The sequence below is a fragment of the Cydia pomonella genome, chromosome 3, assembly GCF_033807575.1.
Source record: "Cydia pomonella isolate Wapato2018A chromosome 3, ilCydPomo1, whole genome shotgun sequence".
NCBI classification, from domain to species: domain Eukaryota; kingdom Metazoa; phylum Arthropoda; class Insecta; order Lepidoptera; family Tortricidae; genus Cydia; species Cydia pomonella.
Window position 1 is genome coordinate 65,417 of NC_084705.1, and position 72,089 is coordinate 137,505.

The following is a 72,089-nucleotide window of genomic DNA, read 5'->3' on the forward strand; positions in this document are numbered from 1 at the left end:
TAGATAACAATACGGTTGCCAAAATTGTAAAATTAGCAATCTGGAAGATTTTCAATTGTAAGTAAATATTCTTTATTGCACCACAAGGAAAACAAATCTAAAATCAGATTTACAATGTAAAAATGATTTTAAATGCAGGGCTGTCAGCACTGCTGCTTTCTGGGCATCCACTGTTTAGGGGAACCTCGACACGAAAGAAGAAGAAGAATGTAAAGAAAGGTAGCAACTAGCGGTCTTATCGTTGTAAGCGATCTCTTCCAAACAACTTTGAGGGACTGCGATTCGATTCCTGGGAGTCAAATTAAGATAAGTGGGCAGCGCTTTTCATAGCCCAGACAGTACAAGTGTCGTTTTATACGTCAAACATCTATGAAATTATGACGTGTACTTAACACTTTCACAGGCTGGGCTATCAAAATCATTGCCAACTTAGCTTGGTCTGACTCTAGGCCCGTTCATATACATAATTTCGAGCGAACATTTTCGTTTCGTGTGCCTCGGTGGAATTCTACAAAGCGATTGGTTGATGAGTTCGCATCACGCGCAAGATTGATCGCAACTTTGCGTTGGATTGCACCAAGAATGGTGCCCGTAAGGCCTGTCTTTACAGAAGTAATATTTAAGTCAATGTTAAAAAAATCACTAACATAGATCTAAAACACACTTTAAATTTAAGAAATATTTTTAATTTAGGTCTTAATTTAAGAAATATTTTTGTAGACGACTGTTTGTTTCTTAAATCAATTAAACATTTGTAACACTTTAGGCACGAAAGCTAGAAATATGAGAATTGCTTCCAAAAATGCGCAATTTTATAATAGAGGGAACTCGGCGATTGCTTTTTCTTTCTTACAACAAATTAAAATTTATAATCATGATATCCGCGGTCCCGAGCACGCGCATCCATCTCACTCACAGCTCACAGCAGTGAGAGAGAGAGAGAGAAAGAGGGAAGTACACGAACCTACGGGGCCTTAATCGGAAAACACGAGTCTGTTGCGCATGAAGGTCGGTAAGTATGAACGATGGAAATAGGCTAAGTGTAAGGTCTATAGGATCGATGTAATTTGTGGTCAAACGGCCAACTCCCCACGCTCAGCACGGGCCGCCAGCGCGAGCTTTACCGTAAGGGTCGCAGGTATATTTCAGCGCACAACCCCGCAGCGGGACACTACTGACAATTCATACGTACTCGGAAACCTAGCAGACGTGATGTCACAATACACGAGGCATTTGTTCAGACCAAACGTACCAAACAATTTTTTTTTGGCGTATATTAGTGTTTAGGTACTCGTACTGAAGGTCAACAATTTGTAACACAGAAAATTCTAGCTCAAGACCTATAAATTAAATAGACCGTAATTTCAGTGTACGTAAAGATAATTTAGATGTCGAGTGTTGTTTGTGTCTGGTCTGAAGCCGTTATCCCGGGAGGGAGGCGCACGGCCACCGTTCCTCGTCTCATAGTTCTCGTCACTTGGTGAAGTGTAAGTACGTGACTGTTGCAATAAAATCTCAACATTCGATACATTCAAATAAAACTTAACAGCATAATCGTAACATACATTTGATTCCAATGACCCCATACAATAACTTATACGCTAACAGGCTACTTAAATAGTAATAAATAACGCTACATACGGTACACCCAACACGAAATTAACATTTAACATTATTTCACCTTCATAGTTTTATAGGAAAAGTCGAATTACACATTATTAACTTGATTATTTTACATATAAATGAACAACTGCGAGAATAACAAGGAAACTACCCGCCAACGCCCAATAATAGCAATTAGGCTGACCTTCCAGCATACATACTTGTTACGAGGTGGCAAACTATACCAACGTCGATATTATAGCATCAGCTATTATATTTATTTATTCAGCTATCAAGCTGAGCTGTGGCCGGGGCACGCAATGATATTATGTGAATGTTCCTTATTCCGTTGTTTACTCTCTGCATCCTATTGTATACATATAACTATAGTTTCAAACACTATCAAGTGACAACGAGCCTTTAAGAGGAAAGGGGACGGCCGTTATTCCATACAAACGTAGTCCCCATTTTCGTCTCTGGATATTGACGTTATGGAAAATATTTTTACATAATTTGATACATTTTAACCATAGCTAAGCCCCTATGTTTGACTTTTTTTGAGTATTAGGCCAGGAAATGAATGCTCAAAAAAAGTTATAGAGGGACATGCTTAGAACACAATTTTGACTTCGTAACTTTGTTTAACTAAGAGGTGAACATATCAAAAGTCCCCGCTCACCGGGGAGAGCGGTTTTTCGATTATATCTTGGAAACTAAGCGTCTTAGCGGCATGGTCATGTTTACAAAATGAAAGTTGATTAAATTTGTTACAAGTTTTATTCGTCAACATTTTCGATATCTTGCATAGTTTTTGTGATATCCGCTCTTAAAAGTTTGTTTAGGGCTCTCAATTTTATCTTGATATCTACATCAGTGAAGCTGCTAGACCGTGTTTGGTTTCGTTTTCATATAAATCGGGTGTGCTGAATTCATTTATGATATCGTCGTTGCGCTTACCAGATCTGATATGTGCGTGATTTTAATTAAATGAATTAATACCTTATGTATTTTGTTGCTAGGTAACTATTTGTCAGTCAAAAATCGAGCACATATCAGCTTTGGAAAGCGCAACGACGATACGAGTATGGATATCAAGAAAAAATTGAGAGCCCTAAAATAAACTTTCAAGAGAGGATATCTCGAAAACTATTCAAGATATCGAAAAACTTGACACAATCAAACTTGTAGCAATTTTAATCAGCTTTCGTTTTACGTCAGTAGTCATGTCGCGAAGACGCAAAATTTCCAAGATATGAACGAAAACCCGAAACGGAACCCTTATAGGAACACTTTGTTGTCCGTCCGTCCGTCTGTTTGTCTGTAAAGACCCCTTTTCTCAGGAACGCGTGGAGGTATCAAGCTGGAATTTATATCAAATACTCAGGTCTACTGTCCCTTGGAGCTGTGAAAAAATCAAACTTCTAAGCCAACGCAATAAAAAAATACAGCCGTTTATGCCGCTAATTTACGACACTCGCCAGGGAATCAAAACTTACAGAGTACTTCCCGTGAACTCAGAATTTTGAAATTTGGTACGAAGCAACGTTTTATAGCACAGATAAAGGATAAATTACGAAAGTCGTAAATTTTTGGTTACATCATATAATAATATATACCTACAGGTTTGTACGGAACCCTCGGTGCGCGAGTGCGACTCGCAGTTGGCCGGTTTTTTAAATGCTCCTAACTCTTATATAAAATATTTTCAATAATGATAATATCCAGAGAGGAAAATGAGGACTACGTTTGTATGAAAAGGCGTTTCGCATGGGACCTCCACTTTCCTCTTAAAGAGAAGAAAAATGTAAACCATAAATGATGTATCATCGATTCATTCATGATATGTTAAAATTTACAAAATAATGTAAACGACAGAACTTTCAACAAACACGAGTTCTTTTTAAGAACAATAGTATAATTCTAATTCACAGTCGATTATATAAAATTATAGTATAATTTATTATTAAACCTCGTTCTTATTGCATCGTTCTAATAGAGCTTTGTGGTCGCGGAGACCGAGGCGGATCGTCAGTCGACGGGCACGGACCGGCGTCGGCGGTGACGGTGGTGATCACGGCCTCGATAACACAAAGCCGTATTAGTTGGCCGCAGAACGGAGCTCGTAGAAAATCTATACCTGATCCATACCACGTTCACAATAATTCCATATATAGTGGAGAACAATTTGATACACTAACACACAACATCAAAAAATGTATATAAAACCACTAACAGTCAGAGTCCCGAGCCGAGGGCGGCCCACTCCGGGGAAATACAAGACAGAAGCCATTGAAAAACTGAGTTGTTACTGAGATTAAGGTAGATTAATGTAAAGTACGCCGGTGTTGGCCCGTGAAAACCGATGAACATGCAGGTTCACTCTCTCTCGGGACAAATGTCGAGGGGGGGGGGGGGGGGGGGCTTCTAGTTGCTAGTCCCCGGAGCGGGTCCCGCGAGCGGCGCCGGGACTGCCGTCGCTACTGTATCATAATACTTCCCCGACATCGTTTGGCCTCGCACCTGTCGCGGTCGCCTTCCCTTCAATACACGTACCGCATCACTCTGGTCAATTTTAATATTAGTGGAAGTTTGTCCGAATACGAGTACCTATTATATATCTATCGATACCACCTCTTTCAGACGTGGAGTCTAGTCACGCAAGTCGACAGTTCGCAAGGCGCGTATAACGTTTGCCGGTGTAAAGTTTCCGGCCGCGTAAGTAAGTACTGGCTGCTTGTGGAAATCGGGATGTAAGAATCACAATAACCATAATGTGGTTAAAGGTAACGTGTCACAGGCGCCTATCATTTCGCCTAGTATTTTTTAGTAAATATAAATTTATAATTTACTAATGCATTGTCTTGTAGGAGAATGAAAGCGAATGTTAAAAACAATGAAAGCGCAATATCAAGTGAAGCGACTGCTATAAAATTGCAGCAATATACCTATAATAATTATACTGAAGGTCGCGCACAGCACAACCCGTGTAGATATTTCCGACAATTTGCTCGCATGCCGCAATATTCTGTCTGGGAAAGCACGTCGCCGCGCGAAAAAAAAAGATCTGTCGATACATATTTTGGTATCGCTGAGTTTGTCAACGTTAGAATCGTTATTATCCTCAACATGTTGCAGGCCCAATCAAAGGGAAAGGGAGGAATTTGGTGGTAAGCATTCTTGACATTAGCTGAAAACAGTGTTATGAGTGTACTAACAGTGGCACTCCGACGCGAGCTGTGGCGCATTGCGCATTCTGTCCGCTAGTGGTGCGGGCGATGAGTGTTTCAACCGCCCGGTGTATTTACCCTTTAAGTTCCGTATTGAAGAAATTTATGAACTACGCCTGTAGCGGTTTTCGATATAACACGACAAGGCGCAGGTCGGGTCCGAAAATACTCTAAATAGATTGTAATAAATAAGTTTACAACTAGACCCGGTCCCGACCCGACCACCGGCAGTCTCCGTCCAATATGCACTAACTATATTGATCATGTATATGTCAAGGCGTGCGACGTCATCTGGAGGAACGTATTAAGGATTCGAGAAGGTTCCTATACAGTGGTGACGTCACAAATATTATATTACTCACTACGTATACTATTCTATACAAATAATACAATATAAGGTTTGCTTCATATTCACTGTCACCGTTACTGCCGAGTGCCGTGTCGATGAATTTCAAAAGGGAATAGTGCAGTTTCCGTCGAGGAGGAGGAGGAGTTAACTTACTATAAGGACAAGAGCGCAACATCGAGGTTCTCTTTTCGTTTCTTTTCACAACAGAGGTCGATTTTGGTCGTCATGCTGGAGGGTTCTAAGCACTAAACTAAAAGTGTATCGTCTGTTACATTATCAATTATGTACAGTCAGCGTCAAATACTTTGTAGCAGTCAAAGTAGCCAAATAGTTCGGTACACCATACTAAATATATGGTGTACCGAACTATTTGGCTACTTTGGTTGCTACAAAGTATTTGACGCTGACTGTACATATTGTCGGTTGCAATTTTACATGATAAGTGAGATTCTCACCGACCGGGCGGAGTCGGCGCGCATTCCACATTTCCGGCCGCAAGCCGGTCGGTTCCTCGCAGACGCGGACGGCTCCGGTCGGATTGCATCGCTTCTGCCATACATCATAATGTATAGGCACATTGAAAATGCGGCCCGACTCCAGCCGGTCGGTGGGAATCATACAATACGCTATTGAAATTCATCGACACGGACCAACGATACCCTATTTACTATAAAATACATATACCACAGACGATTACATTTCGGACACGAATACACCGCATATTATCAATACGAACACCACCAATTTCAAATTTTCGAAAAGTCTGTGAAATTTTGTTCATCAAATTTAGGTACATTCGTTTAAAACGATGTCAAATGTCACTCTCGACCACCGGACGCCGGGCCTCGCTCACCACGGTCCGGCGCCCGCAAGAGAACGGAAGGTCGTCCAATGACGACTTGTGGAGTATGGAGTGGCGGGGCGGCCGCTAGTCCGCGGTGAGGTAGAGGCGGCGGGCGCGGCCGCGCGAGGCTCAGCGGCCCGCCGCCCCGCCCGCCACCACACCCGCCGCCACCCCCGCCGCCACCCCCGCAACCCCCGCCCCCGCCCCTCGCTCCAGGTGCTCCTCGTGCGCCGCCACGATCGCGCCCACTATCGCCATCTCGATGTCCGCGCCTGCAACACGCAACGATGCCCTGCTCAATGCTCGCCGTGATCGTGTCCGAGACCCCCGATTCTGTAATATTCGTCCGGTTCGACTGCGGCCGGGCCGTCGCTCGGAATGGAACGGCACGTCTTGTACACTCACCGGCGAGCAGGTCGCTGCGGCTCAGTACGATCTCCTGCGTGTCGGTCTTGGTGACGAGCAGCACGCGCGTCTGCCGCGTCTGCAGCAGGTTGGCGACCACGATCTGCGACGAAATATCGATATAAAACCTTACTGTTTTTAACTAGATGACCGCATTGGTAACTTGTTGTTATTATTATAGCATTTTCCTACTCCTCTATTGTTATCTGTCATTTATGCATTCATTAACACGAACATAAGAACATACATAAAAGGTTTCAAGAAAAGTCTATATTGTCTATTCCTTATAACAGCACTTTTGCTTTTAATCGCTATAACGTTACTGCGATTAATGGCTACCAACCTAACAAAATCAAAACGAGTACAGTTTTAAACTAAGTGCATTGCTGCCAACTTACAAAATATTCATTTGGTTGCATAGTAAAAACAATTACTTCATAAGTCAGAAACACGCATGTGACACCCGTAATATAGCAACATCCATAGACTACGAAGACCGCTTAGCGTTGCTTGTTAGTCTCCGTAGGCTACGGTGGCCAAAATCGAGAAAAAACTGTCCAAAAATTTAATTTAGCAAGTAGCAAGTACCAGGGCCTCATGAGTTACGAGAAGGTGTCGCTGACCGGCCGGGCGCGTAACAAGGTATGCTCGCGCGTCTTGGCTATATACTTTTGCTGTAATTTGTTTACCCAAATTAAGAATTATTTCTGTTGACTCGTAGCAAAAGTATTGTATGCAACGTTGTATAAGTAGGTTAAAAAAGGCGAGTGGTGTGAGTTACAATGTGAGCCGGAGCCGAAGGCGTAGGCGAACATTGTAAAGGAAAACGCCACGAGCATTTTTTGACCTACTTCTTATACAACTGTTGCATAAAATACTATTATTGCTACGGAGCGCATGACTCTCATTTGTACCGTGTTTTTTGAACAAGTGTATTCACTCACTCAAACATATAAGTTTGAATGAGTGAATAGCGCCACCTGATACACAAGTTCGCCTGGCAATGTCAAGACCCCTAGGTCCTCAAGGAGGTTTCTGCATGAGGTGTCGGTTGGCGCGTAATGCTTTCTTTTGCATTCGAAATACACGCCGAGAATCAGCCCTCGGGCCCACACCTCAGCACCGTATGTGAGAAGACTATGCACCGTCGCTAAATAGCAGGAGCGCACTACGTTCAGTGACGCGGTGTTGGCCAGCCTACCCAATGCGAAACACGCCCGCCCTAGCTTCGAGCTTAACTCATCGATGTGCCCGTCCCAGCTGAGAGAGGAATCAACCAGGTAGCCCAGTAGCTTTGTCGACCGAACCTGCTGTAATACTGTGTCGCCAGCGTTCACATTGAGATATATACACCGTGTTTTTTTTTCGTTAAATTCAAAAAAGGTATATAAACTCCATAGATTATGAAGGCGCCTAAGAGCGCTAACTTTTCACATATTTATATAGCACTTATTGTTTTCATTAGTTTAACTACCTATGAATAATAGCATATTCTCTGACCTAGATAGTTTCTCTGTATCAGAGTCTAAAGCATGCGATGTCGAAACTTGCAAACAACACATTCGTCTCTGTCAGAATTCATTATCAATTTTAACTCAAAACATACGCAGTATTTCCAAAAATTTTGATAATTTTAATGTATTTCAACAAAGACTGGATATTACTTGTGACATCATTGTACTGACAGAATGTTGGCTTAATACCCATACTAATCTACCAAATATGCCAGGTTTCATATCGTATAGCAGTAAGTTTAATTATAACCAAAACGACGGGGTAGTAGTTTATGTTAAAAATAACTTAAACATCACAGTTGAGGAACCCCATATACTAGATTGCAATCGGCTTTTAATTAAAATCGGATCAGATACTGCAATATTAGCCTTGTATAGACCCCCCTCCTTTAAAAATATAAGTAATTTTATCGAATCTCTGGATGAAAATCTAAGTAAATTAACATCCTTTAAAAATATAATATTGATAGGAGATATTAATATCAACATACTAGCTGAAAGCAGCGAATCGTCTTTGACAGCCCAGAGCTACCTTAACCTATGCTCTTTCCATGGCTTACTCCCAGCGCACACGCTTCCTACGCACCAAAGCGGGTCTTGCTTAGATCATATTATGGTAAAATCGAATTATTCGGCATTAGCACTTGTTACTAACTCTACAGTGACCGACCATAGAGCTGCCCTACTAACCCTATATCGTAAATCACGTAACACATGCACTCGCACGCAATTTGTCTCTAAATTAAACATAAACAAACTTAGAGATGATTTATGCAATATTGACTTTGGCCCCGTTTATAATTCTGCTGATGCAGAAAATAGTATGCTCTACTTGATTAAAAATGTCCAACAAGCAATATTACTTAACACTTATAATACACGTTTAAATAGCAAGAATTTTAATATAAAACCATGGATTACCCCAGGACTTCTTCGATCCATGAGACACAGGGATAAACTTCACCTGAAAGCTAAAGCAAATCCAGACAATCTTATATTGCAACTGTCGTATAAAAGATATCGTAATTTTTGTAACAACCTATTGAAAAACGTAAAAACAAACTACGACAAAAAACAGCTGGAAATTGCTGGAAAAAACAGTAAATTAGTTTGGAAATATATTAAAAACGTAACATACACAACAAAACAACGTGAATCATCTGCAAGTTTGTTGAAAGTAGGCCCGTCTGAATTGCTAGCTGCAAATAGCACAAATGAATTTTTCGTTAACATAGGAAAAAACCTGGCTGATAAAATCCAGGAGGATCCGTCTTCACCCCCCTCAAGAATACATTTTAGTAGATATAAATCCTCGAAATCATTTGTCCTATTAAACACGGATGAAGCTGAGGTTGAAAGGATTATCATGAGCCTAAAAGACGATTCCGCGGTCGGTTGGGATGGCATATCGAACAAAATAATAAAGGCATTCAGACATATCCTGGTTCCACCACTAACATATATATTTCAAAAGTGCATCTCTGAAGGAATATTTCCGAAATGTCTTAAAAAATCCGTTGTAATTCCTGTCTATAAATCTGGAAGCAAAGTTCAAGTAACAAATTATAGACCGATTTCTCTTTTGCCAGCGACATCAAAAATTCTGGAAAAAATTATTAATAATAGACTTGTGCAATATTTGGAGAAGCATGCTTTTTTGTCAAAGACGCAGTTTGGTTTTAGGTCCAAGTTATCAACTGCAGATGCTGTACACGAATTGACAGACTATTTAGTTCAGGAACTAGACAAGGGTAATAAGACAATTGGAATTTTTCTGGACCTCGCAAAAGCTTTTGACACCGTTTCTATTTCCATTTTACTGCACAAGCTTGAATCACTAGGTATTAGGGGCACACAGCACAAATTAATCGCGAGCTACCTAAACGGACGAACTCAATGCGTAAAAATAGATAACATCATCAGCTCAGATTTAGAAAACACATCTTACGGCTTGCCACAAGGGAGCGTTTTGGCCTCTACCCTATTTTTAATTTACATTAATGACCTATGCAATCTAAAGATAGATAGTGGCAAAATCATTTCCTACGCAGATGACACTGCGCTACTTTTTTCCGCAAAGTCAACAAACGAGGTTTACGAGTACGCACAACGAGGATTCAATGTTGTAACTAACTGGCTAAAACTTCATCTACTAACACTGAACTCTGACAAAACAAACTTTATAAGCTTTTCCATGCGGAAATCAGACCCAATGTCAAATAATCACACACTTTACGCACATAACTGTGAGGACGAAACAAATAAGCCCTGTACATGCCCATCTATAGCTATTACTGACAACATTAAGTATTTGGGAGTCATTATTGACGAAACTCTCTCTTTTAAAAATCACATTGAAGCATTGTGCAATAGAGTTCGAAAATTAATATTTGTATTTAAAAAACTTCGATCGATAGGTGATCAAACTTTAATCAAGCAAGTATACTTTTCACTGTGTCAATCGATACTAAGTTACTGTATTTCTTCCTGGGGTGGTACAGCTAAAACAACACTAATAAACCTAGAAAGAGCCCAGAGAGCTGTACTAAAGGTAGCTACTTACCGCCCATTCTTATACCCCACTGAACTCCTTTATAAAGCATGTGAAGTACTAACTGTTCGTCAACTATTTATATTAAGCACAACACTTAAGCAGCACACCAAAATTCCTTTCAACACTGCATATACTAACAAAAGGCGCAAAGATATTATATGTATACAAACCGTACAAAGAAAACACGTATTTTCTTCTAGATTTTTCGTCTTTTTGGGCCCTTATTTGTACAACAGGTTAAATTCAAAATTAGACTTATACCCACTTAGCTATGTTGGTTGTAAGAATATTCTACGACGCGCCCTTCAAAAAATGACATACGATGATACAGAGAACTTACTAATAGTCGTAAAATGATTTCTTACTGTACTTTGATATAGAATACATAAATAAGTTATTTTGTTAAGGTTATCACCCTACCAGATTTTTATTGTGTACTATTTATAATTATAATTAAGTGAATAATTACAAATTAATTAATATGGTCCTATTCTGCCTGAAACACAGGAACTCCTAGTTCAGGCATTTGTAAACTTTTCCTTATCCTTAATCCTTAGTCTTTAAGTGCTAACACTGTACTTATACTGTTTTCAATAAAATTATTTATTTATTTATTTATTTAATGATGCATTCCTGAGCTTAAAATTAAGTAACTTTCTCAAAGGCACTGGTATTCTAATTAACTCCATTTCGGAGATAATCAATAATTTATTTTTATCTTATAAGGCCCTTACAAGCGTATATACTTGCCTTAAGGCGTGTATACATTTGCTACTAAACGTAAGTTCTATAGGGAGCGTGCATGAACTATAGGAGGCAGCACAGGAGCCGTCTGATTTTTGGCGCGAGGCGTATATGTGATGTTTATTGTTCCGATGTAGTCCAGAAGATGGCAGAACCTACTATGCACAAGAAAACACGTGACGTCTAAATGAACATGTTTATGGTTCCGATTCAGGCCAGAAGATGGCAGACCCTCCAACGCGCACGGTCCCTATCTCGGACGTCGATGATCGAAATGACATTGATATGTCACAGTTTTCAATTGTTTGGTTGAATTACATTTAATTCAATGGTCGTGTTACAACAACGCTATATGCAATATTTATTACTTTTTATAAAATAAAATAAAAACGGTCAAGTGCGAGTTCGTTTTACTCGCGCACCGAGGGTTCTTTGAATGATCTCGTGTAACTATAAAGGCAAAAGACTTTTGATCAGAAGTACCTATACTAAGTATAATTGAGTATAGCGCCATCTATCGGCAAATTATCTAACTAATTTGTGCGATGTAATGCACGTATGTTGGTTTTTCGATGATAATTCTCTATCATGTGAACATTTTTCATAAATCGTTATTTTATTTGAAAAAAGGTGTATTTAATGTAATCTCATAGCAATTTCCAGTGTAATAAACATACTTATAGTTGGTTAAATTGCACACTAAATTCGGAAATGTTTTTTGTTAATTAAAAAAAGTTACCAAGATAGAGGTCTGATTATAGTTTTCCTTTAAAATTTATAGTAATGTTAATATTATGTAAAAATTAAACAAATTTTCTTCGGTAAACTTCGGAGATAAGGGGGAATGGTATTTTTTTCCATATTTTCTTCCCTAAATCAATTTCTTTCCACTACTAAAAAATAATAATAAAATGTTTTGGAATGGTCAATTTAAGCTCTTTCAGATGACACCCCACTTGACCTAGTCACTAGACTTTGAAATTTTGCCCCCTCTTCATATTGGGCATTTCCTATAGTTATTAAAAATAAAATAATACTTTCAATGTTCCTGGGTTAGCGTTGTTCATAACTGTTCCAAATGTCAAATCGATAACTTAATTGGTTCTCGAGATACTTAGTGTTGTGACAGACGGACGGACAGAGTGGCACCATAAGGGTTCCTTTTGTACCTGTTTGTTACGGAACCCTAAAAATTAAAAAAATATATAAAAAAATTTTTTTTAAATTATCTATGTATGCCATTTAGTTTCCTTAAAGGTACTTACTCATACCCTGAAGTTAACGGAATTCAATAAAAACACGGTGTATAATATATATTTATAGGTTTTATGATGTTTATTTGGAGAAAAGTGAAAAACAGATTTAATTTTTAATGAGACAATCAAACGAGACCTGATTTAACAGATTCTAGAACCTCCTCTACCTAACACATAGATATAGCCGGCCACTTCACGTTGATAAATCAAATGACATGTTAATAATGACATTTAACACAAACAATTGTTGACATGATAGAAACTGTTAAACATCTTGTCGGTTAAATGCACGTTATGATTATTTTTAGATATAATTCTACACAGCGTAACATGAGGAAACCGAAAGATTATAACAGTGTTTTTTTTTTTTTACGTCGGTGGCAAACAAGCGTTGACGACCCTAACGCCCCCCCCCCCCCCCCCCCCCCCCTTCGTTTAGCTCTGGCAACCTTACTCACCGGCAGGTACTTCCCCAGTTGGGTTCTGCTCTAGATCTTGGAATGACATCCGGTGCGCTGTGCCCTACCACACAAAACGAGATGACAGTCACAATGCCCATACCTCTCTTTTGGACGTAGTTTAAGGACTTACCCGCGTCCAAAAAATAGGTTTTATCAAAAAAAATCTGCTATTTTTAAAACCGGCTCCGAGCCTTGGTACGAAGACATCCCTCCGTTGTCTTTAATTTGACATCCATTTGGCTGATTTTCTAATTAATTAGTCTTCGCCCATGCTAGTGTTTGGACAGCGTGATAAAAAGCGAGGAATGGGAATGATTGTTTAGGACACAACAGAAAGGAACAAGCTACTAGTTACTGGAAGCGGTGGGCCGGCGCCGGTGGTGGTACCTTGTGCTTGTACTTGTCGAGCGCGGCCTTGGCCTTGGGCACGAGCAGCGCGTCGTCGGTCTCGAGCTTGAAGGACACGACGAAGGCGCGCGGCACCCACAGCGACACCAGCGGCGCCAGCATCTTCGGCACCAGCTGCAGCTGGATCACCGGCGCTCCGCCGTCCGACTGCATCTTGTGCGTCGGCTGCACACACGATACAATACAAACATAACCGCTTTCCACATACACTAGGTAAGAAACCTCACATTTTTTGGTGGACGATTTCACCTCTTAATTTTGAAAAATAAAGAATATATTTTATTGTTTAACAGAATACTAACATGTAAGTCAGACGGCGAGGGGAGCGAATAAGCATGCTTGACAAGAACATGTACTGTCACGCCTGAAAATATCGATACGAAAAAAGTGCCAAAAATATGTATACACGACTTTATTGCCCATATATTAAGGTAGTGTATACATATTTTTAGCACGTTTTTCGTACCGATATTTTCAGACGTGACTGTACTTGGTGATAAAGGACATGTACTTGCGTGATTTAGATACGTGATTGACAAGCCTGCTTGAAATGCGATTGATGAAATTTCAAGCTAAACTCTAATCTTTGGGCCTCTATTTAGATTTTAGATCATCAGAGCGTCCAATCGGTTTTCAAGTGTCAATCGATTGACGTCAATTAAAATTTTTGTCGAGCTCTTTCAATTACATATCAGCCACGCTTGAAAATCGCTTCATGCTAGGTCATAAACAGAAAGCTACATCAGGCTAGGTCAGAAGGGCGCAAAACGAAGTGTCCCGGCTCACCATGACCTCCTTCGGGATGTAGAAGTCGGAGACGGCGGCGGCGAGGTAGAGCAGCGCGGCGGGCCCGAGCGGCGCCAGGCACTCGCAGGCGGCGCGCAGCAGCCAGAAGTAGTCGGAGACCGTGGTGAAGTGCACGGCCAGCAGCGCGCCGGCCGCGCGCGCCGCCTGGTGGCGCGCCAGCACGGGCGCCAGCACGTCCACCGAGTCCGCGCGCACCGTGATCGACGTGCTGGGCCCGCGCTCCGTCAGCTCCAGCATGTCTAGCAGCTTCTGCGCGCTGAAGCGCCGCGTGAACGGCTCCAAGCTCTTGTGCCTGGAAACGCAGTTTCATTGCAGAAGACGAGTATATGTATGCCGGTGAACTTCAAAACGAATACGATCATCTATCTGGGTACTATGTTATCCGCATTTTCCATTTAAAAATGAAAAGTGCAATCTGATAGTGTGTACTCGTAGGTAAACACCATGGTAGACAATGCTGGAAGTACACAATAACATTTCAAAACAACAACGCTTTTGAACCGTCTTTTGGTTTGTTTGGTGATGAACTTGCAAAATTATTACCTATGTGAGAAACTCTTAATATAGATCTAGGGGCACCAAGACGAACTAAAGAAAAAGGCGGGGCACTATAGAGGTTGCGAGCTGGGGTTGTTGTTGTTAAATAAAAAGATAAATGTTCTAAAGATAGTTGTTGTAGGTAACATTGTGAAAATGCAATGCAACTAAGGGCATAAGGGCTTGGCTTTTGCTGAGATCTGATCTGGGGGCCCTCCCTTTTCTCGAAGCGCTTTGTCGTTTTTTTGAACCCTCATACCTTGGGTTTCGATTATACAAGTTAAACAAAATTCTCGGGATATAATGTCAATAGTGGACTTATTAAGCATAAAAAACAATCAGTTGCATAGCTCTCACACATTAATTTTATTCATATCTAAAAAACCCCTTATTCGTCACTGACTCACTCACTCTCTCACTGATGTCCTAGGAAGCTGAAATTTAGTATGTTAGATAGTATTTGTACACGAACAACAAAAAAATCCAAAACTTGAGATTTTTTGCCCCTAAGGGGTGAAAAGGGGGGTGGAATTTTGTATAGGGAATCAATAACCGGTGAACCAATTTAGTTGAGGCATGCATATAGTTTTTGTTATAGGGAAGGATATAGAATAGTTTTCAAACCCAAAATAACCCCGTAAGGGTAAAAAGGGGTGGAAGTTTATATGGGGAATATTTCAGGATTTTAAATAGTAAATGACCAGGGGATGGAAGATTGTCATAAGTGAAATGAAATCAAAAAGAAATGAAATCCCATCAAAAACATTTTCATGTAAAATATAGCCAAGACGAGACCGTAAGGCTCGCACACTGTCAAAAAGTTATCAGATCTCTTGTAGAGCCAAGCTTCTAACTCTACAAGCCTTAGTTAAAATATGTGGCTTGGCCGTTTCGTTACTACAAGAAGTATTGTATAATAAAAAATAATGAATAGTGAATAAAATTTTCACCTTACGCCCATGTCACGGTAGCGAAACGGCCAAGCCATAAGTATATGTTGACTAAGGTGTAGACTTTGTGAAGCTAGGGCTTTTAGAGTTAGAAGCTTGGCCCTACAAGAGTTTTTTCTTTATACTGCGTCGGTGGCAAACAAGCATACGGCCCGCCTCACAACACTGCGAGTAGGGTCTAGTGTTAGTGTTATCTGATAACTGTTTATAAATGTTTATAACTGATAAGAGACGCCGACTCTACGAATTATATGATTAGCGAACAACTGACAAAAGGCTGGAATTTCTAGAGTACGGGAAGAACTTTTCTAAAACTTTTAAGATGATGTGTGTCGCCGCTAAAGCTCATTATTTGTCCAAAAAGATACTAAATTCCAGCGATAAAGTTAAAACTGTATGGCAGGTAATCAGTAACGAAACTGGAAAACGTAAGAAGGAACCGCACTACAACCTAGGAATTGCCGACACTTTAGTAAGTTCCGACCGTGAAGTGGCTGATCATTTCGAGCGGTTTTTCTCGAATATACCGGTGGAAACAAAAACTCACTCACTTAATTCATCGCCAGAGGCCGCTGAAGAAATTCTGAAGTCAAATGTACCGGAGTGTACAGAAATCTTCACATTTTCTTATGTCACTCCCAACATAGTTCTTAAAACTTTCAGATCATTACATTTAAAGAAAACGGAAGATCTCTGGGGTTTATCAGTTAAAGTATTACATTCTATTGTAGAATCGATCGCTCCATATTTAGCAGAGATTTTCAACAGATGCATTGATACTGTTTTTTTCCAGATATTATGAAACACAGCAAAATCATCCCACTGTTTAAATCTAGAACGAGAACAGACCCCACCAACTTCAGACCAATTTTTATACTACCGGCGTTAAGCAAAATTGTTTGACAATAATCAATTTGGTTTTACCAGAGGTCGGTCAACCACTGACGCCGGTGCGGTACTGCTAAAACACATTTTTGAGGCTTGGCAAAAGCTCAAGATGCTGTTGGGATTTTCTGTGATCTCTGATCTATCAAAGGCATTTGATTGCGTTGATCACGAGAATCTAAAAAGTAAATTAAACTGCTATGGGATAAAAGCTACTGCCCTTCACCTTGTTTCATCGTACCTCTCAGATAGAACTCAGCGAGTAGTTATCAATGGAACTCAATCGGCAGGGTCCGGTAGCTCTTGGAGTGCCTCATACATTAATATCTACCAAAACTAGTGCAAGATAGACATAATATAGTGTTATTTGCAGATGACACTTCTCTTATATTTAAAGTGGGCAGAAAGGAAACAGCTTCGATAACATTAATAATGCACTATCCACCATAGTTGACTGGTTTACGGCAAATAACTTATTTTTGAACGCCAATAAAACCAAGTGCATCAAATTTACGCTGCCGAACGTAAATTTGAACAAATAAATTTGAGCAGGTAAACAACAGCAAGATTGAAATAAAAGGTGATACACTGGAATATGGAGATGGAACGGTTTTCCTTGAAGTCACTTTAGACTCAAAACTGCAGTGGCATGCACATATAGCCACTCTAGCCGGCAAGCTTAGTTCTGCTGCCCATGCAGTGAGGCGAATCAGACAGCTAACAAACGTAGAGACGGCCCGGCTGGTATACTTCAGCTACTTCCACAGAGTTATGTCGTATGGAATTCTGTTATGGGAAAAAGCGGAAGACATTCAGACTATTTTTGTGTTGCAAAAACGAGCTGTACGGTCCACATATGAACTGGGTGCTTGGGTATCCGTAAGAGAGAAATTCAAAGAAGCAAATATCCTTACGGTTGCATCTCAATATATAGTTGAAAATCTTATGTATGGTCGGGAAAACATCCACGAATACAAGCTGAATAGTGATATCCATAATTATAACACTAGAAATAAACATAAGCTTGCTGTGTCCGCCCACCACCTCCGTAAGGTTAGTACGTCTTTCGTCGGGAACTGTACACGTTTTTATAATAAAGTCCCCACTGATATCATTGATGTAAGTAAAAGGGGTAGATATGTGACGTTAATAGTTGACAAAACTAAAATCTGGTCCAGCACCCATTCATTTGCAAATACTACACACCATTATAATGTACATGTGCACAACGAGCAACAAGGATAACCAAATATAGTTAACAGTACTGCGCAAGCGAGACCCCTATATTTTGCGTATTCCTCGAGGTGCAACAGAGAAAAACTAATAACATTATACAAATGTGTAGGCGAGACGTACATACTTCTTACATTGTCGTCTTAAAGTGATATTAAGTCATTTCGATTTTTAAAAACTATCAATGATTTGATATTACCTAATCTTAGACCGTCTCTCTCAAGCAAATATCTGAGCGAGCGAGTTACACTGAGATTAATATCAAATTATTGACTATCATATTTTTAAAGCATGAAATTGACCCTCGTTTTTTACTTCTGAAACCCTGGTCGACTATTCACTATGTTCAACTAACGTGTCGCCTCGAGAAAACCAGTTTAACGATATGATCTCAGTTGATAGGGATCTCGAGGTTTCAGGGTTTCACGTCTGATGGTTTTTCGGAAAAGACAGGTACGCTTGACAAGAGACAATATTGTAATCAATCACTGGTAATTCGTAGTTACTCCTGGTATTTATATATTCCAATCGTTCGCCGAGCGCACGACTCAAGAGAACCAATATAAAAGTGTGAACCTTGTTTATTCATAGCTACGAGACGTATACGGATTCACTTATATTGGACAAGTTGTAAGACTTGTAAGTCATGGGAATAAGCGCCTTCAACGTCGGTCTTTATTAGGTAGCGTCAGGAAACAAATATTTATATAATATATACGAAATTAAAATAAATAGGCCTTTTATTTATTTTATGGAAAACAATTTTTTTTTTCGCTATATAATATATAATAGTTTTCATTTTTTTAACGTTCATACTCATTTTTAGTTAAAAAAAAATTGCAAATGTTATATTTTTTTAAATCATTCCCTATCGAAGGCGAAATTAGCAATGTCCCACTTTTCTCGATTTGAGACGGCAGCGTGCCCTTACATTAGAATGTTCAATTTAAAGTATTCGTTCTGATTTTCATCGTTTTCATTTTCATCACCTTAGTTGCTCTACAAAGAGGACAAATTAAAACAAATAGTCAAACGGTAAATACGTAGTTAGGGAGTTTCGTTCTGTTCATCATCAGCAGTTCCACTACACTAATTGCTAGTTTTTGGATGAAAATGCTTAATTTGTAGACAAAAACTACAAAAATCACTATATGTGTACCTATAAGATTTTAGGTGTTCCCTCAATTCTTCATGGATTCCATCATCAGAACTTTGAACCCGGGACGGGACCATCGGCTTCATAGGCAGGGTCACTGCCCACTAGGCCAGACCAGTCGTCATACATTTTACTTGACAAATAGAGATGACTATTATTTATTTCTTTTGTTTATGATAAAAGGAAGTAAATAAATAGGTTAAATTTGATTGATTTAATATCTGTTCTAAATATTTTTTACTCAGTTTTCAACATACATAAATACATCTTAAAACTACACTATAACTCGCATATTAAAATTGTAAATCCAAGCTCTGGTTAAAAATGTTGTCCATAGTTTTCCTATTGTTGTTTGTACAACAACTTTACTTGTTACTAAATAGTACTTGTGTACTATTTAGTAATTTTTGATGGACTATTCCCGATATTTGGGTTTCAAGTTAATGCAAGATATTGTTTTAAAAATACTATCAGAAAAACTGGATTTTTGGTTAACAACCGGTTATTCGTATATTAAAATAAAAACCGGTTACATTCTATAGTTTCAAGGAATAGGAGCACATGATTTAAAAAGTTGCATATTTATAAAAAATTTGCTGACTCTACAATGCATGAAGCGGGCATGCCTACTTGACACTCGGATAAACGTGTTTCTCACATGGGTAATGCATTATTTAGCTGTCGCGCTCACTCAATAACAAGGAAATTTTAAATATTATTTAGAAAAAAATATGTTTTCTAATGTTATAACAGTACTTACGAATGAAAAGTGATACCGTGAGCTTTGTTTTTGTGCTTGGAGCTATTGAAGCACTGGAAAAAGGCGCAACACGGCATTCTTTGGCAATATTTTATCGAATTTGATGACAATGTTGACACTTCAGCGTCACCCGTACGACTAATTCAATATAGGTCCCGGAACCTATATTTTGTGGCTCACGATCGAGCGCCTGGTACCTCATCTACCCCTATTACGTACATCAATGACTGATATAGTGAATTTACCACTTAACAAGTTTAAGTCACATATTAAGCGCTCCTTGTTAAGTAAGGCGTACTGCACTGTTAATGATTTTATAGACGATAGAGATGCCTTTAAGCCGGTAGCTTGATTTAGATAGGATGATATCAGTTAAATAATTATTGTTTTCTGTTCATTGTGAATTAAGTTCAATGCTAGTGTCCAATAGAATTGACACATGAGAACATCATGTTCTCGCTTTATTATATTGTTTAATTTAGTTTCAGTTTTGGACACTTGGAGACCTTATATATTTCTACGTTTTTATTGTTATTTTGTGTTTAATTTGATTGTACATACCTATATTTTTAATGATTCTAAACTTAGAAACCCTTACATCTCTAAATAAATTTAAGCTAGTAATTTTGTGTAGCTATACCGTCTTTTATACGGGGTGACCTTAGCCATTGGACAAACCCTGAAATCCCACGCAGGGTTACTACTCAGGAATGCTTTGACGTTCATATTTTTTTAATTAGAACAAAAGATAAAAAAATATTTTTTTCGAACAAAAGTTATTTGCAATAATCGACAACAAAAAGAAACACATCTTTGGCAGTGTTTTTGACAATTTGTTCGAAATGTTTGATAATGACGACATTTTTCAAAAGTCAGAAGCTTATTAGTGTCATAAATAAAAAAGATAATCAACAAAAAGGTCGAAGAAGTTTCCATACTATTTTTTGAGGATATTACCTTAGGAGCTACTAACACATACAAGCTGCTCCAAAGTAAAAAATGGTAATTTGTTATTTTCTTCGAAACCGCTACACCTGGTTCTAAATGCATTAGCATATGTACATTTCGGCTTTGTCCAAAGGCTAGGGACACACTATATAACATACAAGCACAAAATATTGTGTCTCATAGCTAGATGTTATTACTATTTAAATATTAATATACCCCGTTAGCTTGAACATATCAAGCTCGCTCAAAAGTCTTTGCTTACGGTGGCGTCGTTGATCGGGTCGCCACTTTTCCGAATGAAGGTTGAGGGAGGCGGTGGCTGAGATACGCGTCATACTTGTGAACGGGTGCTGTTTGTGGAGACTGGTCTGTTTAAGCTAACTTTATTTTTGTGTATAATTACAGTGAGACACCTCATTCGGTTCTCGTATGTTTCTTTTATTCTTATGAATGTTTTAATTATACTGAATTTTGACTCTTAGAGACTCTATACATCTCTAAGGATAATTTGATAAAAATCATTTAGTTCTGACATTTAGATATATTTACACCTCTAAACAATTTTAGGATTTATTTTTGTTTGTGTTTTTTTATTATTATTTTTTTTTGTAATTCGACATTTAGATACTTTATACACCTCTAAGTAAAAATAATATTTTACTTACTTTTTCTTTAAACAATAATACTTTATTTTGCATTAATATTGTCAATGAATTGTATTTTATAATTGTTGATGTGCTTGTTTTTGTTTGTATGTAAATTCCATGTTGACGTGTAAAAGTGCCCTTGTGGCCTATTTGCTGAATAAATGTTGAATTTGAAGTTTGACAGGGCGAGCCTGACGGTCTCGTCTTGGCTACATTTCACGTGAAAATGTTTTTGATAGGATAACTTTTTTACAGTAAAAGCTAGTGAGTTTTGGCCGACAATTCTTCCATGAAATGTCTCTGGTGGGATGGAACTTACATGGATATACCTACACGCGGATTATTGTCGTACCTGTGCATGAAGATAACCGCGTAGCCATGCTCCAGGAAGTACTCGGCGGAGGCCGCGCCGCGCGTGCCAGCGCTGAAGTTGTCGACGAAGCGCACCGTGTTGTGCTCCAGCGGGACCGTGGTGCCGCCCGACGTCACCAGCGCGATGCGCGTACCCTGCCGCGCGTGCCGCGAGCAGAACTCCTTCAGCAGCGATCGGTTGTCTTCGAAGTCCGTCGGCGGCAGGTGCAGCGCGAAGAACTCCTCCCAGCTGCTGCCGTGCGCCATCGCGCTACTGCATGCGCACTCTGCAACAACACGCACACTTGCAGGAGGGCACTTCTCGCTACCACTCACAGAAACTGTGGCGCCTTTGGACACGATCAATTTGATACCTTCTGCAAATATGGCAAGCACAAAGCGATGCAACAGCGGATTTGTGTTGGTTCCAAAATTAGTGCAGCAGATAGCGCCAGGTAGGCCAATAGTGCGCCTTCACATCCCTTACTGCCTAGTAATTGCTCCTTGTGCTTGCACTCGCCTAATTAACGAACGGGTAAGAGCGGGTCTACGACCGAGGTAAGAGCGCCGAACAGTGGCTCGATCCGGCGGCGGCGGTGTCAGTGTGACGTGTAATAATAATCCGGTTGTAACCCGATAGGGCATTACAGGGATTTGCCGTAGTAGGGCCTCTGTTATTCGGCTCGGGCCTCCTTGAGCACGTTTCACGCACAATTAGGGTCGGTTTGTATTTGTAAGGTGTTCTCGTCCATTAGGTTAGTCCTTCAATGATTTTTATTTTCAATACAATCATGATTAATTGCCTTTTGGTTCATTACACCGGACGCTATTTTCGTCAACAGTAGCTTTCTCTGGATTATTATAGAATAAGTTATATTCATATTCACTTATTTCGTATAGGATGCATGATACATTACACGTCAAAACGTTTTAAAGATAAGATTAACACTTAATACATTTCCGATAAAAAAAATAAACTGCCAAACATATTTGTTATACACACTTTTATTGCTAAATGTACTTCCTCTCCTTTGCATGGCTATCAAGTACTTCTCGAGACTTTTCAACAGAGTCTAGTCAGCCTAAACTCAATAAGTATGTCTGTATTCGTCTTCCGCTGACTAATATTGCATACCGCGTATTATTGCATTGTCAGTGGAATCACGGCAGTACGCCAAATTCCACGTGAAGTCACGTACCTATTCCATAAACCTGTAAGATTTTTTTTATCACACTACACGTAAACGGTGTTATTATGCCAGCATACTGACATGGGATGAGCTATATTATGTCCACGGGCACGGCACACGGGCACGGGGCACGGGCGTATAGAATAATTTGAAATTCGTCACTTTCATAGTTTAGAAAAAAAATAAAATAAAACAGTTTTGGGGTTAATCGGGTGTTTTTCACCCCCAGGGGCCCCAGGGGGTAACAGAGGGATGAAACTTTGTGCAGGGTGTTACCTCCTCAAAAGGCGTCGTTTGATTATAGTTTCGACCTAAAAACGCTGGGGCCAATTTTTCTTAGGTTATCCTGCTATACCCTTTCAGCGCGCTAGGACCAGTTTGAAAATTAGCCGCCATTTTGAATCCGCCATTTTGCAAAAAAAATGGCGGCCTCAAAAACTGCCAGGGTCCCTCTATGACATTTAGTTGAGCACCCCCTACCTAGGTCTGACCGCGTTTAGCGGGCCGTCAAACATTGTTTTTACCCGATCCGGTAGACGAGCCCTTGAGGCCTTGTAAAAGAGCCCTTGAGGCCTACTTGCAAAATAAACTTTTGAATTTAGACCCAAAAATCAGATTTTTCAGGAGGTCACCGGACTACCCTCCATACAATGGAACCAAACTCCTACCCCCAGCATACCTCCTTCTGGGGGAACAATCATGTAAATTAATCATTGGGCTGCAGCTTTATATAATACTTGGCCTTCCCTACCTTCACATAGGCGTAAGGTGAAAAATGTATTCACTGTTATATATAATAATTTTTTTAATATATAATAGTTGTTCTAGTAATGAAACGGCCGAGCCATATATTTTGCCTAAAGTGTAGCGTTTGTAAATTTAGGGCTTGTAGATCGAATAACTTTTGGACAGTGCAAGCCATAGATTTATAATTAGCATAGATGCCTAGTCTGTACATCCCTAGTGAAGCCATTTTGAGTACGACATTATGTCGCACTTGTGTCATCGTATCCGCACTAGAACTTCATCTTTTAAACTTTCGAAGTTTAACATTGAATTTCTCAAAACTGTCCATTTACATGATGAATTTTCAAACAATCATATAAAAATAAGTAGGAAACTTAAGAGTTCTGATTCTTTTTGCTTATAAAAGAACATGTTTTGAACTGAATGCTGATCGCAATAACTCAATACTGACAATAAGTTACCTTTTTATTGAGAATGACACACATAGAGAAAAGTATAGACTAGTATTGGTAATATGAAACATAATTAAAATTTAAGTTTTGTAAGATGTTAATGATGCCATAGGACAGGGTTCGGCAAGCTTTTGAATAAAAGACTCAACTGCAGTAGAAATAATCAGTTTTAGGAATCTCCAAATGCCATAAGAGTTGATTTGGTTAGTTTAGATCCTGTATGTGTTTGCATATTGGGTCCCTTATGAGCAGCACAATTGCAGCTTGAAAGGGCCACATGTCTGCCAACCTCTGCACTAACAGAGCATAACATCACTTGGTACTAATTCTTTTATTGTTTATTTTCCATTTCAATTTATTAATGGCGAATCAGTCAGTTGTACTAATAGGTTTATAAACTAAGCTAATATTTCAAAATTGAAAGATAACCAAACTGTGATTTGAGGAATCAGGCTGATGTGCTAGGTGGTAACAAATTGATTCCTACATTAAAAACAAATACTGGTTATTTACAGTAACATGATTGAGTGAGATGTGTTGAATCTTATTCTAATGGCAATTACCATAACATACACTCCACAAGTCCAACTTGAAACTGAATGCAATCAGCATACCCGCAGTCAAATTCAAAACATTATACCGGCTGCTAATGATAAGATTGATAAGCTTATCAACGAGCCTATAACTTGTTTACACTCTCAAATATTTAGTCATAAATTTTTAATATTATTTTTATTCAACGCCTTTTACAATATATAAACTGCTAACCTTCGTAAACTGAGGAGACGTGAGACGTGTTGACGTCACGTTCTCTTCCGAACAACCTCTATGAAGCGGTGTATCATTAAATGAGCAAAAACTAATATTTACCAGCTGCTTTTATAGAAAAATCAATGCTGGCGCCGACCGACACCTGTTCACGGTCGGTGTTCAGTGGCGCGCGAGCCTGAGCAGCGAGCACGGCCTACGCGACTTACGGCAGATAGCGACTGCGGTGTCCTTGGACGTCGCTCGGCATCGGCCGGCTGCTCGACCTTTACACTCCGCTTTTAATTTGGGAGATGTTGGAAGAACGCGCTATCAATCGTTATCACGACTACCTGACACTTGTTTGACAGATGGTGATGCGTTTACGGGGTAAGATACATCATAGATGTGAATTTTTTTTGTTTACTTAATATTAAATACCTTTTGCTTGGAGGGAGGAGGCGTTATAATATGAATTTTGAGAAAAAAAGAGCAAAATATTAGGGCCCGAAATCGGGGATGATATCAGGCCTGATAAAGTGTGGATGTAATTGGCACTTAAGGGCCTATTACACTTATCCCGCCTTCGGTTGGCGAACATTCGGCCGCGAGTGTCGCGACGTCTATCGGAACAAAGGATCGTTTTCCATTTCACAAAATATTATCCCATCGTTTTAATATCTTTTCGTGTAAAAAAATAGTTAAACTACAAAAATATCTAATACTAAACATTTTTGGCAATTCAGGACAAATTATTTTCTTTATGTCGGATATTTTTAACGATGTTCTTATATTTTTGCTGTCGGCCCTCTTTTGTTTAAATTCTTTCTCGAGAATAGGTAGCCTAATTTTACCGACTTAGGTGTATCCATAGAGAAATAAAAAGTAAGGATAGAGTGCTCACTCCATACATCAGTTTTGGTACAAAAAAGCTTATTATTTTCGTAGTCGACATCTAGCATCGAGTAGCGGAATTATCAGTACCGCTACTTGACACTCGATGTCTCAGGTTCCGCGCCTCACGAAAATTGTATTTCTCAACAATTTACAACTAATAGTTACAAGCAGAAGAAGTTGAAAATAGAGTTCCGGTTATATTGGGTCATTAGTCATTACCTATGAAATTGGCGTTTTTGTTCATAAGTATTAGTCATGTCATAGTTTCTTCTTCTTCTTCTTCTTCTTTGCCATGTCCCGTTATTTGGAGTCGGCCCTCCTCGTTCGAAGGCGCCAGATTTTTTCTGTCTTGGGTTGTCTGCGTGTTGATCTGCGCCCGCTCCATGTCTTTGGTAACGGTTGTCCACCACGAGGTAAGCGGCCTCCCTTTGCCGTTCTTTTTCTCTGGGATGGCCATGGCCTTTTTGACTGCATACTCTTCGTCACGTCTCATCACATGCCCGAACCATCTCATACGGCTTATAGCCATCTTTTTTACAATGGGAGGTACCTTGAAAGAGCCTCGTATATGTTCATTTCGGACTCTGTCCACCTCAGCATTTTCATCTCATTGGTGTGCATCTTCTGTTCTTGTTTTTTCTTGGTCGCCCAGCACTCGGAGCCGTACATCAATGCCGGTCGTACTGAGGTTTTGTAAACGCGCCCTTTTAGTTGTATTGGCATGCGATTATCACAGAGTACCCCGGTTAGGGTCCTCCATCTCAGCCACCCTGCGTTCACTTTGTGGGTGACGTCTGCGTCTATGTTGGCATCTGCCGTCAGCATAGATCTGAGGTACTTTAACTGATCGACTTTAGGCACTCCTTAGGCACACTTTAGGGGTCCTTCAATGACGATGTCTGTGTCTGGGATTGGCTGATCACTGAAGCTGCATTTCAGGTATTCGGTCTTGGATCGACTGATGCGCAGACTATTGTCCTCAAGCGCTTGTCTCCATTGCTGGAGGTTAGAATTTAGTTTGTTCGCACATTTGTCGATGAGCACGATATCGTCTGCGTAGAGCATTGTCTACGGGAGAAAAGACTGGATGTTTAGTGAGATAATCCATAGAATGGGCTAAGTGCCGATCCCTGATGAACACCTACCTTTACTTCGAACGGTGCGCTGAGTCCGGCTAAGCTTTTAACTTGCGTGCTGATGCGATCGTATTTTATACAATTATTTGCTACTTTTAGTGATTTATGTATTCAGAATACCGCCCTGAAAACAACTCTTTTCATGTGCTGCCGGCTCGAGTATTTATATGACTTATTTTTTTCTTTTCAAAAGCACCAATAGGAGCGCTCCACATATTTTATAACGCGGCCAATTAGAAGCATCTAAATTTAAACCACTTTTTGTACTGATCAAATATTGCAAATCACTCTTTCATCATCCTCCATACTATCAACACCCACTTTCTACATTGAACCGTTTTGGCAAGAACCCTTCTAAACCAGTACCTTTTGGAAGATTATACTTCACTTTATTATCAATCGAAGTTTTATTTGAGTCGTCGACATCCTGACCTGCACGGCGGCTACAGTATGTTTTGAAAATTACATATTGTTGTTTAATTTTTTTTTAAATGGCAGTTAGGATAGTTATTATTTTGTCGATTAAATTTTTATTGATAAGTGGTTATTGCGAATTCATATATTTACCACTAAACGCAAGTAGCAAATGTATTAACTCTCAATAAACACTAATTACTTAATGTGAAGGCCAGCCACACTTGGCCTTAAGAGCCCGTCAACGTGCTCACTAGCGCCACTGGAATATAATTGTAATTATTATAATTTTACGATACATATTTAAAAAAGGGGGCCGCTACGTACTGTATTTTGTATTTAAGTACCTTCTGAGAACATCAAACTAGTTTCTATGTTGCTGGATTCGTCGATCTATAAACTCAAAACGAAAACGGCCGTTTTAACTTTGGACGCCTATATTGACGAATCCAGAAACGTAAAAACTATTCTGATGTATTCAAAAGGTACTTAAATACTACATACAATACGTAGCGGCCCCCTTTTTTTATTAAATATCTATCGTTAAATTTAAATAATCACAATTATTTAGCAGTGGTGCTAGTTAGCACGTTGATGGGCTCTTATGGCTCCTCTACACGATGGACCATCATAGTGGCCCACTAAGCTGGGCCAGCGTGTAGAGAGGGTAGTGGTGTCGGATGGCTTATGGCGCGCGGGATGGCGATGGGATGACCGCGGTGTCGGTTTTTCGTCCGCACATCAAAGGCAGTGGACCAGCGATGGCTGTCCGAGTGTCCGCATCTACACGTGGCCCATCCCTCAGTGCGTGCTCGAACACGGTCGAGTGAGGACGTTCGTGCTGTGTATTATTTTGATTAAAAATGACGAGTATGTGGCCGCATCACGAAAGAATAAAGTTTTTAGAGTTATATCGGGGAAAAAGCGTAACATGGAACCCCGAACATAAAGACCAAAACTATAGAAATAAGGTAGCAGGATATTAAAAAAAATAGTTTTTATAACAAATAGTGCACGAATTAATAAGAGGATTAGGAAAATTACTTATACATTACGCAGACATCTGTATATACAGTACATTCACAATTTAAATAAATAAATATCTTATACCTTTAAACGAGCAATTCTTGTATATATATATATTTCTGTGATCTCGGAAACGGCTCTAACGATTTCGCTGAAATTTGGTATAGGGGGGTTTTTGGGGGTATACAATCTATCTAGATTAGTCTTATGTTTGGGAAAACGCGTGTTTTCGAGTTTTCATGGGGTTTTTTCGACGCAGAATATGGTCGTTAATTTCGTGTTGCCGGCTACTGTCCGTCTGGTCCAGCGGGTTAAGACGCGGACTGCTAAACGAGTGTTACGGGTTCGAATCTCGCCCGGTGACTAACTTTTTTTTATATGTTCAAGTTTATATATAATTTTTAAATTTTTATTGTTTTAGACAAGTTTAATTTAGTAAAAAAATGACCTATGTAATAAGAGAAATTGACAATAGATGGCGTTACTCTGTGATAAGTGCTGTAAGGTTAAAATCGATTGTAAATAATAACAATTGTCAGTTCACATTTTACTTTTTAAGTTTATGTAGATTATCACCTATACACCACCATATTACAATAAATAGTTATAACCGAGCAAAGCTCGGTCGCCCAGGTACTACCAATAATAAAAGAAATTAATATTAGATACCTACATATCTAAATATACATACATAAATTATACCTACATATCTAAATATACATAAATAATATATACCTACACAGCGGCACATTAAGGAAGAGACAAGTAATGATTTTTAGTAGGGTTTCAAAGCTTTGAAGAGTTTATTGCACAAATTTAAATTGACTAAAGTGACAACCTGTGTGGCCTAGTGGGTAGTGACCCTGCCTATGAAGCCGATGGTCCCGGGTTCAAATCCTGGTAAGGACATTTATTCGTGTGATGAGCATGGATATTCGTTCCGGAGACATGGATGTCTTCTATGTATTTAAGTATTTATACATATGTATATAATATGTATATCGTTGTCTAAGTACCCACAACACAAGCCTTATTGAGCTTTCTGTGGGACTTAGTCAATTTGTGTAATACTGTCCCATAATAAGTAGTTTATTTATTTATTTATTGCGATGGATAGATAACATTCACCATAATCTTCTACGTCATTTTTTTTTTAATTACTTTATTATTGTGCATATTAAGAAAAGGTTGGTACGTGGCATATAAATAAATTGCTGCAGCGGCTAATGCTCCCACGTCCATCTTGGAAAACGAATAGATCGCAACTGAATGTCGCCATCGTGTAGTGGCGTGTCAGCCATCGCATGGCCATCTCGCTGGGCCAGCGCTGGGCCATCGTGAAGAGGAGCCATTAAGGCGAGCGCCAAAAAGTCCATCTAGACCATTTGTATAGCCAAGTTTAAGGTCTCAACTTTTGAAGGGAACTTTGATTCCAGAAAAAGATCGGCAATATGGCCGGGTGCAAATGCAGAGGGCTTAGCGGGAAAACAAAAACGATCGCAGCCTCAAGAATGACGCATTCTTCACATTAGCGAATGCTAATGCGAATCCGAGTGTCCAGGATGCGAATTACCGAATGCGAATGTGAATTCGTATGTTAGGCAATATTTAGTTGTTATTATCATTCCTAATTAGAAAAACAAACTGTTAGTACATAAAACATATGTATCCTTAGAACATGTCATAATCATAATGCATTACCTACTTGAAAACAGTTTGCGCGCACTGGCCATACGCGAGTCGACGAGACAGGACACGACCTGTGCACATTCGCATTCGCAAAACATTCGCTTCATTTGCTGCGAATGAGGATGTCGCCGCGAATGTTTAATATGATGCGAATATTCGTTATACCTACGAATGCAAATGCGATTATTCGTGACATCCGTAGTATACACAACAGGTACAGTAAGCAGGCGCCTTTAATCCTCCAAATACCGCGGCATATCAAGCCGATACGGTAGGTAATCTGTAATAGATTTACTTATCCGTGTAAAGGGCGTTTGCTGATCGAATGTAATAATAACACAAAATACCTACACGCTCGGCTTCAGCCCCTGTTGATAGTACTTGCATTTCATAGTCATTCATTGATACCACAACACAGCAGTTTGTTCTAGAGTATTAAATTTATTCGATTTTAACTAAGTAGGTAAATAATATATATACGAGTAGAGAGTTAGACTCAATATCCATATAAAATTAAATACCAATGCCGCGTGAATATGTTTTAACTGATTCAACTCTTGAAGTCAATGTGATGGGTCGCGACAAAATTCTTAAAGTACCTTTCGAGGAAGCACTTGATAGCACTGGTAAGTAGGCTTGGACGAGGTCCAAAATTAACACAACACACTGTAAGTACTTACATAATTATATGTTTAGCGATAAGTCCGCCTGTTGTTACCTACCAATGTGTATATTTTATCAATTTCTGTATCTGTTTTTTATGTAGTGTGAAATAAATAATTAGATAGATAGATAGATAGATACATTCTTTATTCATACCCACAACATACATGGCATTAGCATCAAAACAAACAAAAAAGAAAAGTGTAAAATAAAAACATGCAAACTTAATTTAATAAAAACATATATATATATATATTTTATTATTATTACTTGTATGTCTCTTACAAATTCTCGGGACCATGTGGTCCCGGGCATTTTGAAGGCGTGCGTGGGGCCGAAGCCAACACGTAGAGACCCCTTGTAATAAGACAATTTACTCTAAAAGTAATTTGACGCCAACCAACGATTATCCCTGTTCACACTATAGCAGTGCACCCAAGGACAAGCCCCGGTTAGTGTAGGACTATTGTAAAAAAAAGCGGCCAAGTGCGAGTCGGACTCGCCCATGAAGGGTTCCGTACCATATAAGACGTATTAAAAAAATTATTAAAAAAAAGTATTACTTACTAGATCTCGTTCAACATTTTACCACTTTGGACACACATTTTACCACTTTGGTAGTGTCTCTCGCGCAAACTATTCAGTTTAGAAAAAAATGATATTAGAAACCTAAATATCATTTTTGAAGACCTATCCATAGATACCCCACACGTATAGGTTTGATGAAAAAAAAAATATTTTTTTTATTTTATGACTTATTAAAAAAACTACTTACTAGATCTCGTTCAAACCAATTTTCGGTGGAAGTTTGCATCGTAATGTAAATCATTTTTTTTTTTTTCATTTTTCATTCTATTATTTTAGAAGTTACAGGGGGGGGACACACATTTTTAGGGTTCCGTAGTGTTTATTTATCCATCCGTGTTGTTCACATTCAACGAAAACGCAAATGCAATTTTTCAACACAATTTTATTTGCCAAAAAAAAGGACATTGATAAAAAAAACACAATCTTGTTATATATAACAGGCTGACGCAACTAGGAACAAAATAAGTTTTGTATGGAACTTGTTTCGCAAATCTTTGCCAACGAAGAAAAATAAAACGTCAGTGCTATTTATTCTGTCAAGTTTACAAAGGCTTCAATGTTTTGTTCAGGTATTTCGTGCAATTTCTTTATTATTTAGTGAAAATATCGATAATAGTGAACCGTGATCAGAATAAAGAACGAGTTTGTTACAATGCCACCGAGAAAACGGTTTACTAAGTGTGAAATATGTGGCAAGCGAGCCACTCGAGAAAATCACGAAAAAAGGAATTTTATGGCGAAATTTCCCTTGGATAAAGACCGGTACGTATTGCTTTAGATACTTTTGACCTTATTTTGGTGCAGCAGGCTTTAAACACATCGAAAATTTGATATTTTATATTATTTTATAGTTGTGAACTAGGGATGTACTAAAACTATCGATAATTGTATGTTTATTTGTATATCAGTGTAAGTAATTAAATAAAATATGTGAAATTTCCTGAGAACTTGCATGCAATAAAATAAAATAAATAAAAATAAAAATAAAATAAAAATAAAATAAAAATAAAATATAAATAAAATATAAATAAAATAAAATAAAATAAAATAAAATAAAAATAAAAATAAAAATCATTTATTTCGGACGACACAATCCATATTTTGTTGGTTACAAATTACAATATGACACAAAATTAATTCGTCGAAGATTTTCAGTGGAAAATTATCTATCATCTATGCATTAATGGTCATTATTTAACATATTTGATTTGATTTATAGATGCATATTAGCGCTAAATAATCAGTTGATCATCTCATTAGCAAACACTTGGAATATAAACTATACATAACCAAGGCTGTATGTTTTCAGATGCAGGCAGTGGGTTAAATTTGTTGGGAATGAAGACCTGATACATCTTCCCATAGAAAAGTTACATTTATTGAAACATGTATCTGCAGATCATTTTGAAAGTAGTGCTTTTAATAAATAAAAAAATAAGAAAAAAAATAGTAAAGGATTTTATAATTACAATCTGAGTGTAACGAGGTATTCTAAAATAGAATCCTAGCGTAGTGAGGGATACAAGTGTTAACGCCTATGGGTGGTATTCCACCTATGCAATTTCTTTGTCCAATGTGTATTGCGTCTCACATTTTGATTAATGACAGAGTGAGACGCAATAACATTGGACCAAGAAATTGGATAGGTGGAATACCACCCTAAGGTGGAAATATTTTTGCTACCACGTGATAAATTTACATACTGCTTTTCACATCACCTATGAGGAAATTATTATGGTACAAATAGATAAATAAATTTAATTAATGGTAATTAAATTAAATAATTTAACCTAAGAAGTATGAAAAAAGAGGAAAAAAGTGATCCCTCTTAGTAGGGAAAAAAAAGTGCTACTTTGATCCTTCCTAGTGGTGAAGAACAACAAGGTGTTCTAAAAAAAAATCGAGTCCACATTAAGCTCGACCACGTATTAGTCCACTCATAGAACTATCCACTATATAACATACAACTTAAATGTGGACTCGATCCTAACTTGATTTCGAGTACAAAATTTGTAGACAAGAGTCTATATTTCAACCCTCCCCATTTTATCGATATCGATAAGAAACGCAAGCGTATAGCGTACTATACTATTTAAATTGCTTATGTTGGTACTATGGTTCTTTGACAGTTCTTTGTCGTACATTTTGGTAATGATTTGCGAAACAAAGGGATTCCACTCGCTAGTATGGAAGTCCCGTCTCTTAAATCGTAGTGATTTTATGCTCTTTGATATATAATTACTAACAGAATGTCGTTCGCTAGTTTGTAGTCAGTACAACGACATCTAGCAGGGAATTAGGACATCAAGAAAAATATAATAATGTTTGTATATTTTATAATAACATGTCGTTAGCCAGTTTGCCGTGGGGACAGCGACCTCTAGCGAACAATTAGGGCAAGTATATACGTTGTACACACCAGTTTGTGGCCAGTACAGTGACATCTAGCACAGAATCTTATTACTAAACTAACATTAATCTAAACACTTTAACACGTAGCCAAATGGCAAAAAACGGAACCCTTATAGATTCGTCATGTCCGTCTGTCTGTCCGATTCTGTCACAGACACTTTTTTCCGAAACTATAAGAGCTGTACTATTCAAATCTAGTTAGTGGATGTATTCTATGAACCGCATTAAGATTTTCACACAAAAATAGAAAAAAAACAATAAATTTTGGGGGTTCCCCATACTTAGAACTGAAACTCAAAAAATCTTTTTTCATCAAACCCATACGTGTGGGGTATCTATGGATAGGTCTTCAAAAATGATATTGAGGTTTCTAATACAATTTTTTTCTAAAATGAATAGTTTGCGCGAGAGACACTTCCAAAGTGGTAAAATGTGTGTCCCCCCCCCCCCCCCGTAACTTCTAAAATAACAGAATGAAAAATCTAAAAAAAATATATGATATACATTGCCATGTAAACTTCCACCGAAAATTGGTTTGAACGAGATCTAGTAAGTAGTTTTTTTTTAAAACGTCATGAAATTTATTTATTTTTTTTTTCAAACCCATACGTGTGGGATGTCTATGGATAGGTTTTCAAAAATGATATTGAGGTTTCTAATATCATTTTTTTCTAAACTGAATAGTTTGCGCGAGAGAACCTTCCAAAGTGAAAAAAAGTGTGTCCCCCCCCCCCTGTAACTTCTAAAATAACAGAATGAAAAATCTAAAAAAAATATATGATATACATTACGATGCAAACTTCCACCGAAAATTGGTTTGAACGAGATCTAGTCAGTAGTTTTTTTTTTAATAAGTCATAAAATTAAAAAAAAAAAAAAAATCTTCAAACCCATACGTGTGGGGTATCTATGGATAGGTCTTCAAAATGATATTTACGTTCCTAATATATTTTTTTTCTAAAGTGAATAGTTTGCGCGAGAGACACTTCCAAAGTGAAAAAAGCGGCCAAGTGCGAGTCGGACTCGCCCATGAAGGTTTCCGTCCCATTTATGACGTATAAAAAAAACTACTTACTAGATCTCGTTCAAACCAATTTTCGGTGGAAGTTTGCATGGCAATGTACATCATATATATTTTTTAGATTTTTCATTCTGTTATTTTAGAAGTTACAGGGGGGGGGGGGGACACTTTTTTTCACTTTGGAAGGTTCTCTCACGCAAACTATTTAAAAGTTAAAAAAAAAATTATATTAGAAACCTCAATATCATTTTTGAAGACCTATCCATAGATATCCCACACGCATGAGGGTTTGATAAACGTTTTGAGTTTCATTTCTAAGTATGGGAAACCCCCAAAATGTATTGTTTTTTTTTTCTATTTTTGTATAAAAATCTTAATGCGGTTCATAGAATACATCTACTTACCAAGTTTGAACAGCTCCTATGGTCCACGGTTTGCGGCATGAATGAAGAGAAACAAAGTTGTAGAGAATCACCTTTATTCCCCCAAAACTGATATTTTGGAAATTACACCTGAAAAACGCGACAAATTCAAAATATTATCATTATCTCCTATGTTCCACGGTTTGCGGCATGAATGAAGAGAAACAAAGTTGTAGAGAATCAATATCTGAATAATTTTGGTTCCCACCATTTTCCCCCCAAAATCAATATTTTGGAAATTAACTTAATTAATTTACCCATTTCATGCCGTAAAACGTGGAACTTAGGAGATAATGATAATATTTTGAATATGTCGCGTTTTTCAGGTTTAATTTCCAAAATATCGATTCTAGAAGAAAATTTGTGAGGACCAAACTTGTAGAGAATCAAATTTCCTAAATTTTAGTGTAAAATCAAAAATGGCCGAGTTATTCAAGAAAAACCGTTTTTTAAAAAAAAAAAAAAACATTTTTTGAATATACACAGGAGCCTGATTCGGTCTACTTTTTGAATTTACATTCCACAGTGACTCCCCCGAGTTTCCTACCAAAAAAAAATCCAAGAACTGATTATTCACGAGTAGGGTCGGTTTTTTGGATATAATGGCTGTACTATCAAACAAACAAACAAACAAACATTTATTCAGCAAATAGGCCACAGGGGCACTTTTACATGTCCATTTTTACAAACAATAAATTAAAAAAAAAAAACAATTACAAATATCGAATCTATGAAATAATAAATACTTTATTAGAGATGTATACTGTCTCTAAATGTCAAATTACACAAAAAAAACTATGATAAAAAAATAAAACCATAAAATACTAAAATTCTTTAGAGATGTATAAGTCTCTAAGTGTCAGAGATAAAATATAAAAATATATATTAAATTATCCTTAGAGATGTAGAGGGTCGCCAAGGCTTGAATTTTTATATAAATAATTAAAAGACAAATAAATTAAAACAGACAAGAACCGAATGAAGTGTCTCACGTTAATGTCACTCAAAAGTAAAGTTACATACTTTAACATAACCTGTGCCCCGTGTAAGCTTAAACAGACCGGTCTCCACAAACAGCACCCGTTCACGAGTATGACGTGTATCTCAGCCATCGCCTCCCTCAACCTTCATTCGGGAAAGTGGCGACCCGATCAACGACGCCACCGTAAGTAAAGACTTTTAAGCGAGCATGACATGTTCAAGCTGCCGGGTTGTATTAATATAAATATAATAAAAAAAAATGTGAGATACAACATTTGTGCTTGTAAGTTACATTAAAGACGGCATAGCGCCACATAAACGCGACTACATATTATTCATAAGGAGTGCCTACCTATAAAACTAAATTATAAATTTAAATTGACTTAGAGATGTACAGGTCTCTAAGTGTCCAAATCATTAAAATAGGTATTAAAATAAAATGAAATTTAAAATAAAATAAAATTTAAAATAAAATAAAATTTAAATTAAAATAAAATCTATGGATGCTGTAGTCGGCCAGCGAAATGGATTTTCAAATGCCCACTCCGTAGTTTTTCAACCTATCTTATTTACCATCGGTGGGCCAGCTGTGGGTTTAGGTGTGGTGTAGGTCGTAGGGCACTTGTTTGCTTTGGAACCAACGTAAGCAGTTGAATTGTGTTAAATAACAATGTACAGGTGTTGGCGCGTACAACTACCGGTGCGTGGCGCTGAGCAGCGCGGCGGCGCTGGCGTACGCGTGCGTGTGCTACGGCGGCGCCATCCTCGTGCCGGCCGGCGCCTGCGAGCTGCGCGCCGCGCCCAAGCACCAGGCCGCCATGCTCGCCGCGCCCTTCGTCGGTGAGTCCATATAGACACACATACACACACACCCTCACACTAGTGCACTACCTGCTATATTAAATACCGATTTATAGGTAATTTTTGTAACACCGTTCTTTGTCAATATTGCAGTTGAAATACGAATATTTTCTAAGGGACATTGGTCATACGAGTATGGAAAAACTTTATTATACCTAGGACCAATACCAAAATAAATGACAATGTGTTCTTAGGGACCTCCAATGTTGGTCTGTGGTGACAAATAAGAAGTGATTGTGTTACGTAACTTGACAGCGGGCGTGGTGGGGACGGTGGTGTGGGGCTGGCTGGGTGACCAGCGCGGGCGGCGCCGCGCTCTGCTGGGCACACTAGGCGGCGCGGCGCTGACAAACGCGGTCGCCAGCATCTCGCCCACCTGGCAGCTGCTGCTGCTGCTGCAGTGTGCTAGCACTTTTCTGTGAGTACTGTCATAATTGATCAAAATCAACTAATCACGTTTTGATTTTCAACCATCAACATCATTATAAAATGTGGTGCTAAAATATAGAGAGATTTTAGAAATCCTATCCGACTGGTGGACCCCAAACTCTGATTAGACCAGCTGTATTTTACGACATCCTATTTGTTTAATCGAACAAACCGTTCGAGCTGCAAAATATGCCAAAGGAATGCAATACAGACTATAATCGTCGGATGTAAATTTCCAGCGCTTCGGGAGTGTATCCGCTGGTGATGACGCTGCTGAGCGAGAGCGCGCCGCGCGCGAGCCGCGACCGCGCTCTCCTCACCGTCGCCACCGCCATGCTGTGCTCGCAGGGCGTCATGGCAGGTAAGCGTACTACACTACTCCGGCACCATACTCTAACTAATGTCAGGTGTAGAGTAACAGCTACGGCTAACGACGCCTTTAGCTTGTTCTTGTCTGTTTGTGCAGAGATTTATCTGTTGAGATATTGTAATCAGAATACAATTACTACCTTAAACCTGTTCTCTTTTCTTACTGGTTTGATATGTTAAGGTTTAGCGATCCCCATCATACCCCTGACTTTCTCCTACTACGTCCCGGCCCTGGGCATCTACTGGAACTCGTGGCGAACGCTCATGTTGGCGTACTCGCTGCCCGCCATTGTCGCCGGGCTGGGAATATGGCTTTTCGTCCAAGAGAGTCCCAAGTTCGTACTCACCAAAGGTGACGAGGACAGTGCGATGAAAATTCTGGGATTCATTCATAGAGTAAATAAAGCGGACGAGAAATTTCAGGTGAGTTATAGCAGCACGCTAGCGCAGTTGATACGAGGCGGCATGGCAATGTTCCCATAAGAAGTTCACCTTGACCTCCTAGAGTCTAGTCTACAGCTAATTATAAGGCTGGTAGCTCATTATTAAAAGACAAGATGAGAAGCCGTGCTAATAAAAACCAATACTTGTTATTTAGATATTACGTAACAAAAGATTTACAAATTTCAACGACTAAATCTATCAAGTTTACATTTTTGCTCTAAAATCGTTACCGGATTAATATCTACATCTTATAATGTATTCTCCCAGATATCACTTCTCAGATTAACTCATCAATTTTCAATGGGGTTTTTCCTTCAGTGTGGCGAAATGCCCATGTTATCCATTTATCCAAAATTTCTAACCCCATTTTACATAAACTTTCGGCCAACATCTATTCTCCCATTCATGTTAAAAATATTAGAAGCAGTAGTTCACAAACAACTAAGTATCTACCCACATCGACTTGTGTCTATTTTCATATCAACTCTTTACAATCCTGCACCAGCTCGCTGGCTCAAAACAAACTTAATTATTCAACTGCCGTTTGAGTAACCAAAATATATATATTACTAATATAGTATCGCAAGCGAATGACTCTCTCCGGTTGCAGGTGCAGGGACTCTTCCTAGATCCCCAGGAGAAGACGACAGCGAGGGCGGGAGCGGGTGAGGCGGCGGGGCGCGAGCGGCTGAAGGCGCTGTTCCGCGCGCCGCTGCGCAAGTACACCGCCATCTGTACGCTGCTCTTCATCGGCATGCAGTTGTATGTTACCTACAGATTTCAATTGCAAATCTTGGGTCTGGTCATTACATTGTAATAGTCAGTGTTCTTGACGAGATGACGGCTTTAGCGCCATATTAGAATTATTAGACATTCACTGGCGTTGACACCCGTTAACTTACCTACCTTGAAATTACAGATAAGGCAGTAACAGGTCATAGCCATAATAAATTGATATACATTGCCTATTGAGACTGAGAAGTTGTTTTTTTAGTATAGGAGCTTTTCTTATTTGGCTGCCAAAAATATCGAACCAGTTGACGAAGCTGCTCCACTCTGGCGAGGACTCCGACAGGACGCTCTGTGCCATCATCGAGAGCAGCCTGCACGCCGAGACCCGAGCGCTCACCGAGGTGAGGTTTCAAAACCCTGCGACATAATGATGATATCTCAGCCAACAGAAAAGCGTTTTGATATTACCTTGTTATAATTGACAGCCCGCCGCGAGTGGTGCTGGTGTCTCATGCTCCATTAACGTGCCGGCACTGCTGATATTGCTGGCGGCGTGCAGTCTACAGTTAATAGCTAACGGTGTGCTCAGTCTGGTACTCTCTACTTATACTTTATGTCATGTGTACTTATGGTTTTATATCATTATATTTACTTTAAACATATTATACTAATGCCCCGGCCACGAACGCACTCTCCGAGCGTCACGAGCCTGGCCGACCGATGCACGCTCCTGGCCCTCGGGCAAAATGTTGTTGCGTGTACCACATGCACTGCGCTGTGCAGGCGGTGGGGCGCTTCGGGCGGCGCAACTCGGTGACGGGGCTGGTGCTGGTGTGCGGCGCGAGCGGCGCGCTGGCGGCGGCGGGCCCGCCCGCCACCCTCGGCGTCGCGCTCTACGCCGGCCTCGTCGTCGGCATCATCGTCGTCGGGCCCTACACCGCCATCGCCGTCTCGCTCTTCCCCACGCACTTGAGGTAGGCCCCAGATTCCTTATTAAAAAACATAGTTAAAACAAGTCTGCGCTCGTTACCTCGTCCGCTTCGAAGTCAAACAAAACTTTCAACCATTTTAATCTCCAATTATCCCCTGAAGATGAAAGGGATAAAATGTATCCTTTTATCTTACCCCGGTCCATAAACTATCTGTGGGCCAGAATTCATCTTAAACCGGTTTTCACTTGATTAAGTAGTCATTCAAAAACGAAAGTTTAGAATATAAATTGTGACAAACGTTTCAGGAGCCTAGCGGTGGGGCTGACGATAACGGGCGGACGGCTGTGCGGCTTCTTCACCATCCAGCTCGCTAACTACCTGCTCGGGCGCCACTGCCGGCTCGGCCTGCTGCTGTTCTCCGCCGTCTTCGCAAGTGAGTTCTCGTTAAAGCCCCTGAACTGCGCCCAACTGGTTAAGAACCTGCTAATCCTGCTGTTACGGATCCTAAATTTGGTTTAATTGCACAAAGCCTTATTGAGCTTAATTATGCCATTGTCTTCACATTGGTCTTAGATACGTTATAACCAGGGCCCGTACATTTCATGCCGTTGACGGAAAATCACGTCACGCTATATAGGGTATGATTACTTAATATTCCAATTAGTATTTTCGTAATAATTAATCATTTGTCAACCTCTTTAGGTAACTAATATAGATACTCAGTACAGAAACGTCTAACTGACTTTCATCTTATTGTCACTCAACTAAATAAGAGATTATTGAATAATACATATTTTTGAGTTTCATTTCAACAGTGTATTTTACATAACAAGTATTTATTTTTCTACGCGTCAATTGGTAAGTTACCTAAATTTGTAGTGTTGTAAGAAAACTTCCTGTCTGTTAAACTACGTCATTTTTGCGTCACTGGCATGAAATGTACGAGCCTTGGTTATAAGGAATATATACCCTCATCTGTTATTTATTTGTGATAGTGAAAAAAACAAAGCGGCCAAGTGCGAGTCGGACTCGCCCATGAAGGGTTCCGTACCAACTACTTACTAGATCTCGTTCAAACCAATTTTCGGTGGAAGTTTGCATGGTAATGTATATCATATTTTTTTTAGTTTTATCATTCTTAACAGAATAACTTTTAGAAGTTACAGGGGGGGGGGGACACATTTTACCACTTTGGAAGTGTCTCTCGCGCAAACTATTCAGTTTAGAAAAAAAATGATACCTATTAGAAACCTCAATATCATTTTTGAAGCGCCACCGCCACCCCACACGTAAAATGAATGAATATTTTTATTTCATGTAACACATGGACACATGTTTTTATTAGTAGAACTTACAAACTAAAGGGTTAGGAGGTACAGCAAACACTAATTTAAAATAAAACAACACTGATGGGGGAATGCAATCCCTCACAGTGCGACAAGTAGGGACAGTCAACCCTATCCGCTATCATTCGTAGGATGCTGTTGGGAATGCCACGCACCTGGCGCACCAGGGATGCTGCGCGTGAACGCATGGTAGTATAAAAACAGTCCACGCGCGCCGTCACGAACATCCCTGATGCGCTACAGAAACGGGACAGCCCCATCAGCACCCGGAACGCATTGTTGTACTGGACCCCAAGGGCCCCGTATGCCCGTAAAAGATTGATGAAAAAAAAATTTGTGAGTTTCAGTTTTAAGTATGGGGAACCCCCAAAATTTATTGTTTTTTTTTTTCTATTTTTGTGTAAAAATCTTAATGCGGTTCATAGAATACATCTACTTACCAAGTTTATAGTTTCGGAAAAAAAGTGGCTGTGACATAAACGGACAGACAGACGGACATGACGAATCTATAAGGGTTCCGTTTTTTGCCATTTGGCGATGGAACCCTAAAAATGATAGTTAATATTGACATTACCTGGGCGACCGAGCTTTGCTCGGTTATGACTATTTATTGTAATATGGTGGTGGTGGTGATAATGGCTATCCATACTTTTTTTTTATTTAAGTCCTTTTTCAGAATGAAAGGTCAAATATTAAAATTAAATAAAAAAAATTGGGCCACCAAAGTCACACAATACGCTCAGGTCAGAGAAGTGCCTAGTTTCTAAAACTATCACAGCTAAACATAGATGTCGCTTTTCTACATTGTCTCAGGTCTGGGTGCTTGTGCTACCTTCGTTGTTTCTGATTTCCATAACAAAAGTGCTTTAGCTACTTACTGGTGATGTTATCCACATTAATTTGTTTGTTTTTTCGATATTCGTAATCTCAACCTTACAGCACTTGTCACAGAGTAACGCCATCTATTGGTAATTTCTCTTATTACATAGCTCGTGAGCTATGGTTCAATTTAGGTCAATACGCATTGCGCGAGGCATAGTAGTTAGTTTTTATGTCATTATCCGAGAGATGGTGTCACAAAAACTACGCTAGAAAGTGTATTTAAAATTTGTATCGGTAAATTTTACATTTTGCACTATTGCTTCATAAGTCTCAATAAAATAAAAACTCGAAAGCATAAATCTTATTCACGTAATCAGTATAGGTAACTGGTAGACATATTTATGAGAAATATATATTGTTATCTCAAACATTAACTACATTTTTTTTTTACTAAATTAAACTTGTCTAAAACAATAAAAATTTTAAAATTATATATAAACTTGTATATATTAAAAAAAAAAAAAAAAGTTAGTCACCGGGCGAAATTCGAACCCGTAACACTCGTTTCAAGCCGTCCGTGTCTTAACCCGCTGGACCAGACGGACAGTGACCGGCAGCACGATATTAGCGACCATATTCTGCGTTGAAAGGAAAACGCATGAAAACTAGAAAACATGCGTTTTAACAAACATAAGACTAATCTAGATCGATTGTATACTCCCAAAAACCCCCATATACCAAATTTCAGCGAAATCGTTAGAGCCGTTTCCGAGATGACAGAAATATATGTATATACAAGAATTGCTCGTTTAAAGGTATAAGATTGACACACTGGAAATAAGTTTCCTATTTAGTAAAATTGCGTAGTACATAAGAGAGGGAAATTTGAGAATACTGAAGATATGTATCGATTCTGATGCCGATTCGACTTGCAGGTTCTGCACTGCTGCTGCGTCTGCTGCCGAGCGATCGGCGCCCGCGAGCGTCGCTCGAGCGAGCGGGTCCTGGTGGCGTCGCCTTGATACCGTTCAACCAACCGACAACAGACTAATGTTCTACATCAAGATTTCAAGCGGTTTCTGTAATTCTTTGTCAGTACTGTAAGCCTTAATCACACATCGTCATTTGAAAATTAAACGAATGTTTATGATAATACAAATATAATTTTAAAGCAATTGTTACTCTCTGTCTAATAAACACGTAAACGGATGTAATGGGTACTTAATTATTGGGTCCATGAAAGTTTTTCCTAATAATGTAACCAGTAACAGTACGAAGAACGAAACAGAAGATTTGTAAAGAAATGCGATTTAAGGTGGTTCGACTAGGTTACCCAAAGCTTAAACCTCACTAGATGGCGCCACAATTGCAAATTTTGAGTTTTAATTTTTTTGTGGAGTAGTCTTGGTATTTCTATACTGTAAATTATATTTAGCGCACTCTTTAAATAAATATTGAACTATTACAACAAACATTGAACACTTCATTGTACAAAAACTACCCCTTAATGTCGACAGAATGTTTCTTGACTCTATTTCTAAGTATCACTCACACATTGAAACAGTCTTACTGGGATCCGTGTAGTAGACAATTTGGCACAGCGTGAGTAAGCTTCAATGGCGTTACGGTATGTACGTGGAAATACATGCAATAGGATGTGGGTTCGAGACTCATTAGAATTTTTTTTGTTATCAGTATTATCAAGTACCTATTATTATTAAATTATTTTATGAGAAATATGAGCGTTTTCCATGAAAATATTAAAAATCTGATTCTCACACATCATGATATTTTTGGGTTCTTCCAACTCAGAATCACTAGCATAATCAATCCTCGTGCTAAAAAAACCCGAAAATTTGTATTGAAATTTTAGTTTTACATTGTAATTTCTTTCACACTAAAATGTGACGTAATGGTATGGATATTTTAGGATATCTTTTTTTAATGCTAGGGTGGAGAAGATTCTAAGTAGAATGAACCTAAGAAAGTCTAAATTAGTAAGTCAGATTTTCCGGTATTTTTTTTAAAAAAAAACGCTGTTTTGTTCTAAAATTAAAGCAATCCCTTACTGCCCAGCCTTTAAAAAAGTAGGTACTATTTTACAGTAGAATAATTAAAACATTTTTTTACGATACATTAAATTAAATTACAGTGAGTTACATAATTGCATGGCCTTCTATTTATAACCATTATAAAAAGAAATGAGATATTTACCATGTTTGTTTATATTATTGATTTCCCGATATTTTGACACAACTAGAAGTTTCACACAATGCCTAGAGATAGAAAATTATTTATTTATTTTATTTATTGTCAATTTCATTCAACGGATCACATCATATCCAATTTATTTTCTACCTAGTTGGTTATTAAATTCTGTTACTGCAATAATCTTTATCTACATAAAATATACCAACGAAAGTTTAAAAAAGTATATATTAAAATGAAGTACACAAAATCAGGAATTACATATGACAATATCATTCAAAATCGCCTCCTCTGGCTTTGACACAGGCCCTCAAACGACGAGGCCAGTCATCAATAGCGGCACGCACCATTGTCATGTCTAATTCCGTCACTGTCTTAACTATGGCCCGCTTGAGGGAGTTAAGATTTGTGTGGGGTTTAGCACAGGCTTTCTCCTCAATAACCTGCTATATGGCATAATCCAGGGGGTTAAGGTCCGGGCTGGAGGACGGCCAGTCTTCGTGGGCAATAAAGTCAATTTTGTTCCTTCGAAACCAGGCTTGAGTTGTTTTTGCCTTATGTGCAGGAGCTGAGTCCTGTTCAAAGATCCATGGCTGGTTTTGAAATAGGGTGTGGCTTAAGGGCTTCACTATTGGTTCGAGAACGGTTTCCAGTTTCTGGTTTTCACACTTTTTTCACAGAAATGAATCTGTGTTAGCCCTGAGTATGACACACCCAAAATCATGTTTGGCGGGTGCCCACATTTGTGCAACGCAATAGGGTTGTTTCCATCTACAAATCTTAGGGCATAATTGTATCCCAATAAATTCTTTTGGATTATAAGAACATGTTAAACTGCTTTTACGGACCTGTAATGACCATATTTTTATAAAAATTGAATTTAAAATAACTTTTGGCACACATCACGTGACCAAACTCGAAACATCATTGAAGATTCTGATGACGTCACAACTCTCGGATTGACACTGTTGACAGTTAGGCGATTAACAACAAATGACAAATATCAGTTGACAGTTCGTATCTTCTACGTATGTATGTAGTTATGTGTCAAACCATAAACTGTGACGTCAACAATTTTCAAAGAGCGTCTTGGGCGCGAAAGCATCTGTCAAAATATATTTTGTTAATTTAACATATTTAAAGCCGTTTTTAGTATAAAAGCTGAATTTTAAGGCAACTTTTAGTTAATATAGAAAGTAATACAAGCGTTTCAAAAAATTGGAATACGATTCTCTTTTAGGCCCCAATTCATTATAGATACGACGAGATAAGCGTTATGTGTGGTATATAATTATAGCTCACAAATCCACCACATTATGTCATTTTTTATTTTTTCGGTAGCATTTGTTTTAACGGAAATAAAGAGGTTGCAAATCGAGTAACAGAACTTCAGAACAGATATCATTTGATATTTACCAGTCGCTTTTCGGTGAAGGAAAACATCGTGAGGAAACTGGACTAATCCCAAAAAGGCTTAGTTTTACCCTCTGGGTTGGAAGGTCAGATGGCAGTGGCTTTCGTAAAAACTAGTGCCTACGCCAAATCTTGGGATTAGTTGTCAAAGCGGACCCCAAGCTCCATTGAGCCGTGGCAATATGCTGGGACAACGCTAGGAAGAAAGAAAGAAATCGAGTAACAGAACTTAGTAACCAACTAAGTATAATAGTTATGATGTAAATGTCCATATCATGTTGGAGTCATATATGTATTAGCCAACTAATTATTCAAGATCAATACACTTAGCTCCCTTAGGTATTCGCCTAAGTACAATCTCGGGCAAAATTGAGTTTTATAAAAGTGAACTAGTTTCTAGGTCATATTTTCTATGAATTGGTCATTTTTGTAGACTCCAATTACAGTTACACTTTTCCTGGTTTTTCGCGGACCAGAATATCGATGATTTTTGTAACTTGATTTAGACGTTGCTATCATTTTCAATCCAAAAACACATAAAATCACAATTCAGAACATGCGGCAGCGTTGTTTTCTATCAAGTACCTCAAGCACCAGAGCGGCTACCGGGAAAATCGAAATTCGTCAATTTGGGGCATTTTTCTCTGTCACTCTAATTACGTCTTAGTGAGAGTAAAAGAAAGATCCCCGCAATTTGCGAATTTAGGTTTTCGCGGTAGGCCCCCAAGTCCTGTCAAGTTTCAGCAGTGTTGCCAGGTGAGCGGAAGAGAATTATCGTACTTGAGTGTCAATATTATTGTACCGTTGAAAAAAATATCGTACGCCAATCAAAAAGGCAGCCCCTAAAAATGTCTAGCAAAATAAGCTTAAATTTCCAATTAATAATAAAAAAAGACAATTTTCGTCTAAATTGCGCAAAAAATCTGTTTATGTTTGTGTATTTTTGGGATAGACTCAAACGGTATACAGGAAATTGTGACATTTTAAACTTTAAACTTACACCAAGGAGCCGAACACCCAAAAGATACTAATTTTAGCCTATTTCTGAGAGAAAGTGTCATATTTTGCTTCAAATTACTAGAGTTTTAAGGTGGCATCATCCAAGGGCTGAAAGTATAGTACTTTAGTGTACGATAATGCTCTTTGGAACATTACGTCATACCGGGGCCCAAATTATCGTACATGTACGACAATTATCGTACGCCTGGTCACACTGAGTGTCAGTGTCGACAAAGTCAGCTATAAACGCGTCAAACATCGCAACGTCGCGCCGATGGCCGGCCGAGGCATGGAGTGGCAACGCCGCAATGTATTTGTACACGACATTTGTCACACACACATGAGTAAAATTTATAAAAATATAACGTTGATTATTGCATGATTTCTGTATGAAACAAAGTTTTTCTATTAATTTAGCGCAAATGAATATTCGAAAGTAGATAGATGCGCAACTATTTATGTAATAATATTGTGTAATTAATTAATTAATAGCGATTGTTTTTTGTATGAAAATCGAACCACCTTAAGTAAATTCTGGCTAAATCCGGTTCTCGTATGATAAGGCAGAGCGATGCGCGCGCGCACGTCGCGTGCCACCGCATGACCACGCCGCCGCCGCCACGCCGGCGCCGCTCCGTGTAGACCGGCACGTAGCCCCTCTACGGGCTACGGGTTACGGGCTACGGAGAATAAAAAGTCATAATTTCGGATTTGATCCTTGAGTAACTTTCACCGTAAATAATGGTTTAGGTACATGGCGAATTTAAATTACCAAATTGGCTTGACTATTATTTTGTGAATAACTGACAAAAAAACCAGTCTATAATCCTTTTTGTCTACAATATTGTTCCGGTTTTATACGCATATAAATAAACACAAACACTATCATGAATACTTATGTACTCCTCGAACTGGGAAGATGTACCTAAAGTCGTGATTGCCTACGTGCTTGTCCTCGTGCTACCTACTTCCTCGGAAAACCACTGATTCCGGCATCGTTGTTGACAACAGTACTTATTAGAATCCTTGCTCTGGCATCGCCTTCCGTCTGCCATCGGTCTCGATAACTTGTCTCACTTAATTTGTAACCTTAACCAAGCAAAAATGGTCTTTTTGCCGCAGTGTTAGGAGCTCAGTCCGTTCAGGGTCCAGTGCAGTGAAGTAATAAGGTAATAACCCAGTTAGATAAGGCGAGCTGCGGGGTGGCGTGTGGCTTGTAGCGACAGTGTGCACGGAGCAAGGTTCCCGGTCGTCACTGACCCAGTTGCGGGTGTTTACTGGAGGTGAGATACCTACTGAGGTCGAGTCCCGCCGTGAACTGCGAACTTATCCCAAACGTTCGCATGCACCGAGCAAGGCTGTCGCGTGTGCGGCGCGGCCGCGGCCGGCCCGCCGTTAAGGCGCAGTAGGCTCAGCCACCAGTTTATGGAAAATCGTGACGCTTCTTTAAATCACAATACGGTTACCAAAAAATTAATAGCAATATTGAGGCCTTCCTCTAGTAGCCTTATCGATCCGAAACCGGATTCATTAAATAACTTTCGCTCAATAGAGAAAAATCACGATCATAGGTCTAAAACGTACCATTACAAATTTGTAATTACTTATTTTTGCGCAAAAGCTTTTTACATGAAATTTGCTTCTAAAAATCCTTAATTTTATTTTTGATCGTACTCATCGATTACTTTTTTTGTTAAAACTAAACTAAAGGGCCAAAGTACTTTTTACAGTGCATATATATACGCTCTGTTACTTTACCGCCCCAGTACGGAATCTAACACTGCAGGTACGTGCGTATGTCGAAAATTTAAAGGGCCATATGTACTGTAAAACGTGATTTGCAACTCGTGGTGAATTACCTACTTTTCGCACTTGTATCGTAATGTAATTCATGCCTAAAAACTTGTCTCTTTTTACATTGAAATAAATTTCTAACGCAACAATTTCAGGTATCTTATGAGAAATTTACACTTCTTGTCAAATTTAATACAATTAACTTACAAATGTAATACATAATATTTAATAAAATTTATTATTTTTCCCAAATTCAACTGTTACTGTAGGTAACTCTGTTATTATTAACACAGCGTTACTATCTTGCCTCAAAGTTTGATTGACAGTTTTTAAAATGAAATAATATACAGTATATATTAAAATACTTTGATTCCAGAAATTTCTTGCTGTTTACCACTAACCAATGTTCTTCCTGCATTTTTAACAAAATATAGGTATTAAAGGTTTTGGTAAAGTAACGCAGTTGTTGTTGGGACATCCCATGTTTTTTTAAATATCGAAATATATGATATAGTTATCGTGAAAGCTTCGCTGCAGCGACGATAGACTAATTAGGTACTTATAGAAAACATTATAAATATTCTGAATGAATATAAAAAAAGTATCTTTTATTAACTAATTTGTCTCTTAAAATGATTTTTGCACACAATTTCTATTAGGCATTAAAAAGTATTTTGGCCCTAAATATAACAATGATATCCGCGACCCAGAGCCACACGGCCTGGCTGCGTAGACAAGATGCCAATCGTTCACGCTCCCTAGCGTCTCTCTCTATCACTCTTCCATATTAGTGCGACAGGGACAGTTGCGTTTCGTTGGCTACGGAGAGTTCACGATTGACATCTGTCTACGCAGCCGGAGCTCACGGCGCCTTAACAAGCTAGTGCCGACGGATTAACTTCAGCGCCTCGCAGGGTTGTACGTTGTATGCCGCTGATTGTTAATTAATAATATTAGTTGTCGCAACTATATAAATAAATAAAGTGCAGGGTTAAAGTTTCGGTAAAGGTACATATTTATTTCAATCACTGAAATCAATGACAATAGATAGAATACTAAATTTTAATATTAGAATTTTATGGACTTATGGATATTTTTTATGTATTAAGTATTTATATATTTTGATTATTTACAAAAATGAAGCATACAGCTTATAAAATGCTCTCCTTATGATAAATTGAACCGATTTTTCTCGATTCAATGATCAGATAAATCAGATTTAATCGATTTAATTAACCGGTGAGTACCGGCCCTATCATGTAATTAGATTGATAAAATTCCATAACAATGAGTTGACTCTAATGATGGTTTGAATGTGTCACGTTCGCGGCGCGTGCCCATCATGATTATTAACTTCAGTAGGTACTTAGGTGATGGCGTCTGTATTACACTCCTGGTACAAGCTAAGTGGGCGACAAAATGCGGCAGGGCCAATATTTATAACGGTCATATCATAAGTATTTTGATCTGATTTAGTTTATGGCTGCGCATCCATAACCGCTTGGCAAGCTGGTGCCGACTACAGAGGGTAAACTGAGCGTGTTCCGACTGTCATGAGATCTTTACCTATATTATATGTATACTTATGTCGTAATGCCATAGATCGGAGGAAACTAGCAGCGTATCCGGTTAATAAGTTTTTGGCAAAAATTTAATTTTTGGTACAAGCTTTTATCACTGGCTGTACTTTTTTTCCACAGGCAACTAATACTCATCGAGACAATTCTAAAAACACCAAACACAATTAGTTGTATTTGCGTTGTTTTATCACAGAGTTTCTATTGCTACCTCCTGTCTTCATGATCAGATCAGCTTGATGGTACCATAATATTGCATTGGCACCCGACTTAGATATATATGCAAATTTTCAGCTTCATCGGAAACCTCAAATTTAACTTGCAAGATTTGTCCCATAAGTTAAATAAAAGCTTGTAAACAGCTTGTAAAAATAAATTGACCGCATCAATCGGTTTCAGCCTCCGTTCTCTCTCCCTACTACCGTTACGTATGGCATTGTATGTAAACTTTGCGAACGAGTAGATAACATTTACAGTTATACCTATACCCTATACGTAAGTATATTTTAGACGGCGGTTGTTTGATAACATACCTGGCCTTCGCGCCTCGTGTGCCGCGACTGACGAAATGTACACTTTGCATTACTTATATGGATAAGGTTTGGGGAACATATTCCTCTTGCAATATCAGGTAATCATACTTGCGTAATTGCCGTGCTGTTGTCATTTCCTCGGAATGTCATCATTTTATCCGTGGTGTGTGTGAATGTCATTATTTTATTGGTGTATTTTTTAACCGACTTCAATTTCATAGACGGAGGAGTTCTGTATTCAGTTGTGGCTATTTTTTTATTCTTAGCATCGTGGACAGCTGTTTTTAGGACGTAGTAAAATTTACAAGATCCACTCCAACGTACTGATTACTTTCTTTGATTTTTTTAAGCTCTAACCTGCCAGTCTTTTTTTTATACTACGTTGGTGGCAAACAAGCATACGGCCCGCCTGATGGTAAGCAGTCTCCATAGCCTATGTACGCCTGCAACTCCAGAGGAGTTACATGCGCGTTGCCGACCCAAAACCCGCCCCCCTCATTGAGCTCTGGCAACCTTACTCACCGGCAGGAACACAACACCAGTTGTTAGAGTACTTGCTAACTCTAACATTTACTTGATAGATTCTTGATAGTAATGTGAAACACGAAAGACGAATTCTTGATATAAACTTGCTTTATTATAACTTGATAGGTGTGCACACTTATACAGTAGCGAACGTGATTATTTAATGAATGGAAAAAGGTACTTATTGACTAGTTATAACACTTTTATATAAACTAAATGCTGATGGGGCAAATGATGAATATGATGCATGTGCAATTTATTTGTACATATTCCGGGGGCGGTTGAGATGAGAGAAAGATGCTGCGTAAAACTTGATATACATTATTTAAATTTAATTAAAACTAACTACTTTAAATGAAGGGGATGTTGCTTTATCTACTCGCGAAAGATTTGTCGTCTCGCTGTGATCTTCGTTGCTGTGTTGACGAGTCTCGCTGACTACGGCGAAGCGCGGAGACGCCCGGGGCTGGAGCGGCGTGGCGGCTGGTGGCTCCTCGACGATAAGGACGTCTTCCATCATCCTTGTCTTTACTTGTAGCAGGTTGTATATCTTGCGGAGATCTGAATGTAAGTTGTCGATTGGCAGGGAAACATCTCTGGGTAGGGTGCTTGCTATGGTGCTTAACTCATTAATAAGTTGTTCCGGAGTTAACATGTGTAAGTTAAAACGTCCTTGATGTATATCGGTGATGGTGTCTAATAACATGTCTTGCATTCCTTTTAGGTTGTGGAGCATATTACTTGCTATAGTGGCTCCTAAGTTGAAGTCGTTGATAATGTTGTTAGTTTCTACCTTTTGTTGCAAATTCTTGAAAGCTTCATCCATATGGTTTATATGTTGATGTAACATTTTATGTTGTTGATTCATAGTGTCTTCGGTACGTTTTAATAAATTGTATTCCGCTTCAACAATGGATGTTTGATTTTTCCAAAGGGAAGCCATATGTTTAGCGTTGTCTCGTAAAAGTGTTATATCTTTTTTTTTATATTGTTCGGCGAACCTTTCATCCAATACGCCGAATAAGCTGTTAGCGACGTAACCGACACCGTCGACAAGGCCGCGTAGAGTTCGTAGTACTCGTAGTGAGGTTTGTCGCGTGCTCGAATGCTGACTGAGCAACAGGTGGTTATAGTATTCGAGTTCTGAGAATCCATGACGCAGTTGTAGTATTATTATGTCACAGTGGACTTGTGTTTTGATAGTTTCGCAGGTATCTTTTAAGAATCGGGAGTATTTTTGTAATGCGTTCATTGCGTCCCAATAAGGTTCCATGTTATAATAGACGACTAGTTTCCATTCATCTCAAATTAACATCATGTCTGCTAATTTATCGAAGTATAGCCCCTGTGTTTCGCGAAATGGTATTATGTTGACATCGCACTGACCGGTTGAGAGGCATGATAAAAATAATAACAGTGCTGCGAACATTGATGACAGCGAAAACCTGGCCTTGTTTGCCTTTAGTTTTTGAGGATTTCTTGTTGAGTTTTGCTTTTCGAGTTCTTTGTCAGGTAGCGGCCTCTTCTGATGCATTTTAGGTAGTTCTTCTTCGGGGTGTTTCAACAAAATAGAGAGCTTGAGTACTGGACGCTTTAATATGCCGTTTTTCGTTTTAAGGGTCACAACCCTTACATATCCGTCTTGTCCCGGATGTAGCTCTATAACTCTGCCCATTGCCCATTTGCCTGGTGGCAGGTTATCATCATGAATGAGCACAACGTCGTTAAGGCTGATGTTGGCTAAAGGTTTTTTCCATTTACTTCTAGAGTTTAATAGTGCTAGGTACTCAGAACGCCATCTTTTCCATAAGTCTTGAAATATTTTCTGAGTGAGTTGCCATCTTGTACGCAAGTCTCTTTCTGTCTCTATCAATGTTAGAGTTGGACCGCTGCTTAGAAAGTGAGAAGGGGTCAAATAGTTGATGTCCTCAGGGTCTTCTGATATAGCGCACAGTGGTCTTGAGTTCATACAACCTTCGATCTGTGCTAATAAACTGCTGAATTCTTCATAAGTGAGCTTTTGATCTCCAATGACCCGTTTTAGATGGTACTTGAACGCTTTGACGCAACTTTCCCACAAGCCTCCGGCTGTTGGCCATGCGGGTGCATTGAAGTGCCAGGAGATTCCCATGTCGGATATCGTCCCAGGCACTCTGGATTTACTATGTTCTGGATTTCGAGGTATTCTTCCTGAAGTGTCTTGCTGGCTTTAAGGAAGTTTGTTCCATTGTCGCTGTACATGTGTAATGGAGTACCTCTTCGCGCAGCCATTCTTCGCAACGCTGCTATGAAAGCGGATGCTGTCATGTCCGATACCAGTTCGAGATGGACCGCTTTTGTAGCCATGCAGACAAACACGCACACGTATCCTTTAGTAGTCTTGATACCACGACCCTTGTTGGCCTTGAGGAATACGTGCCCCGTGAAGTCTACGCCAGTGTGTTCAAAAGGACGAGATGAATTAATTGCTTCTTGATGCAGGTAAGTCTCCCATGATTTGATTTTGCAGGTTTGCTTTTTGTTTTTTGCATGTCACGCAGTGTCGAATAAATTGCTTAGTGACCCTGTTGCCTCCGACGATCCAATATTTGTTTCTTATAAAATTTAGGGTTAGTCGGGCGCCGCCATGAAGAACCATTTTATGTGCGTTATCAATGATAAGGCTAGTCAATCGATGCTTGTGTGGCAAAATGATCGGGTGTTTCATGTCATACGCGATGTACGCGTTTCTCAATCTCCCCTTGACTCGCAGGATGTCGTCTTCATCTAAGAATGGACACAAAGCAAGTATGTTGCTTTTAGTCGAAATAGGTCGACCCTTTTTCAAATCATGATATTCATTTTGAAATTCTGCTTTTTGGACCCGCTTGATAATTAAGGCCTTTGCTTCTCTTATTTCCGATAAATGAAGATAATTGCCAGTTTTTCTGTCTTGCTGTTTCGTGATGAATCTTCGGACCCAGGCTACTACGTGCACTAGTTTTGATAACGAACTATATTTGTCAATTAGCTGGTCGATGATATTATCTTCTGTTTCAGTGTTGACGGCGACGTTAACTTGCATGATTTTTTGCTCTTCGTTCGTAGTGTAAATAATGGTTTTATCTTGACTCTTTGCTTGAAACGTCGGTAGCCAGGTGGGCCCTTGCCACCATAAAGAATGTTGTTTTAATTGTGACGCGGTAAGTCCTCTGCTTGCGCAATCCGAAGGATTCTCTCCTGATTTAACGTAGCCCCAGCACTCGGGAGGGATGACTTCTGTGATTTGTCGCACCCTGTTGGCGACGAATGTATTCCAGCGGTTAGGATCACCTTGCAGCCATCCCAAAACTGCGGTCGAATCTACCCAACCATAGATCTTGATATTATGGTTGGTTAAACATTGTTTTACCTTGGTCGTTAATTTTGCAAGAAGATGGGCTCCACACAACTCTGCTCTTGGTAGGGAGATAATTTTGCTATTCGGTACCAATCTTGATTTTCCGGCTAGTAAGATGATTTTCGGCTGGCCTTCTATATATATTTTGCAATAGATAACGCACGCGTAAGCTCGCGGCGTCGCGTCACTGAATGCATGTAACTCGATATCGCTGACAACGCCGGTGCCGATCCATCGCTGTATTTTAAATGTGTTTATATTATTATTTATATCTTGTTTAATAATTAACCATTCTTTATGCATATCACTTGGTATATTGTCATCCCATTTCAGAGGGGTTTTCCACAAAAGTTGGAAAAGCAGCTTCAAGTTGGTGGATATGGGTGTGAGCCAACCCAAGGGGTCAAATAGTTTGGAGATTTCTGATAACAACTGACGCTTGGTAGTGTTTTGCTGTACGTCCGAAACGATTTCCATTTTTGTTTCGAAATGAAATATATCTTGAGAGGGGTCCCATTGGAGTCCTAATGTTTTTCTTGATTCCATTTCTTTAAAGTAGTAGTTATTTTCATCTGAAGTATCTTGATTGTCGGTTCTGGCCAGTTCTTGGTAATTTGACATCCATTTTCTTAAGTAAAAGCCTCCAGACTGTAGTAGCTTTTGCAATTCATGCTGCAATTGCTTGGCTGATGAAACGGAATGGGAACCGTGAAGAAGGTCATCCATATAGAAACTTTCTTCGAGCGCTTTTGCTGCTTCAGGGTAGTTTGATCTTTTGTCATGGGCTAATTGTTTTAAGGTCATCATTGCTAGGAAGGGTGCAGCTTTTTGACCGTAGGTAACTGTTGTTAGTTGGTATTCTTGTAACATTTCGTTTGGCGAATCTCTCCAAATAATCTTCTGCAGACTCTGATCTTCTTGATGTACCCATATTTGCCTAAACATTTTCTCGACGTCGGCGATGTAAGCTACACGGTGCTGTCTCCATTTTAAGATGAGCGATAAAAGGTCCTTTTGAAGGTTAGGCCCTTTGTGCATGATATCATTAAGGCTGACTCCTGTAGATGTCTTCGCTGATCCATTGAATACGACCCGAAGAGCTGAGGTGCTTGATTCTCTTAAAACGCAATGATGTGGTAAGTAGCACTCACTCGCCTCACGTGCCTCACGTGCGTTCCGCCATTGTTTAGTCGGCGATATAGTCATATGACCCATTGATAGGTATTCGTGAATAAATGACTTGTACTGTTGCGCAATATGTTTATTTTTGTTGAATTTGTATTCCAATTGCCGGAATTGCGCCACAGCTTTACTTTTTGAGTGGCCTAGTTTCTGTAGACCAGCTTTTTTTTCAGAGGGATCCGTACTTGATATCTTCCGTCTGCCAACCTTGTTGTTGTTTCTTTGTAGTATTTGACACACTCATCTTCTTCATTGGTATTGAGTGTTTGTGCTGGAATATCTTCAATTTCCCAAAATTTCTGTATGTCTTCGATGTTATTTAACACCAAATTGCATTGAAAGCTTTGCGGTACTCTCCCACATATAATCCATCCTAAGTGCGTCTCTTGTACAACAAGGGATAAGTTTTCATGCTTGTACATTCCATGCATCAAAATAGTTGCGTAAATTTCAGCACCCAGTAATATATCGATCGAGTTGTTGACATTATAATTGTAGTCTGCCAGAGGTAAAGTATCCAAAATATCCCATCTTGCTTTGGGGAAGGTGAAATTGGGTAATTTTCTTGTTAAATCCTTCATAATAAAGGCTTCGGTGTTGAAGGAATATTTTTCATCTGATGATAAACAGGTCACATACAGCATGCCTTTACATTTGCTATCTCTAAGGCCCACTCCTGTGATCACTCCTTTTTCTTGCTGTCGTGGTAACCCTAGCTGTTGAGCGGCGTTTTCAGAAATCAAACACATCTGGGCCCCAGGATCTATTAAGGCACGCATCGTGCGGGGTACTCCATCATTTCCCAGAATTTTGATCATAGCTGTAGCTAAAAGGATATTTGGGTCTTGATTGTTGTCTTCACGTTGCTGTGCCACGTGAGTCCCAAATCCTTGTTGTCGACTTTGATTTCCGACCGTATTTACCGACGCTGCATTTTGATTGTGAAATGTCTCGTGCAAAAGTGTATTATGATACCCGCCGCATTCTTGACACCGTTTAGTAGAATGGCAAGGTTTGCCGTTATGATTGTATAAACAATTACTACAAAGATTAAGTTTTGTAATTGTTTTTCGTTTAAGTCCTGGGGCCATGTTTTTGAACTCGGTACAGAAATATATACCATGATCTTGCTGGCAAACTGGGCATTTGCGCCTGTATTCGAGGCCTGGCTTACTTGTTGGAGTCTTGTTGCTTGTAAAATACTGATTTAAACGGCTTGACTTGTATTGATTACTTGATGTAGATGGTGTATTCAAATCAAACTTGTTCGATTAACAGCGGCTTCTTGCTTGCGCCGTGACGACTCCATAGCGGTAAATTTGCCCTCCAAAAATGACAAGAATTCCTTTAATGATGGTAACTCCCTGGGCTGTTTTAGAACTGTCATGTATTCGTTGTGAGTTTCGGTGTCCAATTTCTGTTGCAATAAATGCAGAGATGTGACTTATTTGAAATACTTGTATTTAAAATGCAAATACAAAATGCAAAATACCTATTTTGTATTTTATATCAAATAGTTTTTGGGACCTATTTTCTATTTTCAAAATACAAAATACTTTTTATTAGGTAAAGTAAGTAGGAGTTACAATTTCTTCTGACGTTACAATCCTTGCAACTCTCTCATTAATTTCATTTCGTGTAATTACTTTTATCAATAAATATATGAATATGAATATTCTTTTATGTCGACCGGTCTGGCCTAGTGGGTAGTGACCCTGCCTATGAAGCCGATGGTCCTGGGTTCAAATCCTGGTAAGGGCATTTATTTGTGTGATGAACACAGATATTTGTTCCTGAGTCATGGTGTTTTCTGTTTTTTTTTTTAGTTTATTTATTCACTATGAATTTATTGAAACAGGGTTCAACACAATAAGCCACTATTGAAAACGTCTAGGGTTTATGTAATAGTTGGCGAGATCGCGCGGACCGATCCGAGTTTGCTTAATACTATTATTACTTAGTTATGTTTTCCTGTCGAAGCTGTTATTGCACCTATCGTTTAAATATCGACCTTATGTATATGTATTTAAGTATTTATAAATATTTATATATATCATTGTCTAGTACTCACAACACAAGCCTTAATGAGCTTATTACTGTGGGACTTAGTCAATTTGTGTAATAGTGTCCTATAATATTTATTTATTATTTTAACATGGAACTGGTGAATATGTTTAGTAGTGCCGCAAATTACCACAAGCGTAGCGAGAGATTAAAAATGTGGAATCTTAAGCGTTGCAAGGGTTTCAAGGCACGAGAGGTAAACAAACTTTTCTGCCCTGGTGAAACACAAACGAGACGTTTTCACTAACCAACGAGAGGTACCTATATACTAGCTGTAAAACATTACAAATCTAAATTAATGATTTTAATAATTGACCGTTAAAAACCATCACTTAAAAGTCCATTCAACCGGTAAAATTTGCACTCTAGAGGACTGATATACACACTATTTTTAAAGAATAAAAAAGCTTTCCAACTTGTAAATTCCGAGCAATACTAACTTTTTAATTCAGACAAGGTATTCACTATTTAAGAGTACCTTTTATCGCAAAGTATTTGTATTTTTAAAAAGCATTTTGAAAATACCTGTTTTGTATTTAGTATTTTAAATACAAATTTGAAAACTATTTTGTATTTTGCATTTGAAATAGTATATCAAGGAAGTATTTGTATTTTGTATTTAAATACTTTTTATAAACTATTTTTCACATCTCTGAATAAATGGACTAATATCGGATCCCAGGTGTCAATGTTGACTCCTAAGTTTTTTATACCGTTTAAACTTTCTATAGTGACGTCATGGAGTCTCTTGACGTGGCTTGACGTAGCTTGTTGCATCACAGGAAGGTGGAATTTCCCAACACGTAGTATAATTATCTGAACTGATGGGTAAGTGTTGTATAAGCCTTTCTGGTTCGCCCTTTATCTTGCTCTTCAGAAATTGCATCTTTTGTGCGTTTGATAAACATGGATTACTGTGGATAGCTTCGGTGAATAAATCTTTAAACGAAACCCATTGTTGATAGTGGCCATGAAATACGGGGATGTCTAGGCGTGGGGTAGACTTTTCTCTGTGCGATGTTGACCACAACTTGCTGTTAATTTGCTTCTTCATTGCTGCATGCTCGTTTTCGTATTTTGTAAATGTGTTTTCGTATTGCTCATCCGTTCCCCCGAGTTCACTGTCTATCTCCCAGTGCAGCGAATCGATGGCAGCCCAGCGAGAGTCCAGAGATTTTATGATATCTTCAAGCTCCCATTTCTCTGCTGCACTGTCTAGCTTGATATTAGCCTGCGTTCGAGCTAATGCCTTGAAATTGCTACTTTGTTTGCGTAACATTTCATCTAGTTTGCTATTATTTCCTTGCGATGTAAATGTAGGTTCGGGCAGATTTTTCTCGACTCCCGTTGCTGGCAATGTCGATTTGGCTGATCCTGGTTGCTGTCTTGGCGCCGGTTGAACGTTGACAGGGTTAGGTTTGGCTATTTCCGTGGGCGGGGTGGTTGAAGGGATTGATTTTTGAATTAGTTCTCTTGTTTGCATGTAGATGTTATACGTCTCATCATAAAGATTGTTGCAAAAGTAGGTATGATTAGGATTGTCAAACCCACGTAACTTTTCGTCATTGCTGTTGAACTCCTCCCAGTGTAAGTCGAGAGAAGATAATTTCCTTTTAATGTAATCTTCAGTCTTACGATCCTGACTATCCTTCTTGAAGTTGATTCTCACTTGTTTGATTACAGTTTGGAGCTGAATCTGATTTTGATACAGATCCTCCATATTACGCTTTCTTGATAATTAGTACTGTAAAGAAAATAACTTGATAATGGGTGGTGGTAGACTTGCTTGGTCACCTTTCTTGATAACTCGTGTTCACTTTCCTTGCTTTCTTGATTGTTCGCGTATGTAGGTATGTCTGCCTTGTTGCTTAGTTGTTTGACCTTGTTGTCTTACTTGATGTCTTGATTATTTCTTCCTCACTTGCTGGTTAATATTCTTCGTGCACTTCGCTATCTGCCTACTCAATCCAGTCGGTGAGACCCGGTTGTGGGAAGCCAACTGAGTTGAACTGACAAATAAATGAGCACAGAAGACGGTTATCGAAGGATCCATAGGTCGCTGGTTCAAATCCGGCTCGAAGGACCATTAATGTTAGAGTACTTGCTAACTCTAACATTTACTTGATAGATTCTTGATAGTAATGTGAAACACGAAAGACGAATTCTTGATATAAACTTGCTTTATTATAACTTGATAGGTGTGCACACTTATACAGTAGCGAACGTGATTATTTAATGAATGGAAAAAGGTACTTATTGACTAGTTATAACACTTTTATATAAACTAAATGCTGATGGGGCAAATGATGAATATGATGCATGTGCAATTTATTTGTACACCAGTCTAGTCATGGTTAGTCTTATAACCATTGTACCTGTTCCCCAGCAATACCGCTAAGGAGGAATGGTTCGAATACTTTGGACATGGGTTATCTCATGAAGGATTTTTTGTGTTTTACTTCAGCATTAAGTATATAAAAAAAATAGTCTAAAGTAGACGAAATTTAACGACATGAACGGAATGCAATGCATAGTTATTATTACCTTTTCCGACGTTTCAGCTAGGTTGCACCACCTCCATAGGTTGCATCCGTGGCTACAGCTGGTGCAGTGCAACCCAGCCAAAACGTCGGATAAGATAAAAATAATGAAATCATAAAGTGTTTATGTCGCTAAAACGCGAGAGATTAAGTTAAGATTATTAAGATTGTATGTTATGAAATAGGTGAAAATTAAATTTCGTCTACTACTTATACTAGGTAGTCTTTCTTCATGGTACAGTCGCTATCAGATCAGCGGCAGCAGCCAAAATGTTCACAAATATCTGAATAATGCCTCTATTACCCACTGTATATTTTCCATTTGATTGGAAGAACACTACAAATCATTCTATTACTCTTTATTGATATCCATCTGACGACCAGTTTGGCCTAGTGGGTAGTGACCCTGCCTACGAAGCTGATGGTCCCGGGTTCAAATCCTGGTAAGGGCATATATTCGTGTGATGAGCATGGATATTTGTTCCTGAGTCATGGGTGTTTTCTATGTATTTAAGTATTTATAAATATTTATATATTATATATATCGTTGTCTAAGTACCCTCAACACAAGCCTTATTGAGCTTACTGTAGGACTTGTCAATTTGTGTAATAATGTCCTATAATATTTATTTTATTTATTTATTTATCTTTAGCCTTATTCTATAGCCATCCTTAACCCTAGTTATCTTGAGCTTCTTATCGAGCTATCGCCTCGACGAGTATAACAGAGAGTAATCAAATGTACCTCGTACGGTTGTACTTATCACCGCACCGTAATGTGGTACCTAACCGGCGGAAAATTAACGTAAAATCATTTTTTACCAGACTGACGCAATATAGGTGCTGCTCAATATCAGCTCGCTGGATTACGAGTAGGGGTAGTCCACGGGCGGGGGAGGGGGAACTTTACTATGGCGGGCTGACATTGAGCAGTCATCGAACCTGGCTTATCGAATTGGGGGGCTATCGGCCACGCGCCAGATAACCCCCGCACCTATATAAGCCGAGATGCTCGCCCACATCTCCAGTACTCATCTAAGAGCCACACTGTCGCAATCGCAGCTTAATCGAGCATTCGGCAGATAACCTTAGTGTGTAGATTAACAATCCTGCATCGGGTTGCATCCTTATCCGTCACCAAAGTGTGTCAACAACGAACAGTATGCGTGTCCTGCATTTCCTCCTGCTGGTGCTAGCAGCCGTGATACTGGCGGCGCCGGCCGCGGCGCGACCCCCCACGCCGGCCGCGACGCACCTCGCCGCGCCGGCCGACACCCACCACGTCCACAAGCGGTCCTCCCTCTGCCTGCTGAAGCTCTGCAGTTTCTCGCTGCCCACAACGAAGAGGAGGGTCTACAAGGTTGGGAAACTGTGGTAGGAGCCGCGGCTGAGAAGAAAGTACCTGCTGCCAATATCTTGACTATCGCAAAAGATACGTCATGCCAGATCTGCGGTCGCAATCTCCGGCGAGCAAGCTAGTCTCGCGTCGCTGCCTGAGAGGCTACGCTGAAAAATCGTCAAACTGCAAGATTGATCAAACACGCGGTGACTTGGTAGAAGATGCGACGGCCTGCTGCTACTTTTATACATATGAAACCCTTTTTGTGTTGAAGGAGAAAAGAAGAACGTGTCATTAGAATTTTCTTTGCAGCCAAGCTGCCGCCTAGCAGATGCATCCGCACTTCATTTATTGGGAGAAGTCTAGAAGTTGAGCGGTGACGTCACCGCGCAGCTGTTGTGACCTTAGATTCGTAAGGGCGTAACGCTCTATTGTAGCATCTGGATCAAGTGCTAAAACAAAGTATTAAAATTGTAAAATAGCTTGTATAGTATTCTTATAGAATTAAGTAGCTATCATGGGTAAACATTGTTATTAAAATATTTAAATTACACCGGAAAAATAACACAATAAAACTTTTTTCTATACCTGTGCCTACATGCATTTCACTTCAGCCCCAACGCTTCCTCGTAGGTACGCAACGCAGTAACAACCTTTTATTCACACGAAGTTACGCACATCAAATACTTTTAAAAAGGATTACCTGTTTATAAACTATTAAACAGATGAGATCAAAAGACGAAACCTTGCATAAAGATTTTAGAATAAATACAGAATACAGTGGCATCCATTTGTAAGCGTAGATCTGCGAGCTGCTCGTGCACGTTGTATGCAATAGTTTTGTGCATAGCTAAGTACCTATGTCAGTATCTATCGTTGATTCAATAAAACACGAGTTTAGAATTTCTGCTACGATCAGTACATTGCATGTCATGTAATAGACACACTCGAGCGAGTATGACTTGGTGCCTAAACCTTATGGCTAAGTGATATGGCCTAGTACTTAACTATTAATACTCTAAGCATTTTAGCTTATCACTGCCACTTGTTTGTTATAACCTTTGCTTTAGTTTAATCATAAAACATAAATAAAGTAGAATACATCTAATCTGAAACAATAAAACATCATCGGCATCGTACGATACGCAAAACGTGCTTTGATTTCGCCCTGTGCACAATCTGAAAACGACCTAATTACAAAAACAAAAAGTCGGAACTTAATTGTTGCCACAATTAGTATGGCAAAGATCAAGATGACGTGTAAGTTACATCAAGACCTCTTTCAAATAATACCTATACATATTGTTTTATGTTATGATTGCATGTTTTAATAGTTATTTGTTTTAAATACAAGGAGGCAAAGTTGTTGTTTAACCGTTCGTGATAATATTGATACCCGAGCAAGCGAAAGATTGCAAAATTGAACCACGAGCATAGCGACTGGTTCGAGAAGTGGAACGCTTGAGCGTTGTGAGGGTTTCAAGACACGCAAACTTTGCATCCCCACTGCTTACTTTCACTAAACACAAAAATTTCACCACACCAGCGCGAGGAAAATACTAACTATGAAATACCAAATGAACGTTATAAAAAAGTAAGTAGTACATTAATTAAAATAAACTAACTTATCTATTAAATAACACTAAATTAAAACTAATAACTTATTAAATTATATTATATTAAATTAAATAAACATTTATTTCAGAATTAAATTTCCATATTATATTAGTAACTTATTACCTAATATATTACTAAACCTATGTTAATAATTATTTTATAATGTAGTATATTGACTATTATGGGCATGTAGGCTACACCAGTACTGCCAGAAAGCGCCCTACCCTGTCCGCGACTGTTGCAAGGAGACTGTTGGCGCTGCCGCGCACGCGCCGCACCAGCGACGCCACCCGCTTGCGCATGATGGCGTGGAAGCCGTCGGTGCGCGACTTTGCGAACATACCGCTAGCGCTGCAATAGCGCATCCTAAAAGCATTATTATATTGCACGCGTAGGGCGCTGTAAGTTTTTTGAGTAAAGTTGATCCATAGGCTGCAGGTGTAAAATGACTGACAGTACGCCTTAAAAAGGGTGACTTTAAAGTTGCTGGTACACCTTGCGAACCTAGGAATCAACATATTACTTCTTACAGCCAGCGCCCTACGCTCCCTTTCCACATCTACGTCATCTTTTAGCGATGCGGTTACCCAGTGTCCCAAGTTAAATTCTCTTTTTTTTTTTTTTTCCTGGCTTTCCCCTCTTGTGTTTTGGCAGGAGGGATTTTGCCAATGACGACGTTTTAAGACGTACCACGCACGATAAGCATGTTCGGTGTATGATAAATTTTGGTTTGGTAAAAGGACTTATGGTAGGTACCTAAAACAAAAAACATTTATTGTTAAGGACATCACAGACAACACAGGACATGTACAGTTTATTAGAAAAAGAGCGGGAAAGGTAACAGTTTTGACAATTAGAAGGCATACCAACATAAGGAGAGATAAGAAATGGACAATAGACATAAGATAAGGTGATTTTACTAGAAAATGTAGAGCCGTTAAAGTTTTATATTATTTTCTTGTATGTGTTTAAGAAGAATTCTAGTGATGGGAGGATCCATGAGAACTAGAAGCGTTTGAAAATTGATAGGCCGCGGGATATTATTCGGTAATACATCATATAACGAGCGGTTAAGTCTATTGCAAGAAAAGAAAATGTGATCCGAAGTTCCTTCGTCAAGACCGCACTCGCATAAAGAGCTGTCCCGCACCCTAATTTTTGCGAGGAATACAGGAGTACAGACATGACCCAAACGGAGACGGCAGAGTGTAGACGTGGCCCATTTACTAGCAGAACGAAAACTAAAGAACCACGGTTTATGAGGTATAATTGGTTGTATGATTCCATAATGTTTTCCAACATGGCGTCTAGAAGAATCCCATAATTCTTGCCAATCGTCCCTCGAGTCACGGCGAGCTTTAATCATTAAGTCAGACGCTAGAACCATGTTGTGAGTCTCCGATCCATTAAGGGTGGCCTGCTTAGCCCACATGTCGGCGTTCTCATTGCCGTCGATCCCACAGTGACCCGGAATCCAGACTAATGTTACTTGTAAACCTATTTCTTCACATCTGTACAGTAGTTGTTTAAGTTTCAGGATGAAAGGGGAAATCATTTTCATTTTGAGCTGGTTACCTGATACGGCTTGGAGGCAGCTTTTGGCATCAGAGAAGATTATAACTTTGGGAATTTTGTGAGACTCAACATATGCCACTGCTTCCATTAAGGCAATTGATTCCCCAGTGAAGACGGAGGACTGTGAGGGACATTTGTATGATAAGAGGATGTGGTATCTAGGGATCCAAACTGCTGCTCCTACACAGCTATTGGGGTTCAATTTTGAAGCATCAGTGAAGATTGGTAAGAAATCTTGCCATTTTTCCAATTCTTTGTTTAATTTAATATTAGCTCCTGGATCATTTTTGTTGATGTTAAAATCTAAAATTACACTGGGGCAGTAAGTTAAATAATTATATTCAAATTCAAATATTGGGTTTTTCTCTGTGTTATAAAGTGAGGATGGGAGGTTTTCAATTTTTCTGAAGCTGGTAATGAATCTTGGTGTTTGTTTATGGGTCCAATATGCATTTACAGATACCACAGATGAGAGAGCCTGTAAGCGAGGAATGAGGGGGTGATTGGATATCGAACAAGCCCTCAAAACATATCGGTCTGCAAGGAGTTGCCTACGGAGAAAAAGGGGAGCTTCCACACACTCAACCTGCATGGCATTTTTTGGTGAGGATCTCATGGCTCCAAGAATGATCCGAAGACATTTGGCTTGGATAGCGTCTAACTTCTTGAGAGCTACTTTATTGCAAGGTTCTAGGACAAATGAACCATAATCCATTTGGCTACGAATTATGGCATTATAGACAAGTTTTTGGCAGTAGGGATGAGCGCCCCACCAGACCCCAGACAGGGATCGGAGCACATTAATGCCATTTTCACATTTGTCAACAACATGATTTAAATGAGGAACACCTGTCATTTTGGAGACTTTGACACTTGGACACTTTGGTCGTCTAATTTGACAGTTCTTCCCCTTAAGACCAGCAACTCACTTTTAGAGACATTGTACTTGAGACGACGGGCTTCCGCATACCGCTCACAAACACCAGGGTCCTCAGGGCGTCGATCGACGGGCTCAGCAACACCATGTCGTCTGCGTAACTGATGTTATTTACGGACGTCCCATCTATTGAACATACGACCATAGTGTTGCTGAGCTCCTCAATCAGCCGATTGACATATAGGCTGAAGAGTCTAGGCGACGTAAGCCCCCCCTGCCTGACCCCGCACTCCAGCCTATACTCATCGTATAGCGAACCCGCCCACCTTACGACATTAGTTTGGATGGCCGTACCAAAACCTGAACAGTTCCACCAATTCCCCGCGTACAGACGTCTCATCGTACAGTTTTTGCCAAAGTTTGTCATAGGACACCAAATCGAAGGCTTTCGAAAGATCAAGAAAACACACAAAAACTTGTGATTTCCTGTCTGTGTAGAATCGGACAGTGTGCTTAAGACAAAGGACTACCGTCTCGGTGGACAAGCCCGACCGAAATCTTATATTAAATAAAATTTAAATACGTCTAAAAAGTTTGGCCCCTTTCGTATGGTGCCGAGGATGCTGGCAGTATTTCCCCGCTGTATTGCGATGCTAATACGTTGTGCGAGAAAGCTGCCAGCTCTTAGGTCACGTGAAAAATGTATTCGGGGCCGAGACCCCTGTACTTTTGTACTTTATGCTTTTCAGTCGCTTTAGCCGCCGCACCTGCATGGAACCCGTGTGAAAAAGGTTTGCCTGGAATAGTTCTTGACAGAAAAACTAATATGAAACAGCGATCGAGTGTGAAAGGGGTGATGCGAACAACTGAAAGTAACTAATCTTAGGAGATTAGGACATTGTTTCTGCATTTCTGCTGGTTTTATCAGAGCATTCTTCATTAGCATAAACTGCCACCGGTTAGGGTCAGAGTGCATGCATTCCCCTTGCACTGAACGCACTAACGAACCACTGTTAGAGATAGCGCGCATACCTAACCTTGCACTGAATGCACGCAAATATTTTGATGACATCAAATATCATAACATCGAGTTTTTCCGCCCGCGCATCTTCGATGCTCGACTATAGTGAGCCTTTGACCCCGGAATCCGTAACAATTATCTGTAATCGAAGTTCAGGCTTATTCTGGTCCTTTTGTAGATCCTAGTGGTCGGTAAGCTTTGTGAACCGCTGTTGCTGCGCGCGAGTGACGCTAGAGCTCCCAACCTAGCTGGCTTAGCTCTGACGGTTGGCTATAAGAATACCTAGTAGATACACTGACAGAAAAAAATACAGACTCACAAGCGAAATTATAAACCTTTAAATTTAAGAAGACATTTTGGTTCTTTTCTTTGTGCTCATGTTCAGAGCGTACTGTACATCGCTGCATACCTGAAGCACGCAGCGATCGCTAAATACTCTGCGGGTCCAAAACAACGACGCCTTCAGGGTGCTGTTGCTTGCGGCTGCCGCGATGTTTGCGGATGCGAACGTGGGCAGTTTCCACGCCACGCGCCGCAAGCGTTGCGCCGCGCGATGCTTGGCGGGGTGCATGACAGCCGCCGTAGCCTTCTGTCCCTCGTGGCTAAAAGGTGGGACAGAGGCCTTTTGAAGCACCGGTCCTCCATGCACGTTAGCCTTAATAATACATTTAATGTAATATAATTTATTTAATTTAATTTATATGATCAATTTATTTGTTTTAAATGTTAATGGTTGTAATAATAAATTAATTATTTTCATTAATTTTATTTTAATTAAAACTATGTTGACATTTTGATTTAATTCAAATTTTAATTAATGTAAATTAGTTTTATATTGTATAGGTATGTTATATGGATTCCTTATTGTCCGAAATAAATGATATTTTTTATATTAATTAAATTAACGTTTATTCAGATTGATAAAATACTTTATTATTCTCATTATTACATGGCTTTAATGGCCAATATTAATAGTTTAAAGCATAATTTTAAATTTAAAAGAAAATAGAAACATGCACAAATAATTGGAACAAAATATGCATTATCTTAAATTCCTAATGAATACAAAAAAAGTATGAACATGAAGAATAAAGAATGGAATGCGCTCCCGCCCTCTGTATTCCCTGATAAATATGACCTCGGTCTCTTTAAAGCAAGAGTGAATAGGCTACTACTGAATCGGTGAGCTCCATCTTAGGCCCTGTCTTCACTTTGCATCAGGTGTGACTAGAGCCAATCGCCGATCAGTTTTTAATAAAAAAAAAAAAAAAAAGAATAGGCGCTGGCTCAGCATAAAGCTGCGGAGATCCGCAGCGCTGCTATTCTGCCAGAACCTTTTTAATGTGTATCATTTCGATTGTATAATAGGGTGGAGCGAAATCCAAAATTCTCGAGTAGTAGAGCAATGGAACCCCACTAAAAGGATGTATATATTTATGTAAAAAAAAACTCCGTAGGTATATACTTTTAGCCCTCTACTGTTAGATTGTTAATTTTGTGCCAGCCTGTAATATGCCTACCTTTGTATCCTGTCTGTGGAAACCTGTATTTGGCTTCTCTGAAACATATTTATCGTAACCTAATTTTAGTTTATTTAAGCTGTCGGTTTACGAATAAAATAAAATATGACTAGGAGAAGGTAAGCGAGTGCGCGCGCCCTGCGCTTGCGCCATCGCCACTGCACCGGTGCACACGCACTGCGCTTAGTTTGTAAATGATTATAACAGTTTAGACACCCAGTGCAATTGACCTCGTATGTTATTATAATTACAGCGAACGTCATACAACTTTTGACTTACGCTTCACAGAACGTAACGTAATAGTGAGAGCTCCGTAATCAATCTAGAAATGGCATGCGTTTGCAGTGCTCCGTTAATAAACTTACGTAATCCCCATAAATGTTAATGAATCTGAATCTGAATTGTAAAACAAACCTAAATGCACTGGCTAACTCCAACAAAGTCATACTTAGATGGGTACCATCAGGGCACTCCGACATTTACGGAAACGAAGAAGCGGACGAACTTGCTAGAAAGGGCGCAGACACACCGCTGGTCGGCCCAGACCGTTCTCTGGAATCACAAAACGGGATGCATATTCTCTGCTCGGCAACTTAGAAAAAACAAGAGCAATCGATTGGTGGAAGTTCGTCAAAGGACAAGAACACTCGAAAGCTCTAATCAAAGGGTTCAACAACAAATTTGCTAAGGAGCTTTTAGAGCTCAAAAGACACAAAACCTGCGCGGTGACCAGAATATTGACTGGACACTGTAAGTTGAACAAACACATGTTTCAAATTGGGAAGAAACAAGATGCGACATGCAGGTTCTGCAAGGAATCAGAGGAGACTGCAATGCACATTCTCTGTTCCTGTGGACCACTAATGTCAAAAAGAAGTACCCACTTAGGGCGGCACGTATTGCAACCAGATTGCAACCATATGAGGTACAGAACATTACGGCCCAAAGAATCTGGAATTTCCTGGATTCAACAGGCATCAGTAATGATCTTTAAAGCTGTCACAATAGATCACTACCTGGTCGACGTGGCACTCAAAGGCCCACAAACCCCAATATAATAAAATAATCCCCATAATGCGTCAAGACAGCGTAATGCCAAACAAACAAGCAGTTGTGTTTTCTCTTAAAATTCTGTAAAATTGATAATTCAAGCCTTCTGAGCGTTATAGCGGGGAGGTGGGAGTTGGGACAGTGGGGTGTGTAATATATGGTAACATAATTATAAAAAAAACTATAACAGACACTTGCTAAATATAATGCCATTTCATATATTAATTATTACAATTATAATGCAATTATTATTATTCGTTGATTTTGTTATATTATGATTAAATCTAAACCGTAATTGATATACCTAATGCCTATTTTTGTATAATTTTTAACTGGTATAAAGACACATTGTATAATGGCTTTTTCAACACACTTGCTCAAAACGACGTTTTTATTCCACCGATTTTTGGCTCATAATCCTAGATATTAAACACGCGTGCTTTTTCAGTAGGTATTTTATAACACTCGTGCTTTTTAATTATATTATCCGACTAAGAAGATAACTAAGAATTAAGAAGGTAACTGATTGCTAATAATATGCATGGAAACGAAGCCTTCTTAACTTGGTCGTGTAATACATTTTTAGGGTTCCGTAGCCAAATGGCAAAAAACGGAACCCTTATAGATTCGTCATGTCCGTCTGTCTGTCCGATTATGTCACAGCCACTTTTTTCCGAAACTATAAGAGCTATACTGTTCAAACTTAGTAAGTAGGTGTATTCTATGAACCGCATTAAGATGTTTACACAAAAATAGAAAAAAAAACAATAAATTTGGGGGTTCCCCATACTTAGAACTGAAACTCAAAAAGTCTTTTTTCATCAAACCCATACGTGTGGGGTATCTATGGATAGGTCTTTAAAAATGATATTGAGGTTTCTAATATCATTTTTTTCTAAAGTGAATAGTTTGCGCGAGAGACACTTCCAAAGTGGTAAAAAGTGTGTCCCCCCCCGTAACTTCTAAAATAACAGAATGAAAAATCTAAAAAAAATATATGATATACATTGCCATGCAAACTTCCACCGAAAATTGGTTCGAACGAGATCAAGTAAGTAGTTTTTTTTTAATACGTCATAAATGGTACGGAACCCTTCATGGGCGAGTCCGACTCGCACTTGGCCGCTTTTTTTCTAAACTGAATAGTTTGCGCGAGAGACACTTCCAAAGTGAAAAAATGTGTGCCCCCCCCCCCCCCCTGTAACTTCTAAAATAACAGAATGAAAAATCTAAAAAAAATATATGATATACATTACCATGCAATCTTCCACCGAAAATTGGTTTGAACCAGATCTAGTAAGTAGTTTTTTTTAATACGTCATAAATGGTACGGAACCCTTCATGGGCGTGTCCGACTCGCACTTGGCCGCTTTTTTGTATAGTAATAAGTGTACCTACAATAATAAAAAATAAAACCGACTTCAAATATTACCAAAAGAGCTATACCATTTACCTATAACATTTGAAGAGTTCCCTCGATTTCTCCAAGATCCCATCATCAGACCCCGACTTGGTGCCAACGGGACCATCTCGGGGTTATACCCGTTAGATTAAAAAATTTTTTTTGAAAATCGGTTCACGATTCTCGGAGATATCGAGTAACATACATACAAAAAAAAATCAAAAAAAAAATCTGTCGAATTGAGAACCTCCTTCTTTTTTGAAGTCCGTTAAAAAGTAATGATAACCCAACAAAACATAAATGTGAAATGAGAGTCAAGTTTAATATTAAGAATAGGTTTTATGTTTTTGTTGGGATGGAATTGAACATCATTGAATGTCTTAAACTACTTCCTTTTGGAATTTTGATTTCTGTGAGATTTCAACCCGAATCTCTAATAATTTAAAGTTATAGTGTCTTTATTGTATTTTACCTAAGTAGTTATGAATAACATTTATATAATCAGCATTTCGGTTTTTGCCACATCTGCTACTAATTGACTATAAAATAACAATAGAACAGTTTTTGTGCATTTCTTTAAATCGTTTGTCAGTTGTCAATGTTATGGGTTGTCAGTATCTAAGCATACTTATTGAGTACAGTCGCTAATATCGTTCCGACAAAAGAAAATTAAATCGAACACACCACAGCTCGGGTTTCTCAAACCTCGGCATAGGGGCTCTTTCGCCAATCCGCTCAAGTAAGTAGGTACGGGACGATATATCAGTGGAAGAAATACATTATTAATAAATAAAATAAATTAATATCATAGAACATTATGACACTAAGTCCCACAGTAAGCTCAATAAGGCTTGTGTTGAGGGTACTTAGACAACGATATATATAATATATAAATATTTATAAATACTTAAATACATAGAAAACACCCATGACTCAGAAACAAATATCCATGCTCATCACACGAATAAATGCCCTTACCAGGATTTGAACCCGGGACCATCGGCTTCATAGGCAGGGTCACTACCCACTAGGCCAGACGTGCCTGAACATGTTTTATGATAACAATACCTCTATAACTATCTAAAATGTGATCTAACAAAATACCTATGTTTCATACTAACAATTATTTTTGCTACGTTTATTTCCCCGTTTATTCTACTGACCATGCGTGTCATGCATTAGTAAATAGGTATATTGTAGGGAAATCCATTATTGAATCTCATTATATTTGTCTCAGATTGAATTAAAGTCTAACGTGCATTAGGTACAGTGAGATGCAAAAATAGTTGACCCCCACATTAAACAACTTCTATGTAGGGAAGGTGAACTATAATACTAAATATAAACAAATTAATGTTAAATATTATCGTATTTCTGTTGCCGAAAATTAAGGATCTGCTTTACCTACTGGAGCCTAATTTCGTCTATCGACCAAAACCGCTGCCGACTTAATTTGTTCTTTATCGCCTGTTCAATATTGTGGCTTGCTTCGCCAATATTCTTAACCCTCGTCAAC

At 39.0% G+C, this 72,089-nt stretch overlaps 2 protein-coding genes across 2 annotated transcripts; one reads left to right on the forward strand and one right to left on the reverse strand.

Annotated features, from left to right (window-relative positions):
- Positions 1-6,151: 6,151 nt before the first annotated feature.
- On the reverse strand, positions 6,152-24,785 carry LOC133516695 (phosphopantothenate--cysteine ligase). The gene is made up of 6 exons (XM_061849714.1): positions 24,591-24,785; positions 21,640-21,925; positions 14,151-14,463; positions 13,344-13,529; positions 6,428-6,530; positions 6,152-6,294 (listed from the first exon to the last, which is right to left on the reverse strand). Exons 1-6 carry the CDS (start codon positions 24,637-24,639, stop codon positions 6,152-6,154), a joined length of 1,080 nt encoding a protein of 359 aa, XP_061705698.1. The 5' UTR covers positions 24,640-24,785.
- Positions 24,786-29,595: 4,810 nt separating this feature from the next.
- LOC133515690 (uncharacterized) lies at positions 29,596-43,430 on the forward strand. The gene is made up of 11 exons (XM_061848233.1): positions 29,596-30,562; positions 36,702-36,863; positions 37,140-37,302; positions 37,553-37,674; positions 37,864-38,105; positions 38,737-38,888; positions 39,121-39,259; positions 39,344-39,451; positions 39,642-39,832; positions 40,096-40,223; positions 42,894-43,430. Exons 1-11 carry the CDS (start codon positions 30,460-30,462, stop codon positions 43,007-43,009), a joined length of 1,626 nt encoding a protein of 541 aa, XP_061704217.1. The 5' UTR covers positions 29,596-30,459; the 3' UTR covers positions 43,010-43,430.
- Positions 43,431-72,089: the final 28,659 nt, after the last annotated feature.

What these genes read in the sequence shown, in the direction of transcription:
- LOC133516695 (XM_061849714.1), bottom strand. Translation starts at nt 24,639, where the DNA reads ATGCTGATTGCATTCAGTTTCAAGTTGGACTTGTGGAGTGTATGTTAT. An exon ending in CTTGTGGAGTGTATGTTATG is followed by an intron (nt 21,926 to 24,590) that starts GTAATTGCCATT and finishes GTGTTGTTGCAG; the next exon opens with AGTGCGCATGCAGTAGCGCG. An exon ending in GCGGTTATCTTCATGCACAG is followed by an intron (nt 14,464 to 21,639) that starts GTACGACAATAA and finishes CTGCGTTTCCAG; the next exon opens with GCACAAGAGCTTGGAGCCGT.
- LOC133515690 (XM_061848233.1), top strand. Translation starts at nt 30,460, where the DNA reads ATGCCGCGTGAATATGTTTTAACTGATTCAACTCTTGAAGTCAATGTG. An exon ending in CAGTGTGCTAGCACTTTTCT is followed by an intron (nt 37,303 to 37,552) that starts GTGAGTACTGTC and finishes GTAAATTTCCAG; the next exon opens with CGCTTCGGGAGTGTATCCGC. An exon ending in AAGCGGACGAGAAATTTCAG is followed by an intron (nt 38,106 to 38,736) that starts GTGAGTTATAGC and finishes CTCCGGTTGCAG; the next exon opens with GTGCAGGGACTCTTCCTAGA.